Source organism: Protopterus annectens, chromosome 12.part0 (genome assembly GCF_019279795.1).
Source record: "Protopterus annectens isolate FY-2018-M chromosome 12.part0, PAN1.0, whole genome shotgun sequence".
In the NCBI taxonomy this organism is placed as follows: Eukaryota; Metazoa; Chordata; order Ceratodontiformes; family Protopteridae; genus Protopterus; species Protopterus annectens.
This window is the reverse complement of record NC_056746.1, coordinates 1,016,503,939-1,016,576,027: the sequence shown is the minus strand read 5'-3', so window position 1 is coordinate 1,016,576,027 and position 72,089 is coordinate 1,016,503,939. Positions and strand designations below refer to the sequence as shown.

Genomic DNA, 72,089 nt, shown 5'->3' with positions numbered 1-72,089 from the left:
TGGAGAAAAAGTTTCAGCACTGATTAGCTTGGGTGCTTTGCCTTCTAACTCATTACAACCTAGTAACTCATCCAGACATTTCTGTAGTTACATCCTACTGATGCCTCTAGGCAACTAATACAACCTGTTGATATCGGTCTTCTGCTGATAAAGAAATATTAATTGTTGTTAAAATACTATTTATATTGCCATCATTTTCTAATTTCTCTAAATATCTCAATAGCCAAGTAACACATACAGAAGAAAGCTTATAAATTGACAAACAAAATGCTGCTAAGAGTGTGCATAATTTGAGAAGTTAGTGAGAAATGTGAAATATCATATAATGGATATTTAGTTAATGAGATGTAAGAAATATTACAAAATGAATACTTTTTGTGTTTATTATAAAATCTATTTAAGCCCTAGAATATAACGAATACTATCCCTGTAAAGATATTTTTTTACTAACAATTTACATTTCTTTAGTAATGCTTATGGCTTCTGAGATAGGAACATTTGTTTGAAATGTATGGGCATAACTTGATTTTGTCAAAAATCCCAGGATGGAATCATTGGAAATTAAGTGTACAAAACTATAGTGCTCTATTGTAGTGAATGTGCTAAAAGTAAGCTTCTTTAAGTGAGCAAATATTCTCACACTGACATTTTTCTTTATAACTGTGGATCACTGGATCACATTGCTCATTCATTTCTTTAACACATTTTTTATTGTCAAATTCTTGCATTATTTTGAGCTCTGACTCTACTTGAAACAGCATAGAAAACGATGGGTTCACAGTTACAAAGACCAACTTCACCAAATACCTCCACATTGACTTCATTTACCATTTCACATGTTGAGCAGGTTATTTATATATGGACCATCCAACACATAAACTTCAGAACTCAGACTTGTGCCCCTTTTACTCAGCCATGCACTTGAGTTTCTCTCTACTTCATACAACTGCAGATGCTTTCAGATATTTCTGTAGGTAGCAACTTCTTTAAATGTGTTAGAGGTGACAGTTTCCCAGACTTTACCATCTCTTAACCTTCAGGTTTGTGTTGCACACTACTCTGACTCAGCGTGATAACGGTTACATGCCATGCATTTACCAAGCTTATACTCTGCTTCTGATACATTTGCTTAATTTGACCAATATAATATTTATTTCTGCCTTCTCTCTATGTTGCCTCACATATGTCATTTGCCATATTTAATTTTGCATTTTGCTTCTTTACTAATTCAGCCTCGCTGGAGGTTAAGTTCACTTCAAGTTCTGACTTTTGCAGTACCTCAGCACCAGCCAGCCCAATAACAATTCTTTGTTTTGCTTTTTTTCATATTTTTCTCTATTATACTTACAGTTTTTAGCCAATTTATAGAAGTACCTTAAAAATGCTCAGCACATTCACCTTTGGCTTGTACTCATCAGTGGAAGCATACCTTTTTGATGTATGATATTTCTGTTTTGCACAAAATGTTCATTGGTCTTTCTAACTGCTGACACATATGTAATGATCTAGCCTTTTGAGAATGAAAAGGAATGGTATATCACACCCACCTCCTTGCCCATGGAGTACAACAAAGTATTTACCTAATTTTCTTCTGTTTGTCTAGCTTTATCACTAATCTAAAGTGTGCAAATGTTTGCCTCCATTCTGGCCCACCAAATGGTTTTCAGAAGTCAAATGGCTCTGGTGGATTAAACTTTCCCATTTTTGACAAAAAGCTAGTTTTTTAGGATAAACAACTCAAACTTGGTAAAATTACCACTTTTCAATAAAATAGCTTCATCTAAGCTTGGAGCATACTATTCAACCTATTGGCATGGTTTTCTGACTGGACTGGCATTTTCATTTTATTTTGTGAAGTAGGTCTTGATACTTACATTATATCATAATATGAACCTCTGGTTATCCAGTCATGTTGAATAGTAGTATCAGTAATGTCAACAGAATGGGAACTTTACGCTATAAAAAATGGCAGCACAGTAAGAACAAAGCTACCAATTCTATCATCATGAATACACTGTCAGCAGTCGCTAGACTTGTTGCATCATGGGATGCAGTCATTCTTAAAATGGTAATGCTATACATATGTCTTGAAGCGGCAATGGCTATAATATATATTCATAGTATATACCTACTCAAACAGCCCTATAGTACTTATTGTCACAGGCTGACAATACTGAAATTTATTATAGTTTAAAGGTAGACCTCATCAGGTTAAATATGAGTTTATATGCTAGAAAATGCTGAGATTTTAGCACAAGTCATAGAAAATGCCTATTTTATGATGAGGGAACAGAAATGCAAACATTTTGATGTGTTTTTTGTAAATTGAATTAAAAAATCTTTTTTCTGTAGTCCGAGTAATATTTTGTGAACTGTAATCTTGAAAGTAATAATGTTTACAATGATTGTATAATCATAAAAATAGCTTTTTATCAATTTTTGTTTGAATGTTTTATAACTATTAAAATTATATGCCTGTATCTGACAAATGTAAATGCAGTTTGAAATGTTAGCTTTTTCCAGTATGTTCAATGTTGCTATATCAAATACACAGGTAGTAAAACATTTACATGTGGTATATTAGCTACTGCTGTGTATGAACTAAAATGGCCTTTTCTAGTAGTGATAATGCATTTTGAATAAAACATGAAACAGGACACATATCCATTAAACATGCAAACATATCATTGGGGTGTGTCTTTTGTGACAACAGTGTAAACTGCCAAAGCTACAAGGCTACTTTAATCTATCTAAATGCAGCATTATATGTTTACCAGCTTTCACTAACAAAACTTAAGGATAGGATTTTATGATATCGTTTTGTTGTTTACATATGCAATACAGAAAAATAACAATAATTATTTAATGTCATTAATCCTCAAATATTTGCCTGATAAGTATACTTTATTAGATAAGAACATCAAACAATAGGAGCCAATCACATACATTAGTCAGATTATCTGTGAAGTTGAGCGATACGGGTGAGTCAGATCCCTTTACTTTTTCTTTTAGAGAAGGGAAAGTTGGGAAAAGAAGTCAGAGAAATAAGAGACTGGCAACAGGGGAAATAGCAAGGAAAGACAAACATGGGGTTGTGACTGGTGTAATAGTTAAGGAGTTTAACTCACAGACACAAGTTACAGGAGTTGATTCCCATCTGTGAGGAAACTTAGCAAGGCTTAAAGGGTCTATATTAGAACATCAAAGTTCCAAAACTTTGAATGTTCTAATATCGAATCCTATTCAGCAAAAGCTGAAAATATCGAAGCAACAGAAAACTGAATTCTTTCATAGGGAAAGAATTCGGTTGTCCGTTTCTGTTGCTTCGATATTTTCAGTGTTGTGGTGGAAAGTTACGGGTCGGGTTCAGGTAAGTGTGCGATTGTGTGGATGTGAGGGTTAGGGCAGGTTAGGTGAGTTACAGTTAGGGTGCGGGTTAAGTATGTGTGCGATTGTGTGGATGTGAGAGTTAGGGCGGGTTAGGTGAGTTAGGGTTAGGGAGCGGGTAAGGTGAGTGTGCGATAGTTAGGGACCTTAGAGTTAGGGTTGGGGTAAGGTAAGTGGGTAGCTAGTGGTATATGTCTGGTTTAGTGTAGGGTTTTGTGAAGTGTATGTGTGTGGATTATTTATTTTGGTGTGCTTGTGTTGTGTGTATGTTTGTCGGAACAGCAAATTTTTTCCCTGGGAAAAAATTTGCTATTCTGACTGTTCGTTTTTCTGGTGTTTCGATTGAATGGGTTTGATATTATAACATTCAACATTTTTAGACTTTGATGTTATAATATAGACCCGGCTTAAAATGGCCTTCAAAGGCAGCTAGCCTAATACTTATCTATGAACCTATGAACCTATGACAGGGTATGAAGTAATGCAATGAGGGAGGGTAAATACTGTGGTCCAGGATAAATCATACAACAAGAGGGAAGACAGTGGTGAGAGGAGGACTGTACAACATACAGGGATAGGCAAAGACACAAAAGGGAAAGGAACACCAGTGTCTGAAAATGCAGTCTCTGCCATTTAAGACCCAGTGGAGAATACTCGTTCCCCTAGGAACTATCATCACTGGTCATGGCTCAGTAGGTGGAGTCAATGCTGGGCATGGGTCCAACTCAGAGTTATTGGATCCTGGTCTCCATGCATCTGATACAGGCATCTAACTTCGTTTCTGTTATCTCCCCACAAGCTTTGCCAGCTTCTGATGGATGACAGAAGTGTCACCTCCACTTGAACTACTGCTGATGGCTACCTATGTTCCACCCTCCAGTGCAGGGCTACGTGTCACAAGTGGTGCAGATAGGGCAGGAAGAAACTGTGGCAAAATAGGACCCAGATATGCTGGGTGCCTCTGGTGGTGGAGGAACTATTGTTGCCAGCTCTGGGGAATGATAGGCCTTGCTGCTGGGTTTGATGCAAGTGGCAGTGCCGACGCATATACTAGTAAAAGAAATGGACAAAACCAAAAAAATTAATAATTAAAAATAAATATTGTATCTGACCCGACACTTGCAGCAGCTGGAGAGGCCACAAAAGTTCCTCACCAAAAGGATAAAGGGTCTCAAAAATCTGTCCTATGCTGCCCGACTGAAAGAACTCCAGCTCTATTCAGTCGCTTACCGCTTGCTCAGAGGTGACCTTTGCCTGACATACAAGGCCATGTCAAACCCAGATTTGATGAATATGCTTCACCTCAAAAAATCTAGATCCATCAGAGCCACAAGGGCGGGAGACTTAAACCTCGACACAGCTATTAATAGGACGTGCTGGAGGGATAGATTCATCACCCAAAGACTCCCTATGCTGTGGAACAAAATCCCGGTATATGTGAGGCAGAGCACCTCGCTGGCCTTGTTCAAGAGAAATCTTGACCAATGGATGGGAGATCGCAGATATACCCCAGGGATTACCTCAGTGTCACTGCTCAACAGAGGCACAGCAAAATAAAGGGTATACTAAAGGGGTGGCGTAAGCCACAAAACTATGGACTAGGCTTGTAAATGCCCTCGGGCAGATAGCCTAGTATGAACATATGAACCTATGAACCTAACCTATGTATGAAAGAGAAAAAGGGGCAACAAAGAGTGTGAGGAAGAGAAATACAAAAACAATTAATATTACATTCTGAACTATGCTGATATTGAGTAAGTAAGGCATAATAACCTTTTAGTAGCAGGACTTTCACAGGTTCATCACCTGGGTTAGGTAAATTCCAAATGTATTGCGAGTAGTAAACTGCAAGGCTGTTATGTGGGATGGGTGACACCCCACCCAGACTCATATTCTGAGTGATGTTCATTATTATGTTACTGTTGTGTGCCTTGCATATATGTAATTAGCAACAACCTTAGTTAAGCTGGTATTGTAATGGCCAAGGTTGTTGTTTAGTTTCACTTCTGTAATTGTTTTATGGGGAATATGTGCTCAGTATCCATATGATGCCTGACATTTCTTTAAAGATTGCGAGTGAACACAAATAGAGCATAATATATGGCCAATAGTATAGGATTATTGTACAGAACTTTTATGGCCATTAAAGAACATAGCTATTAATTCTCATTTTCCATGCAAACAAAGCAAAACCTAAATACAGGGTCATCAAAAATGTGGGATCTTGAGGCTCATCCACAAACACTCACAAGCCCAAATTTACAGATACAAAAATGAAGGGTACTACAGGCCCTCCATTTCTATGGTCTATGGCTCTTAGCTGTCCATGCTGCTGACCTGTCCTTCCATGACCATGTATGCACTGAAATAGTTAGCTATGTAAATGCAGTGGGTGTTTAGGACTGTGGCTATGAAATGGTCCTTTGTAGGACCATGAATACGATCCATGCTGCCACCCACTGAGTAGAAGCTTTGGTACAGGAACAGAGGGTTACTGGTGGTGGGTCATCAACCGAGCCACCTCTTACAGAGACAGAGGCAATCCTGACCTTGCTGAAAACCAGTGCCACCTGCAGAGTCCCATGGTGCAGTGCTGGATATTGAGGCAAAACTGGATAGGTCCCAGAGAGTTTCAAACTTAGATTCCCCAGGAATGTAGTTCTACTTCATATTATCCATAGCTGCAACTCCTTTTTGACATGTCAACAGTGTAATACTCATTATTTGTGTCTAACGTATGCTATACAGGTACATTTAGGATTCAAATTCCATGTCCAGCTGCACAAGGTATGGCCAGGGGTATTAGCTGTTATCATAGTTTTATAGTTGTAAAGAGATCATTTGCATGTATAATTGTGGTGCTGAGTCTTACTTATACTGTATATTTTTTGCTATAGTGTAATCTCATGGGAATCTTTATACAGCACTAGCATGGTGGAACAGACCCTGTCTGATGTACGTGGATCCTCTGATAATGATGACGGGGATGAACAGGCACTGTCAGAGGATGCAGAGTGTGTGTTGGACACTGGGAATGTGACCCCTGTATCCCTTACTCAGAGTACAGACACAGTCTCTATTCCTATGGATACCTAGGAAACACAGCCATCTGAATGTGAGCAGGTTGATGTTGACACTACAGATCAGGGATGTTTGCAACTGTCCCTAGCACAAATGTGCGGGGGGTCCACAAAGGGGGGTTGGTTATAGTGCTCATCAGAGGTATGGTTACTGCCCTCCCCCTGAGGTTGATGTGTCAGTATCTGCCACTCAGCATATGTGCAAGACCATCATGGAACACAGGGTAGTTCCACCACTGCCACAGAAGAGATAGTAATGGAGATCCAGACTGTGCATCCTAACCTACAGGACTCCATGACCCATATTTGTGATTTTTTTGGATAGATAGAATCACATCTTGGACTCTGAAGTGTGTTCACTGGGTCATCTGTCAGGAATGAGTTGGTGTTCTCATGGCCTGTCATCTGCCACATACACAGATGTTAGCCAACATGCCCATGGATGAGCAAGATCCCACTCTCACAGTGCTAGTACTGCCACAGCAACTTCAATTCTGGTGGTGTTTACACCCAGGAGAGGCCATTTCTGTGGTTATAGTTATCGTCATTCTGGCACATCTGTTAGTAGACATCAGTCTAGATTATGAGGTGCACCAGCTTTGAGACAAGGTTGTGATATAGCAATTGCATCTCCTGGCAGAGTCAACTCATATGGTCCAGGACATGTATGGGAAGCTGAACCCTCTGTCATGCATTTCCTGGACCTGCCCAGTAGGCCAAACCACAGTCTTGCACTGTGTGCTGCTGAGGCAGTGTCCCTGCATATGAACACACACACAATCATATACACACATACATACACACCCCCACCCAGACCTACACCACCACAGCCCCCAGCATATCACACATACTCACTGACCATGGCCTTTGTATATAGTAACCTCCCCCAAGCAAGTTCTTGCACTACTCATAAATTTTGCTATACCTCAGCACTCATACTTATGCAGTACATGCACTCCTGTACTCCCATGCCTACTTGTGTAAATGATGATAACTATGCCTTGCCCTTTGTACACTGTTACTTGGGTTGCCTATGCATGGGTAAGGAAAGTCTGGCATTTTTGCATTCATCACTTTTATTGTAATGATTTGCTTAAGTCTTATATTTATGTTGCAAATATGTGTGCAATCCACTGCTTCCTTGCTAGTGCCAGAGCATAATGTGCCCACCTCTCTCTGGCATGATGATTCCCTGCTGCTGGCTCCTCCTCTGACTCCTTGCCTGTCTCAGCTGCTACCACCTGTGGTACCAGGAACTGCTGGCACTAACTGCTTCCTTACTATAATATTAGGACTCACACACACACACACACACACACACACACACACACACACACACACACACACACACACACACACACACACACACACACACACACACACACACACACACACACACACACACACACACGCACACACACATGCGCGCACACACACACACACACACACACACACACACACACACACACACACACACACACACACACACACACACACAGTCAAAACATGACTTTGTCAGCCCATACATAAGCTTTGTAATATTTCTGGTTTGCAATAGTGCACAATATTTCACCTCTGGTAATTTTAATTGTCTGGATATCTGATTTGTGTCATAAGCCACAAGATGGCACTGTAGGAAGTCACCTGTCGCAAACCATTGATAAAGGTCACATGTGTGCCACATGTATGAGTAGTTAAAACTGTCTGGGTGGCCTGAACACACTTTGGAGATGACACCCTGTGCATTACAGGCCACCTGCCATTGATGGAGTGATACCCTTTACAGTTCCTATACTTCCCTCCCAGTTCAATGGGGTTCTTTATTTCAATGTGTTACAGTTTATAACCTCCAGTATCTCACTGCACAAACTCACTTATAGCAATGTGGCAAAGTTTTTCTGAATTTGGCCAATTATCTTTACGAAATTAAATGCAGAGAGATACACACATTTCAGCACAGCATTTTTATGATTTATGTCTATCATACAGTTTTCAAAACTGATCATATACAGAGTGGTATAAAACGAGATTGTTGGAAAACAATGGCAAAATGAATGTTGGACTGCAAAAATGCATTTCAGCCAATAGCTGATAAATAATGCCATTACTTTTATGATGCATTTCAAACTTTCAAATTGGTCTAATGGCATTTCTGAAAGTTTTGTGCTGTCCAAAGAATATAAGTTCATAACGATTTTGCTCTAGGGTTTCATTATAATTAACTTATGACTATTTTGAGAACTAAATTGAAACAAATAAAATACTTCTGATAATTCTGCCAGAAGGTATAACTACATACAACACTGTCATGAATAAGATTGATTTTAGAGTACATTGAACATTTAGCTCCCAGTACTGACACTGTTAAAAGTTATAAGTAAAAGTTCATCAGATTAAGCATGCATTTCTAACTTTTGCAGCTTTTCATTATTTTGGACGAAGCATTCACAATACTTATCTTAGGTCCCACATCATAACTACAGTACTTGTCATTTTAAAGTTGTACCACAGATAATGGCATCACTGGCAGTGTGTAAAAATCATGTTTTGGGATGGAATTGAAAAATGGTAATGGTATAGGCCAGGATTCACTAATCCTCCATGTAAGACTAACTAAGTCTTACTCGGAGACTGCAGTCTAAGAGTATGACGTCAGCACGTCATGCATATGCATGAGGGCACGCTGACTCAACTCTAAGGCTAACATGGAATGTGCACGAGTGCAGGAGGCGTGTCAGACTGCCGAGCAGTCCAAATACCCACGCCCCTGGAAGTGCCTAAACAGCAAATGCCACCAGACATGAGCGAGTCCGCTCAAATGTGTAACTCTCCAACACAACACTCCCCCACATTCCAAACCCGTGTACAAATATAATAAAATGTAAAACCATTTTTTTCCTCATTCCCGATATAGCTGCCAGTATTTGCACATGTGTGCGCAGGTTTTCCCATTGCTTAACTACAGTTAGCAGTTCAGACATCAAAGAGGATAATAAACTACTTATATGCAAATTAAGCCAAATAGCAATAGCATAGTAGTAGAGCCTTTGCACATAGAGGAGGCATTTCTGGTTCGAGTCCCACCACTCCCCTTCCCATTTTCTGTAGTAAATCTGTGTATAAAATTAATTCCTGACATTTACCTTTTAAATATTAGTACAATGTATTGAAATGGCCTATGTAGTAGTGAACGACATTTTATATATATATAAGAAGGTGAAATGGACATGCATACTGATAAAGTCATACGTAATGTATATTAAGCAGTGTGAAGCACTGCTAAGCAAAGTTTACCAGTATTAAGCATATTTAAGTATAATTGCTCATAGCTTAGCAGTGGTTTAAATAGTGCAATAGCTTTGCGTGGAGCTGTGCATAGTGCCAACTAGCGCAAACAAGACATGCTACAAACAAAACAAACTCGAGCAACGTCAGGCAACATCAGGCAACGTCAAGCAACTTTGGTAAACGTAGAGCAACGTTGGGCAAAGTTGAGCAAAGTCGGCTAAACACAGCCACACCCCCTACCGATCAGGCCACTAATAAAATAAAAAGCAATGACAGGTCTCAAACCAGAGATAGTGTGCACCATAATCACAGTACTGATCCACTAAGCCATGACAGCATTTGATATTCATGGACTGTCAACACACATATACATATTAATCAAAGCCTACCCAGTGCTAAGCAGGTGTGCACTCAGCTGAGAATTTTCAAATCCAGCCAATCACAAATAAATGTGGGAAATGAGGCATATTTAAGCTCCATAGACAGGAATACTTGCCATAACTGGTTGTAGCTCCCATCTGCAGGCAGAAATGACTGGTGTCGGAGAGGGCTCTTGCTTCCGAGAGCAACGGTGGGGCATTGTGGAGTCAAAAGTGATGGTTTGGCTCCTCGTCCATCATCATGATGCTAGACTCCTGCAGGCCCAGTTCCAGGGCACGGAATACAAAGCGGAAGCCTGGAACCATCTCACACATGAACTCACCAGTGCCACAGGCGTCCCTCAGACTGGTGAGCAGGTCAGACACCACCATGCAGACCTGAAGAGACGCAAGCAGGACCAACTGAACCAATAGATACAGGAGGCCGGTGGGATGCAAAATGCCCCACTACTGTGTAGGTAGCCATGGAAAGAAGTATGTAAACATTGCTAGTGTAGTCAATAATATGGATAGGTATATGTCTCAATATCACTTCACTTACTTCAAAGCTGCAGGTGTCCGTGCTGCGAATCAGCAAGCCTATGCAGATAGGCTGCTAAGGCTGTGCCACCAGGCAGGTTAGTAATTTTTCTGCATGTACTGTTATATAAAATAAGTGAGACAGCCTGACAAAAAGTGTTGTAGCCCAATAATAAAGGTATAATAAGGCTTGAATAACCTCTCTGCATGTACTTTTATGTAAAATAAGTGAGAGAGCCTGAAAAAGGGTGTTGTAACCCATTAATAAAGGTATAATAATTCCAGAATTATTTCTCTGCATGTATTGTTATATAAAATAAGTGAGAGAGTGCCTGAAAAAGAGTGTCGTAAACCATAAATGAAGGTATAATACATCTTGAATAAGATGTCTGCATGCACTGTAATATCAAATAAATGAGAGAGCCACTAGAAAAGTGTGTAATGTAATTAATAAAGGTATAACTCCTGTAGTGTGTCCGTGTCACTTTCTTCAAAATGTTGATGTACTCTTGCAGTATAGAAATAGTAGTGTTGTATTAAGCGCTGTCAACCCACACTTGGGTAGGCCCATAGAAAGTGGATGAAGGGAGTGCCAGTATCTCTTAAGCATATATACAGTCCTCAACTGTTGTTTCAAGGCTGGCACGTACAGGTAAATCTGGCACATGTGTAGCTTGTTATTGTGTTCACCAGAAATGTCAGTGTGCTGCTAGAAATGTAGGGGGCTGTTAAAATATAACTGATAATGTCACCTGAACACATCCAGATATGTAGACATATAAATATAAATAAAATATATAAATATGTAGTAGTAACATCTGCATCCTGGACAGTTTGTATGTCAGATACAGGTCAGGTATATAAGGAACTAGGAAAATACATTTCACAACGTAATGGACATTGCCTAGTGTAATAATACATGTAGGGGATGTATACCTGCAGTCAATAGGAATGTAGTGTAAACTATAAGTACATATAAGTTGTTAATGGAGGTATCTTTTTATACCCCAGACCTTGGACACACTAGACTGCATGAAGTACCACTAGGCCACAGTAGATATACAGCAAGTTGTTGCTGAAATATATATATCATGCATCAGAATGTGTGAATGTAAAGGAAAGATAGGAATGCCATAACACAAAACCTGTTCTGTGGAACTTTACCAGCAGCTGTTGTGGAATTGCATTACATGACTGTGGTAACAGAACCAGACATTCTAGCAGTAAATAATGTTACAGCACCACCTTACAACCCCCACACAGTATCATAGCAGGACAATCCCCACCCAAATGTACAAAATACTAGTGTGTTCAAGGTACAGCAAGGATGTAGGTAGGCATACTCAGTACTGGAATTATCCAGTTTTCATGAGCATCCTGTGATAATGTCAACAAAAGAAAAAGCCCAAACTGTGCAGAAGTGAGTACATTTATATCCACAGTACAGCAGTTCCCAAACAGTTCATGTGCAAAATGAAAACATCTCAATAACTACGTATGTATATCAGCTAATTGTATAAGTAGAAAAGAAAAAACATACTCCCATGTATCTTGTGTGAGCATTTGTAGGGGTGAGTACAATTTTACACTGTCAACTGTGTACTGGAAGTGGCAACATTCAGGTCTGAGTTGTTGTTGTATATTTTGGCTTTTCCCGGTTAGGAGGTCGCCACAGCAGAACTCTGGTCCACTAATGATTGGCAGTAGATTTTTACGTACCGAATTGCCAGCTCTCATGCACAACCTTCAACGAAGGTACACCCATTCACGCATGTCTCCACACAGAAGACGCTTTAGCTGAGAATCAAACAGGACAACATCTTACTGTGAGGCGACAATGCTACCGCAGCACCACCACCGCAGTACAACAATCAAATCACTGGCTACACCCCTAGCATCAGTTATGAGAAGTATACCAACCTTCTGACTTACACAACGGTGTCCACAGCAAACAAGCATGGTCCCCACTTTGGAAAGCTGAAGGGGCTACGCATACCTGACTTAGCAATTTATAGTATTGGGTTGCTATGACAGTGAGTACTGCAAGTATCACACAGCAGGTTGCATTCAATTGCCAAATGGTGGCCACCAATTGGTGCAGAGGCCATCACATGCACACGTGCAGATGCCTATAAAAGCAGGCTGTACTTGCTGTCCACACATGCAATCACTTCATTGCAAGTACAGAGGGAGAGAGAGACAGACGGACGTACAGATGCAGCCAACAGCAGCAGGAAAAAAATAAAAATGATAAGCCACAAATATATTGAAAGAAAAAGTAATACATAGCAAAAAAAAAAAAAAGAAAAACTAAAAGAATATATTGAAAAAATATATATTTAAAAAAATATATTGAAAAAAAAGTATATTGAAAAGAAAAATATATTGCAAAAAAAAAAATCTCATATTGAAAAAAAAATATTTAAAAAAAATATTTCCAAAAAAATATATATTGAAAAGAAAACTATATTAAAAAAATAATATTGCAAAAGTAATAATATACTGAAAAGAAGAATAATCATATTGAAATAAAAAATATATCTTGAAGTAAATCATAAGCTATAAAAATAAAAGCTATCACAAATCACACGAAGCAGAGGAATATGAACACATACAAAAGTAAGGTATATAACAGCTATGTATTTACTGGCATGTAGTAGATGTTTATGAAGAGTACTCTACATAGTTTGAATCATCCATATGTGGCAGCAGTACTTATCTATGCACAGATGCCCTGCATAACTACTGGCATGGAGACATCAGTGTGTAGCTGTGTGCAGTGGGATATGACTGTGACATATGTAGTTCAGCATTAAATGTCAAACATCTGATCCATGTTATCTGTGTTCTGTAGAGTAGTGTGTACAATGTCTGTTTGTGGGAGTAGCGCATATGGTTATATAAACATGGATGTGACAGATTAACAAATGCATGATAGTCATATTAATGTGTAGCTTAGAATTGGCAACAGCTGTACCAGGCTACTATGTTAATCTAGCATTCGCAGCTATATATACACCCTCTAATATTACTGTGTGCTCACATGTGACACCTGTTCATGTTGCAGCAAGGCCCAACAGGTCAGCCATGAGGTACACAGACTTACAACAGTGTGGACCTTGTGCGTGTATGGCACACAGATACGGAAAGATCTGTCTGTGTCAGATATATTAGCATCTGTACATGTACATAGAGCAAGGGACATATTGCAACTGTTTGTGAAGGGTGGACATATATATGTTGTTGAAGGTTGTTATGTGCATATGTCTATGTAGGTTGTAGTGTGTGGCAAACAAGACAGCATACAATGCTGTTATATGACATGTGGTGTTTAAATGCTGTGGGTATGATTCGTAAGGTTTGTAGTGTTGCAGCCAGTGAGGCCTGCTAAAGCTACATGGGCTGAGAACACCTTCAATGCATTCTGCACTACACTGTGCAATATTATGACATAACGGTATACCTCACAACCTTTGCATAATTGATATCCCCACCATGAAAGGTGGACTGTATATGTGCCTATATGTATATCTACATGTACACCAATGGATGTTTACATGTATGTGTGTGTATGGATATATATATATATATATATATATATATATATATATATATATATATATATATATATATATATATATATATATATATATATATATATATATATATTTAGAGAGAGAGAGAGAGAGAGACAGGGTCATATTTACTGCAACAGATGCCTGGTGACAAAGCCATGGACCCAAGCTTACTGTTGACACTGCATTGGCATACCTTCTTGCAAAGACTCTGTACCCATGAACTACCACATAGGTGGTAGTCTACTTAACACTGAAGGTGTGATAAGAGACCATGGGACACAGGTGGACAGTAGTCACCCCTTTGATAATCACAGTGCCACACTAGTCATGTCAACTGTCTACGTGGCACACGTCATCACAAAAGGTGTGTCATCCAGGGAAATATAGGTCAGTGTTCCCCTCTACTCATCACACATAAAGCCCATTATCGAATACAATGCCCCATGCGGTGTGTACCTCCCAAGACATCTACAGCAACTGGAAACGACACACACATACCTCACAAAGAGTAATACTGGCCTCAAACAGATGTCCTATGTAAACCATTTCACAAACCCACAGCTAGACTGTGTTGCATACCGCCTACACAGAGGCGACCTCTGCCTAACATACTAAGCTATGTCAAACCCAGAGCTGTTAGACATGCTCCATGTTGACAGATCACAATCCCTATGAGCTACACGCTCTAGGGACCTAAACCTTGTGACCTCAATAGACAGCACATGCTGGAGGGATAGATCCCTATCTCAGAGACATCCCATACTCTGGAACAAACCACCTATCAATAGCAAACAAAGCCCCTAATTAGCTGTCATCAGAAATAATCCTGATGAATGTATGGGAGATAGGAAATACACCCCGGGAATCACCTCTGTGGTTCTGCTTGACAGGGCCACGTGAAATGTACTTACCTGTGTGTCAAAGGCCAGGGTAGCATATGGCTAGACGTCTATAGGCCCTAGGGCCAATAGCCTATTACCTACCTATGAAGTGATACACACCCACATGTACTTGTTGCAATAATTGCTATGTGAGGTTGACTGAGTGTGATGGTGAATGTGTTGGTGAATGTGTCAGAGGTCTGTATATGTGTGATAGCTTAGTGGGAAACTGTTTCAGTCATGGTATTATGTGTCCTAGCTGTGATCCCAGTAAAAGATGTGTTATGCATTCGCTAGGCAGAAAAAGCAGTCTGCCATATGGTTTGACGTAGTCCCTTGGTGTTGACTGGGGTGTCCTACTGTAGATTATTGAGTGTTACTGCTGGTGAATCCAACTCATGTATGAACTGTAGTACTACCTGAAGCTGTATGCCTACACAGCACAGTATGGTGTATGTCCACATTTCTTGGAACCACTGTTTTGTGTGTTCCCTGTAGTCCTCACAGATTACATACCTCAGGCATAAGGCTTTGTAACTACTGACACACAGTACTGTATGGTGCACAGGTAAACGTCGTCTGGATTGCCATACCTTTGTGTCTGGTATGTATGTCTGATGTGTGTGTGGGTATGCCTATACCATGGCCTCAGTCATATGTGTGTTACAGGATATAAGTGCGTATCTAGCAACATGTTTAGTCTAGTACAGCAGTATGCCACCTATATTAATGAATGTGCACATATGTTAGGCAGGGGTTTGCCATCAACGGCTAGTGTGGTATACTGGTAATACTTCATACTGGACTTTACAATCATTGCAATGGAATACATATTTCCTGATGCATTAGCTTGATTATACCTCCTGTGGCTAGGTGGTGCATTGTGTCGCATACAGTGTGCCATATACTATTGTATAATCTTACATACTGGTTTATCTTTGTTGCTGTGCAAAACATGGTTTGATATATAGAGTGTGCCAGGCACTGTCAGGCAGTTGTGGGCTGAGCACTGATATGTGGGGTATTGAAAGTGTGTATCCTCTGACAGCCAATAGGTTGCTATATATGGCAGTTAATTGATATCTGTACTTTAGAATGTTAAGTGTGCCACATGACATGCTCACACATATTGTTTCATTGTCTTCCAGGGTAATGGCCCACCGTCGTAACCCCACCTACAGCACGGCAGAGGAAGAACTGATAACAGCAAGCCTGGTGCAGCACTATGCCCTGCTGTTCTCCAGAACCAACCAGGACCAGCATGAGCGGACTGCACTGTGGCAAGATCTTGTCCGTAGGGTAAATGACATAGGCATGCATAACCGGACATATGAGCAGGTACGCCATCACTGCAGTGATTTAATTAGACATGTCCGGCAGCGTGCATCAGATATCCATAGATAACAGCTTGCCACAGGTGGTGGGGTACCCATCCATCCCCCCCTCACCAGAGTGGAGGAGCTGCTCCTGAGCCAGGTGGCTCCTGGCCAACAGCAACAACATCAAGCAACATGTATCATCATGGAGGCCGGAGCCATCCAGAAAGTTGACACGGAGCATACAGGTAACATGGCATAGCTGTACACTACTGTTGCCTCTATTGGTAGAGCATGCTCATGTGAGATGTGTACTGTGTAGTTAGAGGATGTGGTGCCTAGTGTTGTGCAATACTAATAATTAGGAATGTAATCTGTAGGCCTGTGACTGTCAACCGTTGTACTACTGTAAGATTGCAGATACGCAGTAGCAATGCCACAGTTGTTGCCACTGACAAACTGTCTCATATCTTTGTAAGTCCCTCTGGTGTGACAGCAAGGCAGCAGACCCATGCTGGTGAGTGTGTTCTACATTTAATATTACTAATTAAATGTGCATGTCATAGGTGAGCTGTAGGCCATGTACACATAACACACCTACGCATAATGCATGCTGTGCATGTTTGCTGTGAGACTACGCGCATCCCAGTAACGTGGGTAGCTGCCTAAAACACATAACAATACACAGAGCATCCCACACAGTTGTGGCAACACTGTAGTGGACATTGCATATGCAGAGGCAAAACACATGCACACAACATACACAATTTTGTCATACGCTGTACACGTTCACATGCTACACATGGCATATTCAGACACTCGCTGTAAGATCACACTCCAGTATCCCAAATATCATCCACACAGCACACATAATATACCTGAGGGGCTGATGCCTCTCATGTGGCTGTGCGACACTCTTCAACACATAACACATTCATGTTAGGCAATGCCCCTTATTGGGCACCATACAAACCCATGTAACAACTGGCTGTGAAATGGTGAATGTAGCCATGGTACAGCAGTTCTGGTACAGCATGGTATGTGCCGGTCTGGCACACATTAGTAGCCTTGAGTGACCACATGATGCTGCATGATGATGGCTCATGGTACTACACCCCATCCAGTTACAGTGACCACAGTACTACACATAGCATTAACTGCTGTACACCTCAATGTTGTGTGTGTGCACTCATATGGACCGATACACAATATGCATAGCAATCACCTTTTGTACAAAGTGACACATATATGTCTTGTAATGCTATTGAGTGTATAGGTCACATGACACACACTGTGTATGTGTGATGTTTAATGTTGCAGTTGTGTTGTACCATGCCATGTCATGGCTGGCACTGGCATGGCCACAATATGTCCTACACTCAACATAACCACTGTACAATGGCTATGTTGAGTAATGGTATTCCATCAGGTATACATGCACCACTCATCCTGTGTGCTTACATAGTATGCATGTGCTAAACCTGTGTCCACATTTATCTGCTAAAGACACAGAAGCTCTAATCAGAAATGGATATCTATGTGACACACAGATACACATCCAACCATGGTATGTATACCTGTGAGTGATGGTGCACAGGACATTGCAGAGCTTTTAATACTTACACAGCAATGTTGTGTCCATGTACACATTGCATTCCAGGGTGAGGCCAATAACTGAACAACAACACACATCCATCAAAGCCATGTATACTGTTATTAGCAAGGGCTGTCTACACCCACACAGCATGCTGTTGAGCAACACACGTCCTGCATGCTGACACATGTGATATCACTGTTTGCCTTGTGATACTGTACCCCAACCATCACCCGCTATTGAATATGTTCTGGATTGCTAGTTGTGTGTGTGTGTGTGTGTGTGTGTGTGTGTGTGTGTGTGTGTGTGTGTGTGTGTGTCTGTTTTAGTGAGGAGTGCATTCATGTGCATGTGTGCATGTGTTCATGTGTGCATATGTGCATGTGTGCACATGTTCATGTGTGCATGTGTGCATGTGTGCATGTGTGCATGTGTTCATGTGTGCCGACATCATGTACAGGTCGTAAAGTGTGTTTCCTGCCTTCCTCTCACAGATGCTGACTTTGGGGTGGTTCACTGCAGCAGGGAAACTGATGTCACTGAGCAAAATAGTGATAATGATGATAGGTGTGTTGAGGCACAGGCATGTTTGCCAGGGTCTGTTGTTGGGCCACCAATCGACAGTACACAAGTGCCCACCCCAGTTATGCACACAGTCATATTGCCAATACATCCATCACCAATGCCCTTAGCTGAGGGACAGTATACAGTCAGCATTGGCCAGGACAGCGTGGTATCCATGGCACATGCATCCCGACACAGCAGCCATACCCAGATGTCTGGAAGGGTACCACATAGGCAGATGTCCAGGGGTTCTCATCAGAGCACTGCTGCTCATCATGCCACTGGCAGACGTGCCACAGGTCTTACAACATCATGCATGTTCCAGGCTGTCATGGAAGCACAGGCACATATGGAACGGTACACCAGACAGGGACTAAGGGCACAGAGGGCCCATAACACCTCCATAATTGACAGTATCCATGACCTAGCTGGTGCCATCCGTAATTACACTGTGGTCACTGATAGACATTGGGGAGAGACATTAGATGTCCTCCACAATGTCATGTCCATGTGTCAGGACAGTGCGGGACAGCTGAGTCATCGACATGGATGTATGCCAGCAACATCAGCAGTTGGCAGTCGCCACAGACATCCCTCAAGCCACAGCCACTCCCGTAGTGCCAGTACCAGCCCCAGCAATGTTGGGGGTGGGCTGTCCATAGAACATCCTAGAAGACCACATGCATGTGGCTCTGGACAGTCCCAGCAGGGACCTGGGTCCAGTGTACATCCATCTACCTCTGGGGATAGTACCCATTCTGGCTTAGTACCTGATAGTGTCTGTAGCACCCCTGCCAGGCACAGGTACCATATCTCTGGCTAGAGACAGTGATCTGTAAAGCCTCACAGGTACAGTCTGTGGCTGTCCCACAAATACCCGTATATGGCAGCCACATGGTGGAACTGTGTGCATGCAGACACACACACATAATCCAGACACCTAGGGCTAACACATACCCACACACATTACATCAACATTGGCCCATACCAGTATTCTTGCCCCTCACACACACACACACACACACACACACACACACACACACACACACACACATGCACACACACACACGCACACACGCACACACACACATGTCGATTGGATGGATCACTGTAGGCCTCTGGCAAACCAACAACACACTCTGTGCATATGATGAAACCTGTGCCACCTCTTGTCATCTGTAACATCGATGCAGGAACAGGCTACCATGGTGCTGATGCACAGGGTGTCTTTATAGCAGTATAGCAATGTTAGCATGTTGTCAGCAGTAGAGTGTAATGATATGCTTGAAGGTGTAGCTGAGCAGGCATGATGCATTAAAGCTATGATTGTCATTGTAGTGTTGTTTACACCAGTGTTAGTTCTAATTTTGTATTGTTGGCCCACGTGCCACTTGGCTGATGTGTGCAGTATTGGCAGCATGTGTTAGAGAGTGGACAGTATGTGTGGGATGTGTGTAGCACAGATTTGCAGGTGTACAGTTGTGAACATGGTGGAGGTGCACTGTTTGCATTTACATGCATAGTGGACACATGGACAGGGTGACATGCTCTGTATTAGACAGTAACACTCCATAGTTTCTATTAGTGGCCAGTATGCATTGTACTACACACATTTCAGAACCTGACTACACATGTGTGTATGACATGGTTTGACACTGTGCTGTGGGTGATACTGTTACTATCTGTCATTGTTTTGCATTCTGGTAGTATACATGACTTCAACAGCCTGACCATAACCAATCGTTAGATGATGTCTTGACACCTGACACACAGATGTAGGACACACAGCAACATTTGGATCTTTCAGGTACTATACTATGCCAGTAACCAGTGGTATTCACCTGCACCCATTACTGAGACCACTCCTGTTTGGCATATGGCTCTCTTAGGTACAAGCAATCACAGTAGGGATATGTCTGTCCACATCTGGTAATGCATACTGTGGCCTATACTGCATTCTCCAGGTGACACACACATCCTCCACAAGGGTATCATACAGACAGATACCTATTGTCAAACCCATGCTGTAAAGCTATAGGCCAAACTAAGCATAGTCATCCACCTTTACGGAACATAGTATCCCCACAGTACCACATAGATAGTAGCCACCAACATGATGAACAGGTACCGATGTGTACATGCAGCCTAGTGTTATGTCATCTCTCCTTTGATAATCACATTTCCTAAGTTATTTTGAAATCCCTCGGTGGATCACATAAGCAATAAGGCATCTGCATGCATATCCACAAAGGTTGTTGTACACCTATTATGAATAGTGATCATTGACAGACTTTTCTGTGTTTGAACAGGTCTGACATATACCTCGGCCATAAACCCTCACTCACACAATTCAATAGGAACCGTAATGAGTGTGTTTGACACGGATGACCTAGGCCAGGCATCTCTGCAGTGGCTGGCCTTGTCACAAGCATACAGATGTGACCTAAGGTCTGGGATGCAGCAGCACAGTTTGACAAAGATGACAGCTGTGTTCTTGGATAAAGCAGAGTTCCTACACATGCAATAATTGACGTAACATGTACGTATATGTTTTTGCCTCACAGCTACCTCACATGTGCAATGCCTACTGATATGTCATACGGTAGTTAAAGCAAAACCCACAACACATTGACCAACAGTGTTGTACACATAGAGCACACACACTCACCAAGTGCAGGATTCAAACCCCTACCTAACTACTTCATGATACTAGAGGAGTACGCATTAACACGACATGCTATATACACTACTGGGAGGTCTAATTTCCACGGGTATATTTGTAGGATGGTGACATCATCAGACTTGACAAAGATAAGTATATCACTTGTAAGGTGTACTACTACTCTACAAAAAGGTTGCTCCTTTTCAAGGTAATTACACACACAGTTGTCAAGTGCAGGATTCAAACCCCTACCTAACTACTTCATGATACTAGAAAAGCATGCATTAACATGTCATGCTATACACATTACTAGAAAGCCTCTTTTCCACAGGTATATTTGTAGGATGGTAACATCAGACTTGACAATGATTAGTATACCACTTTTAAGGTGTTTTACTACTCTCCAAAAAGGTTGCTCCTTCCCAAGGAGACCACACACAAACACAAACACACACTTGTCAAGTGCAGGATTCAAACCCCTACCTAACTACTTCATGATACTAGAGGAATACGCATTAACACGTTGTGATATACACATTACTGGAAAGTCTTTTTTCCACAGGTGCAGGTATATTTGTAAGATGGTGACATCATCAGACTATACAATGTGGGTTACATTAGGTGACATTAGGTGGGCTACATAGAAGGAATGTCTGAACACTTTGGCCATGTGACCATCAAAGTGGAGTTTGCTATCTACCTGTGTCCCCATGGCCATAATGACTTTCTCCGTACATACTGGATTACCACCTATGTCGTAATTTGTGTGCACATTGTTTTACCCACAGGGGATGACTATGCATACATTGGCATTCAGCTTGAGGGCATTATTTTGACACCAGGTATCAGTCTCTGTAAGACACTTCTGGAGGATGTCTGTGTCAGCCGTAGAATCGATTATGGACCACAGTTAGCAGTCATTTGCAAACCTGTTCAGCCATACAACTCCCATGCTTGCCTGTACCTCTGAGCAGTATCTACTGAACAGGTGGGGTCCCAGGACCAACACCTGTGGGATGTCATTTGTGACTGGCTTAGAGTCAGACATAGCACCCGCAACTCTGAACATGTGTGTTTGATCTGTGAGCCACTTGGCCACCCATCTTGTGACATAGCTGTTAATGTTCAAGCTGGTACACTTGTCCATGATGACAGAGTGGGGGAATGGTGTAGAAAGTCCTTAGTGAGGTCCAGGTGGGCTGTGTGGACTACTTTCACCTCCATCTATGTCCTTGGTAACTGTTTGACATAAGTCAACTAGGTGTAGGAGACAGGATCTGCCTTTAACAAGGCGGAGATGTGTAGAGTCCATAACAATTTGCTCAATAGCTTTGTAGACCAGGCTGAGTAGACATATAGGGCAATGGTTTCCATGTTCTGTTGTGGCACCCCCTTTGTGGAGCTGGATGACTGTTAGTGTATGCCATTCTTTGGGTACATAGCCTGTGGTACGCTTGAGTCTGGACAGTGGATGTAGGTGAGGGTGTAGTTCCTTTTGGGCCTAGTGTGGGATGCAGCCTGGGACACCATCCAGTCCCACTGATGCTGTGTTCTTAGCTTTGGAGAGGGCTGTCTTTACCTGCATGTCCATGACGTCTGGGGCTCAGCATCCTTCTGTGATGGACACAGGGCCATTTGGGGGTGATGGGGGTGTGTTTACACTGAACTTGTCCCCCTGGATGTGGGCAATGAAAGTTGGTTCAGTGTATTTCTTTCCTTTTTCAGTAGCTGACAGCATATTTGGAAGTTGACACCTACATGTCTGGTATAGCTACCGAAGGCTATGTGGTTGTTATTCTTACATTCCTTGGCTATTTGTCTTTAGAAACAGTCCTTGGATTATTTTATGAGCAATCATTGTTTCTTCCTAATAATGATCAGTGATGCCTTTCCTTTAGTGAAGTTGGCTCTATCATGTGTTCGTTTCCTTCTTCTGTTGTCTAGCTTATTTATGGGCAACAACCACCTGATTGTTGTCTTATTTTTGGAGGAGTGCATCTTGGATTTCTTTGTGTTGTCTCATTCCATGCATCCCTGTAGATGCTCATAGGATGCACTTGTAAATGATTCTGCAGATTGTATACCATTATCCTATAGCAAGAGGTCTTTGGAACGTTCCACTTTAGTCTTGGGAAGTGAGCAGTCTGCTTTGGAATACGTCTTCACAGTGGTTTCATTGACTGGGTGGGGGGGTGGGATGTGGATGTCCAGTGTGATTACTTTATGATCTGATATCACCAGCGATGGGTTTATCTCTGATGTGGAACACTGGAACCCCATGTTGGTGATGATCATGTCCAGTATGTTGTCACCTGTAGTGGGTATGATGACCAGCTGTTCCAGGGTGTTAGAGTTTTTAAACTTATTGTACACGAGTAATTCTCCCATTCAATGTTTGGGTAGTTGTAATCTCCTCATATAATGGTGTTTGACAGGACCCTTGTATTTTCCACTGTTCTCAGGAATATTGAGTGAGGTTCCTGAGACAAGATACATGATCCGTAGCAGGCTACAATCTGATGAGCAGCTTTGCCCAATGTTAGTTGCACTTGCATGGTCTCCAAGGCCTCATGCAGGGCCACTAACCTGAAGGTGTGGGTATCCATAAGGTAAATGGGTACACCCCTTCCTTTTGTATTTCACTTGTGGTTTTGGGTCCGAACATCAGAGGGATTGTGAGTGTTTTACATGGAGCATGTCCAACAGCTCTGTGTTTGACGTAGCATTGTATGTTATGCAGTGAACACCTCTGAGTAGGCGATATGCAAGGAAGTACGGATGGAGCATTTTGAGATGGTCTGTGTATGGCATGTATTCCAGGCCGCTAACGCTCTTTGTGAGGTATTGCTGCAGGCTTTCTGGTTGTTGTGGTTGTCTTCTGAGGTATATAGCAGAAGTGGCATTGTACTCTATTATAGTTCTTGTGAGTGATGAGTAGAGGGGAACAATGTCCTCTTCTATTCTGCATGAGACACATTTTGTGATTAGGTGCACCACATAGGAGGGTTTCCTGACAAATGTTGGAATGTGGTTATCACAGATGTGTCCACTGTCCACCTGTGACCCAAGGTCTCTTGTCACACTTTCAGTATGAAGTATACTACCACCTATGTTGTAGTTCTTTTCTACAGAGTTTTTAACAAAGGGGATGACAATGCACCTTTTGGCATTGAGCTAGAGCCCATGGCTTTGACAACAGCCATCTGTCTCAGCGAGGTCCTTTTGTAGGATGTCCACATCTTTAGTATTTACATTTATGGCTCCTAGTTTGCAGTCCACTGGAAACTTCAGTTGCCACAGACCTTCCCTGTTAAATTTTACTTCAGGGAAGTAGATGCTACACAGATTGGAATGTTATCTGGTCCCATGTCTGCTGTGATACTGGCTTTGTAGAGCGTTTTTTACATGTGCAGCCGTGATGACAGCAACTTTGCAGTCTTCCATTATAGAGCTGTGTTCTTTCATGGGTGTGGGGGGTAAAGTTAACACTGATCCTATCTGCTAGGATGTTGGCAATATCAGTTGGGTCTGTATAGTTAGTGCCATTGAGCTGTAACTCAGAACAGATCTGAGTGTAGCCATGACATGGACCTGTCTGTTGGGCAGAGATCTCCTGAGTTGACAGTATGCAACAGAGTACATATTGAGCTACATTCAGTCTTGTTGCATGGGGCAACTATTTGAGGTCAGTAATCCTCTTGTTAAGGTACTTCAGTGGTCTTTCTGGCTGCTGAACATGCCTAGTCAGATTCATCGCAAGTGTGTTGTGGTACTCTCTGATGGGTCTGATGACCGCTGAGTAGTGGGAACCTCCTTTGACCTACATGTACAGACCTTGGCAGTTTGTGTGAACACATGGCATGATTTTCTGACCACTTTGTGAATGTGTTTCTGGAAGTAGAGATGACTATCCAGATTTGTCCATAGATCCCTTATTATCACATCCGTATTTAGCCTGTGTGTGTGAGCATGCCCAGTATGAACTTTCAGTATGTTGCTGCCTGACATTTGCTTCATTTCTTTAAGTGTGTGAGCATGCCCAGTATGACCTTTCAGTGTGATGCTGAATGAAATCCACTACATTTGTTGGAGTGTGTGAGCACGCCCAGTATAGGCATTTATACTATATGTGTATGGCAAATCAAGTTGTATTTTTACAGCAGGGCTCATGTTTGTGTCATAGATCAACAGGGATTATGCTGTGCCTGCAGGGCTTCCATGAGACACTTTGCATAGTCTTATCAACATTTCTACATACAGGGAGGACAGCTATTCTTTGTACATTTCTACCTGGGGGCACACATGATTGTTACTGTGGGTGTACATAGGATGAAGGTTTCATCTGACACTTATACACATTTGCTATGCCTGCACTGCTATGTATGGTACACCATTTCAGTCTGTACTGTTGCCTATCGTACTGGCTTGAGGCATACTACTGTGCTACAAATCCTAGTGTCCAATGTCACGTATATTACATTGTGACTTCATAGCCTACACATCCCACATCACACCGCCTGGCCTGATGTTTTCTGTCTGCATAGGCCTGTGGGGGAGGTTCCCCATATGCCTCTTTAGGGGCATGATACAGCATTTCTTTGTGTTTGCATTAGTGTACAATTATCCTGCTGTGTCAGTGCCACTGAAATGCTATCATGGCTTAGTGGTTCAGTACTTTGACTATAGTGCACAGTATCCTAGGTTCGAGCCCTGTTACTGCTTTTTATTTTCATGCTGGGCAGACCAGACTGCTTAAGGAACAGTAAAGTAAATATGAGCATGTTTACCTGACTTTGCTCAACTTTGTCTGACTTTGCCCAGCCTTGCCCAACATTGCTCAACGTTGCCCAACATTGCGCTAGTTAACACGGGCAATTTTGTTTACATATACTAAATATTGGTAAATGCTGCTTAGCACTGCTTTATATTGCTTAAAACGTGGCAATCATGCCTGAGGTGGTGCTGCAGGGCTGCCTATTTTGGATGCACATACTACACTCCCTATACATGTTTGGAAACAGGTAGTTTCAAGTTAGGCATCCCTTTTATTTTATGTGCGAGTCAGAGAGAGGTATAATTTCCAGGGTTCCTACTGAGCCAGTGCATGTGCTATGCGTTGCCTCTTTGCCAAGGCCAAGGCATACTGGGCATGCCTCCTTCTGCCTACTGGGGCAGGGTCAGGTTGTTCCTCCTCTAAGTCACGCTGTGCCTGTGCAGGCCTTGGCAATGGTGGGGGGCTGTGTGGCCCTGCCCCATGCTGTTCCTGCTGCAGCTGTTTTTGCAGGATCATATTGTGTAGCATGGCACATACCATGACAATTTGGGTACATGTAGTTGGTGAGTACTGCGAGCCTCCACCAGATGTGTCCAGGCACCGGAACCGTGACTTGGGCATCACAAACACACGCTCGATTACATTTCGTGTTTGTGCGTGTGCCTCATTATGGAGTTCTTGTTCAGGTGTGTGTGCATTTCTGATGGGCTCCAGTGCATATCCAGCATCCCCCACTAGGTGACTGTCAGGGATGTCCCCATTGACAAATGTCTGGTACAGCTGCGTCAGATGCCAGATATGGGAATCGTAGTAGCTTCCAGGGCAGACATCACTCACATTTAGTATTATGCCCTGGGTATCACACATGACCTGGCAGTTGATGGAGTGGAAGCCCTTGCGGTTGATGTAGGTCCTACCCCGCTCACCAGCTGATGCTTTGATGTGTATGTGTGTGCAGTCAATTGCACCCACTACCTGGGAGTATTCCGCTATTTGCTGGAAGAGGCGCATATTGCTGGCCAATACCTCATGGAAATTGGGGAAATATACATGATCACTGACATGTGGTGACATGGCATTCAGGAACTGGTGCAGTACCCTGGATGCTGATGCCTGTGAAATCCCCATCATATCACCAGTTGGTCTCTGGAAGGTACCTGTTGCTAGTATTCTTTGGCCAACACATACCTTAGTTTCCACAGGGATGGGTTCCCCTCTGTTGGTTCTGTGTGTGAGGCGTGGCCTGCACAGCTCAACAATTTGCTGCAGGAGGTCTCTGTCCACTCTATAGTGCTCCACTATCTCCAGCTCGTGTAGCCCCTGGTAGGTTACCCTGGGTCTGTACACTCTTCTCTGTCTCCTCACTGTGGGTTGCTCAGCAGCATTTGCAATGGCACCACCCTCAGCATCTTGCACATGTTGCCTTATAATAGCAATGGCAGCCCCTAACATTTTTTTGTGTCAGTTAAGCTTTTTAAGTTTTCACTTCTCTTTGTAGACTGCAGTGTTGCAGTGTTTCTGAGAAAAACATGGGGGAATGTTGTTTGCAGAGTTTTAAGTGCTGGGCTGGGCTGGGCTAGTGTACTGCCTGTGTAATTGGCTGATTCTGATTGATTTCACCTGGCAGATCTGCTAGTTCTCCTTGGTTAACTTCCTACTACTTCTTTTCCTTCCTTTTCCCTTTCTGTTTACACAGGGGGCAGCGACGTGCAAACAAGCGCAAACACGTGCACATGCACGCACACACGCACACAGTCTTACACAGGCTTAGTCGGGTGCACACGTGCGCACACAGGCTTAGACAGCCTTACACAGGTTTACATGGGTGCACACATGTGCACACGGGCTTAGATGGGTTTACAGGCGCTTACACACGCACACACGGTGTAAGCATCTTTGCAAGAAACGTTAGTGATAGCCATGCCATACACCTTCAGTTTCTGGGTTTCAGTTCAGACAACTGTAGACACGCCTCTTCCAGTCCTGAGTAACTCACAGCAAACACATGCCACTCTGCTCCAATAAGCGTACAGTTTTTGTAACATACCCCCCTCATGATGTCACCTATCTTCTACTCTGTTACTCCCCTAATCCTACTCTTACACTCTGTAGGGACGTGGACCACATGACAGGGAAAATTGGGATTCACTATCTGTATACTCATTTGCATAGGATTGCCTACTAATGCTTGGTTACATCTCTCAGACTGAGCTTCCCCTCTTAGCAACCTCTACTCAGTAGCCATGTTGTCTTCAGCCTGCCATTCACCTGCATGGCAGATGAATATATTTAATAAAATGCATATTTTTAGTCTTTTTTTTCCTGGTTTTTAGAGCGCCGCACATTTGCGCAGTGCTGCGCTATGCTTAAACATCAGAGATCGGGGGAAAAATGTTTTTTTATTATTTTGCAACACATAATAATGCCAATGGCCTTATATTTGGTCATTGGCATGCTTCCTCAACTGGATGCATCCTTTATTTGGAGCTGTCATAGCTCCGTTTTGCTATTTGCAGAACGGTACTCAGTTACAAACTTACTACATTTCTGCAAATAACACTACTCTTACTCGGACAGGTTAGTGTTTCCTGGATTGCAAATTTAGCTCATTTGCATAGCTTTCAGCAGCAGATGAGGTAATTTGCATATCCTAACACTGTCCGTGCAAGAGTCATTTTAGGAGCTCTCATGCACGCCCTTGCCGGCTGTTCCTGGATCACTCGGCAGACATGTTGGCTGTCTGGAGTCTTACTCTACTCTTAGACTCCGTGCAAGCCTTCGTGAATTTGGCCCATAGTCTATGTTGTGTGATGCGATCCCAAAAAAGATAGGTTAAAACTTATGAACCATAATGTTAAGGAATGGCTATTTTAGTACCATTTGCTGAATATACCATAAAATAATATAAAAATGCAAGCATTCACCTTAGTACATGATTGACTTTCAAGTAATGAAGATGGTGCTGGGCCAAATAAAAAATGTCTTGCAACTTACAGCTTTCGATGATAAACACTGCAAGAGCAGTAATTAAAGACTTAATAATGTTACAGAGATTGTAGTATACTTTTCAAGGATGTTTTTCTTTACGTTGGGGATTTGACACTGGCAGAGTACCCACCACCTGAGTTCTTATAAAGGAGGTCTAAGAGTGAAAGGACTGCACTGACTGTACATGGATGGTGATGATGATGATGATGACCATCATCATCATTATGAAGAAACCATACTAATCCCTCCGTGACATTTTTCTTTACTGCTGAAGCTGATACTGTGTTGGTTAAATCCGTGTCCTGGTAGTGTCCAGGAAGATTGCTGATAGTAAGAAAATTGGGTACCTGCTAGTGTCATTAATGGGATACCTGACAGTGGGGGCTGTGCACTTGCTGGCGTAAATAAGGTGATCAAAAGCACTGGGGGATAAAATATCCTGCAATTACTATAAGGAGGACTAATTGTGGATTGTTAACAGGGAACTGCAGTCAGGGGTAGTGGGGATATATTATTATCATTTTAAACAAAGTGTGATTATCAGTCTGTGATAGTTTTCTGTATTGCAGGAACTAGCATAGGTAGATCAGGCACCCACCAGTGTTACTACACTGATTGCTGCCAGTGGAGAACTGGGCACTTCTTGTATTGTTACATAGTTTTTTTTTTTCAAATGAAAGCTGAGGTAGCTGTAAATTTCAGGGGTTGAGGTGAAGAAATTGCTTTTAATTATTAACAGCTAATATGACATAGTCAGCTTGTAATATCTTAATCCATTTACTGTATAAACATTAGTGAAATACAGACTTGTGTGAAATGTACATAGCTGACAAGGAAAACTGCTATGCACCTCCTAGCTGGCTTGTATTGCTTTTGTCTCACTCAGACAGTGTCTTTTTACATCTAGATCAGGTGTATATTGTACACATGATAACCACTAACGTACTGACAACTATGGTACATCTGCATATATAGTATACTGTTCAAATTTCCCTGAAGCAGGGCTACACTCTGTATGGGTATGGGTGCTGGTCTTTCATTCTGCATCTTATTACACATACACCTGTTCCCCCAGCCTTTAGTTTATTCTTCCTCAGGGAATTTATGTATTTGACTTTGCAGGTGTCAATCAATCAGCAATATAGCTGCAACTGCCTTCTCATCATGCCTAATGTTGGCATTAGGTTCCCAGCATTCTTTTCCTGTTTTCTTTATGGATCATTACAAGTAGTCAATTACTAACTGACATTGTTTTCTAATGGAGCCGTGCTTCAAAGTTGAGGAGGGGGGGCTGTGCTTTCTGATTAGCACACTCCACTTTACAGGTATATAATGTCTTGCAGGCTTTTTAGGCAGTAGTTCTGGCTTATAGTGGCCTTGAAGAAAACACACAACTAGTTGGAAGTAAAATGAAAGGAACGTGTTTAGTACTGCAAGCTGTCAAAACAATGGTGTAAATAACTGAGCAATGTATATGACCCTAGTTTCTTAAAGGAAAGATTACCTAGGCTACAAATTAGCTTAAGAATGTGCAATCAAAACTGGTAGGTCAGCAAGTGCTCCTGTGAAACTTTAAATGTATATTTTTTGAGGGAGTCCAGTTCCTTCCAATTTTATGGAGGAAGGCACCCCCTCCCACAATGCTTACTTATTATATTTAACACAGGGGTTGCCAGACCTGGAAGAAAAGATATAAAATATGAAACAGTCCATTTTTTATTTATTTTCAATTAAACAGCCTTCAGCTGGCAGAAATCAGCTGGTTGCCTTTAACCAGTTCTGTGGTGTACAGTGTACAGTGATAAATCCCTGACCATGATTCAGACAACCAGGACTCCATTAGAAACAAGGCAAGGAAGACACCAGAACTGAAAGGTGGAAGTGAGGCAGAATTGCAATTTTGCCCATCCTGAAGAGGGTGAGAGGAGCACTTGCTGCACCACTGACACAAGAAGGGTGCTCAAGGGTCACAGCAGGGAGCTTGAATGAGTGTGGACATATGCATATCTAGAAGCACCGCATTCAATTTGTACCTGGCATTTGTGTGCACACAGAACTATGCATACATCAGTTTCCTGTATTGTAGGGGTATAATGGTCCAAGCTGCCACGAGTTGCAATACTGGTTATAGCCAAAAAAAAAATGTGGCTATCTGCATTCCTCAATGACAATCCCTCACCCAAAGAAGAATAATTGCCTGATATGTGGAGAAAAAATGGCACATACTGTAGTAAACAGTCTTTCATGAAACAGCCTTTATTGTGACATAGCAGTCAAAGTTAAAAGAGGTAGAGTTCACAGTCAATCAGCATTAAAACAATCTCAAGAATGGCATCTGGAGTTCAGCAGTTTAATAACAAGATAACGTAATGTATACATGAGCTAAGAAAAGTTATTCCTAACTGGATGAAAGGTATTACTGATAAGCTTATTGGAGGTTAGGTCAAAATGGCTATTGTTGCACGCAATATGTACTTCATGTAGTGAGGATAAGACGCCATAAACTGAAGGAATATGAGTTGTAATCTCTTCACGTGAGGACTGGAAATGGCACTGTTTGCTTTGAGAATCAGGAAGTATTAAATCAACCTGAAAAATAATTATTCAGTAAATAAGCTGATTATGATTTCAAATGAAAAAGGAAGAATGTAACCCAGGGTTTAATGTGACAGTCAGATAATGACAGCCATACATTGTCACAGAAGAATTATTCATAAATAGATTTTATTTTTGAATTATTTTTCTAGTGAATTTCAAGAAGCAGTGATAAATTAAAATTATGTACATTCTGTAAATTAAAAAAATGGATAAATACTATAAATTGTCTGCTGCCTTATAATCCTTTTTACTTTTATATTTGTTCCAAACTTGCAAACCTTTGCATCAGGCTCTGAAACATGTTTATCACTTAGTAAAGGTAAATGTGTATCTTACTGCTCAGGGTCATTTATTTTTTGTCAGGAAAACAGTAATGTCTATTGTTACATGCTAGCTGTCATGCCATGAAATTTAAACTTTATCGTGTATGTATATATTTTCAAATGTAGTCAAACACCAGAATGTATGTGTGTGTGTGTGTGTGTGTGTGTGTGTGTGTGTGTGTGTGTGTGTGTGTGTGTGTGTGTGTGTGTGTGTGTGTGTGTGTGTGTGTGTGTGTGTGCGTGCGCGTGTGTGTGTATACTCAAATAATCGTGTGCATGGCTTTACATGAATCACACATAGTTTAATCTTCTTTTTTTATTGTAGTGTCTCTGGCTGGGATCATAGTCAAAAAAGGTAGATTAACAAACGTGAAATAAATAAGTAAACTGAATTAAATTAATTAGCAAGTTTGTTATTTAGCTGTATGATTTTACTGCCATCGGAATGGAAATGTTACTGACTGAATGTCATTGCATATTTTAGTACGAGGAATAAAAAGCTATGATTTCTATGATTATGAATATGTTTAATTACTTCTAGTAAACTAAAGAACAATATCTAGACCACAAGAAAAACACAGATGCAAGCAAATATTATTAAACATTAGAAACAGAATACCATGTACAAGGCTAGGGCAAGAACAGAGCTGCAAAACAACTTTTCTGCTGCACGTTCAACTAAATCTAGAAAAGTCTTGGTAAAAGGACTGCAGGTACTTGACAACACATCCACCTTATGTATGTGTTAAATGTGAAAGAAGCCACATAAAACAGTTACATTTCCATAGTGTAGCTGAGTCACATTTCCATTAGCCAAGTCTGTAAACCTTTTCCAGGTCTCTGTATATGACAGTAGCTTCCTAGTTCTTGTGTTTGACATGACCAAATGAACAGACGTAGAAATGCAATAGTTTAGAGTTAGGATTACATTAGCAGAAAATGGCTAACAGGCATGCAATGCCTCACATTCTATACTCAGAATGAGATAAATTTCTTCAGAATAAAGAAAAGTGACAGGTGAGCCATAAAGGCTGAAGAATTGAATGAGTTTAGATGAAAATACCCCCCTTGCGGTAAGGTGGAGATATTTAACATGATGCCACATTGGCACCCATTTTCATACCATCTCCTTGTATGCATTCATCCTAGTGTTATAAGTACTAATAAACTTATAAAAAGTAAATGGAAGGAGTTGTAGTATCATGGCACTGGACTTTCAGTACAATTGCATCTGGAGAGACTATACCCAATGAAACATTCTTTCTCAGGTAGAGTGGCATCAATTACTGTATCCAACAGCCAAGTGGATGTGTGTAAGTGATAATGTCACCACGGTGTGACTGGAAGTGACTAGGGCTTAGTCAATCACAAACAAACTCTGTAATGGCAACTATGATTAATTTTTGCCTTAGCATTCTAACATTCCCTTGCAAGGTACCATGGCTGCTGTGAGAGTGTAGTGAAAGCTCTGTAAAGAGCCTACTTGACTTGAAACTGAACTGGGCTGTAATGATCATTTTAGAAGCAGACACATGGCCAGCCAATTATCTTTTCACAGTAACATCTCATACAGAGATGCCTCTGTGAGCAGGGTGAATTGGGGGATGCATCCTTTTCTCTGGAAATCAAGAACATGTATCCTGGGATGTGGAGCATCACGAGGTCCAGAAGTGTAGCTGTAGACTGATATGCTTATCAGTCACAGTTTTCTGTTTACCAAATGTCAGATATGATAGTCTATGTGACATGAGTAAACTTTGCTGATTGAGTTTTTGGATTTTAGTGGTTATACTAGTAAATTTGCACTGAGCAATACACATCTAAATAATCCAAAGGCCTGACACTGCATAAAACATTGTGTCTAAACCCTGCATTATCTATCAGATAGTTTCTGGATGAGCTGCTATAAATATAGTGTGCATGCATGTTTATGACAAAAAAAAACAAAACAAACTGCAAGCATTTATTTCAGACCTAAACTGGCTATACAATTCACAGCAAGCATTCAGACATTATTACATTATCCACATGTTTAAATAAATACAAGATATCTTTGTCTCTGTTGTAGTACAACTATGGTCCTTGACAATGTTTAGTGGAGGAATAGCGGTGAGGAGTCCTGAGTACTTCCAAAGATGATGACCTCCTGGTGTTGCTTTGCACTGCAGTTAACTCAGCAGGCTGTTTGTAGTTAAACAGATTATAGGAGGGAACAGGACATACATACCTTTTCTTCCATGCAGTATGTCAGTGAATCACCTTACTCTTCTAGCTTGCACGGTTTTTAATGCAGCATGTTAAATTAAGGAAAGACTCCCTTGCCATCTTAGTAATAATCCTCCTTCAACCCATTATGCTTTGGTTTGTATATGCTTGATGAAATGTGTAAAATTACGAGACAAATTCATTGCACTTCTGGTAAGGAAGCTTGTAGAATAGTAATTTTACACAAAAAGAAATGACAGAGAGAGAGAGATTATTCATGAAATTTAAAATTCTTGTAAGAGTCAAGGGGAGAGCCAGAAACACACTGTATAAAAGGAAATATGTCTTTCTTTCCTTTCAAGTAAATAAATTAGAAACAGTGTCAAAATATATTTGTAAAAATAGCATGCTCAATTTATGCACAACTGTACACAACACACATTTATACTGGCTTTTACTTTCATTATATCTTTGGCTTTAAACTTTTGTTTTAAAGATAAATATAGTGTTATTTTTCCGTACTTACTTTTAACTGTGGATCTTCTTTCAACTGTAAGCCAGGAAATGCAAATTGAGTCTTAAAACTCGATAAACTTAATATTCTTAGTGCCAGTATTGATATATACGAGTACTGTACACAAAAAAAGAACAACACATTTTATAAGATGAAAGGAAAGAAAATGTTGATTTACAAGACAGGTGTTATAAAACAGTAATACATAAGAAACATTAGAGAACGTTTGCCACTACTGAGCATGGTTGCCTTAATTTTAAGATTAGCGTTCTTAGTCATCTAGTTTCCAAATATCCAACAGTTATTCAGTCACGGTTTGCAACGCAGAGTGTGACTGTCACAAGAGAGATAAGACTGTGTGTCTGAAGCACATGCTGCAATTAAAACAGACTATTTTAACAAGTACCTTTTGAGGTTTAAGTTTCTGCAGTGTAATGTCCAATTATAATTTATGTATGTTCTTTAGCCCAAAGAACTCACTAACTCCAATTTACATTAAACACTTCAAGCCCAAGATTTACCTAAGTCTCTGCATGAACTGCATCACCTCAGCCCTGTGTTTGTTCCAGGCTATCAAGCATTACAAAGGTTACTAACTTATTTCCCAGGTTTGATGAGTTCAACCACAGTGAATGACCTCAGTCCAAAACAGAATGTGGGACTTGCCAGCCTCAACAAGTCAATACCAGTTTCTGATTGGCTGAGTACTCCAGTTGCCCCAACATGCAAGTAACACTATAAAAGGATCACTCATATCCTAGTGAAAGCAGAAGATACACAGGTTTGTCATCGAAAGACTTCTGATCTACATCTTCTGAGCAATTGACATGAGGTGCCCAGTTGCAAAAGCTCCCTGGATCATAGAGGTCTTGAGAAAGACTAATGTCCTGGTGCAAAAGGCATGGGTATCAGGATGTGCCATCAGCTCCAAAGAGATGCCAAGTCTAGAGCCACCTGAGCATGGCATTGCTTCCATCCCTGGGCCTACAAGCTGGCCAATAATAGGCAGCTTAGTAGATCTCCTCAGGAAAGGAGGCCTGAAAAGGCAGCATGAAGCTATGGTAAATAAAACCACTTGACAACAAAGAGTTATTCTGTTCTTCTGTTTTTTTGATAACTATTACCTGTCATGGCAGAGCACCAACAATTTCTTGTATTTTAATTGTAGAGGTATCAGTATCCCAATCAGTTTCAAAGTTGTTCATGGTGTATTTTTAAATTTCTTGTATTTTGTTTCAGATGTTCATTTTTGCATGCCTACATACATACACACCCTCATGGTTTTGTACATACACAATCTCTCTCTCTATATATATATATATATATACACATATATATATATATATATATATATATATATATATATATATATATATATATATATATATATATATATAAAACACACACACACAGTATCCCTTAGGAGCTACTTAATATTTTCAGTGTGAAGGAAAAGCTGATTGTTGGAATAATGTACCATATATTACATCTTTTAATAGCATACACAATCTTCTTCTAAAAATGTCGAACACATCTGCATGTTTATTGTGTTGCAACTGTTTGTAAATGTTAAACTTTGATATGGGATTGCACTTTTCTACTGAATTGCTTCAATTCTGGAACTGTAATAAACTTTCTGTTAGTTTGTTTCTGCTGATTTTAACTGATTTCTCCCATTTATAGGTAGAGTACCACAAAAGATTTGGCAAGATTGTTCGGATGAAGCTGGGCTCCTTTGAGTCGGTTCACATTGGGGACCCCAACCTTCTGGAAGCTCTTTACAGGAAGGAGAGCAGTTGTCCACAGAGGTTAGAGATCAAACCATGGAAAGCATACCGTGACTATAGAAATGAAGCATATGGTCTGCTGATTATGTAAGTACCAGGTTACTTTACTTGCATTGGAAACAGCATGGCTGCTTATGTTATCTCCAGACACTTTACATCATCAGCTGTTTAATTATGAAAGAACTGAAGTTTAGCTAAATTATTTTGTTTAAATATCAACCCACCCTACTAATGCTTTTGTGAACTAATGGCTGAGTGTCTTGCTCATACTTTTTAAATCTAGTGCAAAGCATACTTTTAGAACTGCAATATAGTTGAAATCCATTTTGATGTGACAGTGCTTGTGTATTTTGCTGAAGAACTGTGATGCAGCTAGCATTCAGTTCCAGCTATATGCATAATATTTCTGTCACTAAAGAACAAATACTTACCCAGCTTTAACTGTGAGACTGCAACATAGCAAAGCTTAACATTTATAAAATAAAATTACTGAGCAAAACAGAAACAAAATAAAGATTAGTTAATCCTCATTTTGTAAAGCAGCAGGTTAGAAACATGGGACTACAGAAATGTCAAGTGCTTTTCTTTATTGTTATAACTTTGAACATCTTCCAGTTCTATTTGTTGGTACAGTATTTTTAAGTGAAGCAGAATTTGGGTTATCTAATGAGTAGTCATAAGATATACACTACATTTGTTTTACAAATACTGCTAATCTCTAACAAGGACAGATAAAATGCTGTTTAATGCCCATTGTATGGCCACACATGAAAAAGCAGACTTGCTAATAATGTATTTCAGTGGGAATTTTTTTTCTTTACATTAATACTCTGAGCGGTCATATAAAAATAAGTTAGTCAAGAAGTATACTAAACTGATAATTAATATAGTGTATGTTACTTTTAAATGCATCACATTTCCTTTATCACTTGATATTTCTCATTGCACAGATGGTCACAGTACATGAAAAGGGGAGTGTACTCGGAATGGGGAGCATTCAACTTTTATATTTTTTTATTTTAAAAATTACACATAGTTACAAGGTTACATTCTGTGGAAAATGTATTTTATAGGAATAAATCTAATTCTTATTAGCACTGGTAAAGTAGGCTCAGCTTTAAGGGCTAAAATAATTGGAGGCACACAGATTAAATGGGACTTATTTCATAACACCACATCTGCTCTTCGTTTTTATTAGCCATGACGGAACATATTGTTGTTCTGTACAAGTAAGTGTAATGTGTGACTTGTGTCTGCAGGGAGGGTGAAGACTGGCAGAGAGTAAGGAGCGCCTTCCAGAAGAAACTTATGATGCCAACCGAAGTCGGGAGACTTGATGGAAAGATTAACGAGGTACTTCTATCTCTTCTCATATGTAAAGTTTACCTTACAGACATCTTAATATGACAGCTTAACATTACTCCAAAGGCAGCTCTTTTAACAGCTTTTAATGTTGCAGGAATGTCTTAGTGTGTTTATATCTGCTGCACATTGTGCAAGCAGTGAGGCAGGAGGGAAGGCTGCAGCGTACTAAAAGTATATGTGACTCACGATAAAACAGCCAATCGGTACTATACACTGCAGTGAGATTTTACATATATTATCCTTTTATTTTTTTAAGACAGAAAGCTTTATTACCCAGTTAAGGCACTAAAACCCGAAGATGCAAAAAGGTTCCATGTGCTTTGATACAACTGAGATCATTACCCATGCATTCAGAATAGTACCAGACTCAAGTTATGGAGTTTCTAGCTTTTCACTTTCATATTGTTTTCTTTCATTCCATCAGCAGTATACTGAGGGACAAAAGGAGAAAAATATCTGATGCCCAACATCTTAGTAAATTAAAATATCAGCATTTCAGGTTCCTCTACCTCTGCTATCTGTTGGTCCAGAGTTTCACAGCCACTACTGTAGGGAAAGGAGGCTTCAATTATCAAGGACATCCAGGCCTTTCTCAGAATCAAGGCAATAATGTGCTTCAGACCCAGACCCATTCTGCACCATATAGGATACATTCTTGTGCCTATATTTTTGTAATAGCTAAACAATAAAACTACCATGCTTACAAAGCATTCTATTTTTCTTCACCCTTTCTTTAAACAGACATACTATAAAACTACCATGATCAAGCATTCTATTTTTCCTCAGCCTGTCTTTAAATGGACGCACTAGGAAAAACACCCTAACCAAGCATTCTACCTTTTCTTCAGCCTTTCTTTAAACAGACAAATTATATTTTTCAAGCTGGTATCGAGTTTTGGAATATCCAGAGTTTTTATGTTACTACTAATACTGATGTCCAGTCCCTGTTCCAGTTTGCCAGTGCCTTCAGAAACACATATAAGCTAAAAATCGAAACAATTACATAGTTCTACCCAGCATTTCCTTCAACCAGGTGTTTCACAATCATACCCTGAGCACGGAAATAGTGTCAGCTTTATGTGTGGGTATACAGCCCTGCCCTAATCACCCTGCAAATGCCATACATAGATAGATAGTCAACATTGCCCTCATCCTGATTTGAAAAAAAATTGTAAATACCCATCATTGTCCTTAGATTGTGAACAATATGTATAGATAATCAGCATTACTCTAATCACAGTGCAAACAACACATGCAGATATGCAGCATTTTCCTAATCACAGTGGAATGCCATGCATTGTGCTAGATATTTAGTATTGTCCTAACCACAATGTGAACACCAGATGTAAATACTCAGCACTCTAGTAGTCACTGTCGCAACACCATGGTAATTCAACAAAGTGCACACCATTGTCTTTGTCAATGTGCAACATACTGGGAAGGAAAAACAAAACTAAAATTCCCAACGATCTAATAGTATAACTCATTCTTTATTCGCAGTCCTAGTTCCTGCAGAACTGTTTTAATCATGATATGCACACTGGCCAAAGTGAAGAGAAGAAACATGATATGGAAAAGGTAGTAGTAGCAGTAACCGCATATTTGAGAAATAAATAAAACAGTTCTGTTTAATAGTGCAGACACATATAACATACATTATACTTGTAAGAAATTAATACAAAGGCTCCATAAAGGAACATAACTGGTGCATTACAAAGGCTCCATAAAGGGACATAACTGGTGCATTACAAAGGCTCCATAAAGGGACATAACTGGTGCATTACAAAGGCTCCATAAAGGGACATAACTGGTGCATTACAAAGGCTCCATAAAGGGACATAACTGGTGCATACTACCGGGCCAGCACTGAACCACACAACTCTGTGATGGCTGGGGAAATCATCAAAATGAAGTCACGCTACAAGATAGCTAACAGTATCTTAAGCATCATCAAATGTGTCTTTACACACTGTTTTTTCAAAGTATCTTACATGGAATCCCTCCTTCTCAAAACACTACCCTTTGCTAATTTCGTTTCCCTTCACTTCTGTAGACACAGTCGGTGCCTGGATACCTTAAAACATGATGTATCCAGCTCTTGCTTTCAAGAAGTACTCTCCTTGCAAAATAATCAGAAACATAGATTTCTGTAAGCCAGCTTCTGTCAAACCTGCCACATGGACATTATTTGGAGAAGGATAAGGTGAAAGATGAGTCTCTATTTCAGGAGGTGGACTCCTTTGTGCATTTCTGACTTTATTTTTTTCCTAACTATCTTTTGAATTGAGTCATACTTACTTACAAGAAAAAATGAGAAGTCAGACTGGGAAAGATTTGCTTCGCTGACAACTTCTTCAGGCTTTGATATGGTGGCAAGTGTGTAGTACTGGAAACCACTCATTCTATCTGGTTGCTTCCAGCAGATTCTTTGTCCTGCTATTTCACCCAGCCAACCACATCTGTTGGCTTTCTCACCTCTAGAGAAGTTACATTATTCAAAGGTTTCCGGAAGAATGAACTGCAGTTTTGTGATTTGGCTCCCTGATTTCAGTAGATAACACTTTAAATAATATTTTAAAGACAAATTTTCCTTCCAGTTGTTGTACAAGCCAAAAGGGGTACCTTCGACCTATTTTGATTATTAACATCTTTACATCTTTCTACTGCTGTCTTGTTTCTAAGAACATAATGCAGTGCCTATGACTTTGCAGTTACCCTGATGGTAGTAGGATGACATAATATTAAATTCTGGATTATGTATGTGGAAAGCGACATAGGATATTTCAATTACTGTGAACCACTGTGGAAATATAATGTTCATTTATTATTTATACACCTTCATGCACCACATCTATGTCTGCATTTATAGATATGTCGGCATATGTGGGTAAATATATGCACTCAGACACACACACATGCTTACATTTACCAAAATATTGATGAAAGTTTACTATAAATCTAAATTTACTGAATCTCTTCATAGTGTTAGACACGTTTAAGGGTACATATATGATTAAATGAGTAAACTAATCCTATAGAATGATTCACTCTGTTCCAGTATCTGGAGATCTTCTGTTCTTTAAAATAACAAACTGTTCCTCATTTGGACCCTCCTACTATGATTTTTTAGCAGCCACTGTTTATGAAATGCTGGAAGGTATGCCTGGCATTTAGTGGATGTAAGGCAGAGAACAGTACTAGCTAGGATGTCAGTCTATCACAAGATTCATATATACAAACACTAATATAGTCATTCACTCAGACATGGCACACATACCTATGGGTTCTTGCAATTTACCTACAGTATGTGTTTGTAATATGGAAAAAAATTGGAGCACCTAGCAAAAACCCATGCGGATAGAAAGAGGTCATGGGGGCTCCACACTGTAGGCACCCCAGCCAGGGACTAAACTGAAAAATCAAGGCCTGTGAGTCTACAATGGTAAGTGTTGGATCAGCGCACCATGACATATACTAAGTCATCCTTTATTAGTATGGTTGGAACCTGATATCATCATTTTCTGGGAATGTTTGTTTTATTTCATTGTAGTTGTCATTTTAATCAGAGCTAGTGTAATGTGACTGGCTTCTATATTTTTGAAATCTCCAAGTGATAGCTAGTTATTTGTATTTTTTGGTATGGGCTGCTCATGTAAGCCAAATATTACAATCTATAACCAAAGAGAATCCACCAACAAGAATGCATTTCCTATTGGACACGAGTATAATACATCAGATGCACGTAGGTAGCTGTATCTTTATTTTGTTCACTCAATAAACACTAGCTAAGCATTTTTTTGTTATTTCTTTTTCCTTAATAGGTTCTTCAAGATTTCATGCAAAAAATAGATGATATCTCTGATGAGAACGGAAAAGTCAAAGACTTATACTGTGAGCTGAACAAATGGTCATTTGAAAGTAAGTTGTTGTTCTTCACATTCCCCTCTCCTTGTAAAACATTTACTGAAACAAATATAAGACTGCTGTCATTTAGGCAGTTCTTGTAATACCTCTCAATGTTTGGCTACACAGTCATTCTTATGGAGGATAAATGTCACTAGTTTCATAGGATCTCTTTTCCAAGAATTGCAAAACATATCTGAAAGCAAGCCTTTAATATTATGTATAGTTATTTTATTATGCTTGCACTATTGCTGCTAGGAACTTGCTTTCAGAGACAGCCCTGAGAACACCGTGTCTCAGCAAATAAGGAACTGCTTATTTAAAAATACTAGACATAAACTTTCCTCATACAGATGATCTGGGTTTGAATCCTACAGTCTCCGTTTGAACACTGTGTGACCTCAGGCATGCCATTTGAGCCTCCTAGGCTTCCTTTATACTGCTGCTGTTAGGAGTATGATGCATGCCTCATTTTGCATTAGGCAGATTTTAAAAAATGTGTGTTAGAAATGTAACAATCGCACACAAATTGTAATGAATGTGCTTGTGTAGTGAAAGGGGTTTCAAAAAGATGAGATCAAGTCCACAACCCTAAATGAACAAGAAGAATTGAAATTAATACCATTTTGGGACCTTCTTCTCCATATGGTTACTCCTGATTGCACTACATGGTTACCATCAGACAGTGAGTATGTGATGGTATATGCTTATGAGCAATATTACTATTAATTATAATTATCTGGATACCCAGGAAGGCCAGCTAACACTTTAACATCCCTTTTTGCAAGGGGGATATGTGGGTGTAAGGAAGTTAGTTAAATATGGTAAGGGTCACATCACACAGGGCTTAAGGACCATTGTTACACTTCTTTCCAGATTGTTATATTGAAAGGAAAATGGAAGTAGCCCAACTGACTGAATAGCATTAGAATAAAAAGAATGTTCTGCATAAAATATATAAACTGGAACAAGCCCCATATTTTTGTCATGAGATCTCAGTTGATACTTTTCCCTGGCAGTTATAAAATTTAGCCTGGATATATGCTAGATATTACACTGTGAGACCTGCAATATTGGGATGTACTAATTAACTACAAGATACACTCTAATGGGATGTACTAGTAACAGCCATTCTACACTGGTATGCATAAGTTATTGTGACATACTCTATGAACAGTATTAGTCACCAAGGGATACCACACTGGGATGTACCAGTCCATCTCACATATTGTACTGGGAGGTATCAGTATTGCGACATACTACTTTAAGATGCACTAGTAATTGTGGAAAACTACAGTGGGAGTAATCGTGCCAATGGCATACTACATTGGGCTGTACCAGTACATACGACATATGACACTGAGATGTAACAAGCCCACTGAAGTAGTGCTTGGAATATATTAGGCACTGAGACATACTGTACTGAGATGTCGACAGCAGTACATTATTCTATAATTTTACATACCAGTTAATGTGATGCTCTGGTGTCAAATGTACTGTGTAATCTACTAAAGTTCTGTCGAGTGTATCAGCTTGTGTGCCCCTAGGAAATGCCCATCAGAGTGCTTACAAAACAGGCTCTGCATATATGCAGCACTAGTTTAGTAAAACATATTTCTTTTCTTGTGCACCTGCTGTAAGGAGTAACTTGCTGATGCAAGATGTTGGAAACATCACTTGTGTCATTTGTTATAATTGACTCTATCTTGTCATGGCCTAAACCACTGTTTTCTATGATTATGCAGTTCATGGCAAAGGAGCTAACATTTTGTAATTATTCTACAATGTGTTGTATTATCGAATGCATCATGTTAAGTAGACTTTACCATTTACTATATTATCCTAAACTGGTGACTAATTGCCTAATGTCATTCTAGGGGTTACCTCAACTTGCAAATTATTTGAGACTAAATACCCTTCAGTGCCTTATTTTAATTTCTTACTGAATTATGTCTATAGCAGGTTGCCCAACCATATAAACAGACATCTACTTTTCAGTGTATACTTTTATTTACTGAACAAATAAATAAAGTAAAAGAAGTAATATATTATCCCTGATGTAGTTCCAAAACAGAGAAAGGACCTGTTGCAGTAAAAAAAATCAGGTGTTTCTCAAGTAATCGTGTTGGCCTCTTTCATTTCACTTTCTCTTTCCATTTCAGCTATCTCACTGGTATTCTATGACAAGCGGTTTGGCCTTCTGCAGAACAATATACGGAAAGAAGCTTTAGACTTCATCGATTCAGTGAAAACGGTATGCAGCAAAGCATTTATGTGCTGAGTGGGGATTTCATAATTCCTGTGTAGGGAATGAAGTTTATTGTACGTGTGTGTGTGTGTGTGTGTGTGTGTGTGTGTGTGTGTGTGTGTGTGTGTGTGTGTGTGTGTGTGTGCGCTTATGTAAACACATACATACAGAGGGGAAGCTGTTGTTTGAGAAATGAATCTCTTGAGCAGTTCTTATAAATGCAGAGAAAGCACAGATCCTACAGAGAAAATATGCCCAGACATCATTTAATGTACATTTCATAAAGTAAAAACTTTATACCAGTACATCACTTGTTTTCATGCTCATTTTTTTCAGGAATCTTCCTTATATTAAATCTGTGTTAGTCAATGCAGCACTTTATTTTTAAAGAAAGCATAAAACAGTTCTCTGTTGTACAGAAAGTAGTTTATATTGTGCTTCATAAGCTTGAGAGTTGAATTCTACCAGCTTGTCTAATTTGCACTTTAAGTTAATTTAAACAAACAAGCAAAAAATAATTTAATTTCACTAACCCCCTCCCAGTCTTTCCTCTCTCCCATGTTTACCTTTATTTATGTATGTATGTGTGTACATGTGTATGTGTGTATTTAGATTTGTTAACCAGGGCAGAGCAGTAAGATAATAGTTGTTTTCAATTCTGAAATTGTTAGTGATCTTGGTTAAGTTTGCAAAAATATAACTAGAATTAAATTGCTGTTTCATAGATTTTCTCTGCATTGCATGAAGTAATAAAATCTCACAGTATCATTCACCACAGTCACATGAATTATTACTTTTTTTTTGCTGCAATTTCCAAGCAGCACATCTATTAGAAGATGAGATTACACATACAGCGTGATAACTACTACTGTTTTCACGAGCGAAAGAATACACACATAGAATTTATTCTGTAGAAAAATATCAAGCGTATATATCATTGTATAATCTTCGAATATGCCTGTGCCATTCATGTCATGTTAAATTCAAATTTAAATTACACCTGACGTCCATGGGGCAATCACTAGTGGAACTATACATGGCACTCAATAAACTAGGCATAAATCCCTATGTCACAAGATGGGTTGCCAACTGGCTCACTGACAGAACCCACACTGTAAAAGTTGCAGACTCCAAATTTGACCTCAAACCAGTGACAAGTGGAGTACCACAGGGTTCCGTCCTGGGACCGCTCCTGTTTGGTATCTACTTCTCTGAAGTACAGGCTAACACAGAAGGCCTCTGGCTAATGAAGTTCGCAGATGACTGCAAACTAGGAGCCATAGTCAAGTCCCCAAATGATGTGAACATCCTACAGAAGGGCCTCTCTGAGACAGATGCCTGGTGTCAGAGCCATGGCCTCAAGCTCAATGCCAAAAAGTGCAGTGTCATCTCCTTTGGTAAAAACTCTGTATCCATGAACTACCACATAGGCAGCAATCTACTTAACACCGAATGCATGATAAGAGACCTTGGGACCCAGGTGGACAGTAGTCTCTCCTTTGATAGTCACATCATCACAGTAGTCAGGAAGACCTTCTACGTGGCACACCTCATCATAAAAGGGTTCTCGTCCAGGAAAAAAGAGGTCATTGTTACCCTATACTCATCACTCATTAGACCCATTATAGAGTACAACGCCCCTTTTGGAATGTACCTCACAAGACATCTGCAGCAGCTGGAAAGGCCACAGAAGTACCTCACAAAGAGGATTACTGGACTCAAACAAATGCCCTACACTGACCGCTTCAAAAAACTCCAGTTTTACTCCGTAGCATATCGCCTACTCAGAGGTGATCTCTGCCTAACATATAAAGCTATGTCAAACCCAGAGCTGTTGGACATGCTACACCTAAAGAAATCCCTATCCCTCCGAGCTACATGCTCTAGGGACCTTGGCACCACAATAAACAGGACATGCTGGAGGGATAGATTCCTATCCCAGAGACTTCCCATACTCTGGAACTGGCTACCCATCTATGTCAAGCAAAGTTCTTCATTAGCAATCTTCAAGAAAAATCTTGATGAGTGGATGGGAAATAGGAAATACATCCCAGGGATCACTTCTGTGTCTCTGGTCATCAGTGGCACAGGAAAATAACTTTCTTGGGTGGCGTAAGCCAGGGAACCTTGTTGGCTAGGCTTGTATGGGCCCTTGGGCCGATAGCCTAGTACCAACCTATGAACCTATGAACTATACATAAAAGTAAATACAAGCAGTTTATGTATTAAACAGATACTTTTTTACTGCATGCAATGAGAATCCGTAGCATTATTTTGAATAAAAAGGACGACTGACCTACAAATATTATTCTTATTGCTATATAATAACAAGAGCTCCCAGGAATGGTTAAAAATATTCTTTGCTCAAAACTTCATGCAAGCATAGCTAGCACATTGACAAAGCTTTTCAGGAAGCACGGTGCAGGGATGCAGTCTTAAAGCTGTGTTAAACCTTTCTGTGTGCTGTGTAACTCTTAGACATCAAAGTTATGCAAGTATTTTAAACACCTTTATTAAAATATTACTTAAAAAATGGGCACACATACCTTAACATTTGTTTAATTTCCATGCATTATACAGTACATTTATGTACTCTTTCTTTTCAACAATTATTATTCACTCCAGTGTTTCATAAATTGTTCAACTGATGCCTTTCCTTAAACCTCACTCCTCCTGAACATTATTCTGTATGTATAATTGCCACAAATTCCATTTATTTCTAAGTAATTTGCTCCTTCCCTTATCTAAAAATCACACCTCCAGTTATTTTATCCTTTTTCAATATTTAGTGCTTCAGTTACACTTGGTTTAGAAAGTTATGCAAATCTTGTCTGAACCAAGTGTCACTATGTTACTTGCACATAGTTCTGTTTTACAACTCTCATTATATTACCCTAACATTTCCTAGCTATGCATGGCACTGAGGATTTCCTTTGTTCTTGACAAGCTCTTGATATAATCTTTCTGTTTAACCAATAACCAGAAAAAAAAGTGATGCAGGTCAAACCCAAGTATTAATCTGCTGTTACCTGTGATGCATAGTAGTAGTCACATGACATGAGAATGTGCTAACATTTATTTAAACTGTGTGAATCATACTAATGGGATGCAGAAAATACTCAAAATTATTAAATCAAGGAAAAAAGACTTCCAGCGCTAAAGCTTAGTGACACAAAGGATACTATTCAAACCACTAGATAATAAAATAATTACATTGCAAGCACGTATCTGAGAGAAGACTTTATGGGTAAATATGCAGCTTATCACACCTGTAGGCTTGCTGTCTTTACCTTTGCAGAATGAATTAAAAAGCACTTTGGTAACGTAATTCTGGGGAGTTCCATATATTAACAATGATAATCTAAGCTGTTGTAAAATGTAGAATACCACTTTCACTAGACATCTGTATTATACTTAAGCACTTTCTTGAAATATATATATATATATATATATATATATATATATATATATATATATATATTCTCTCAATAATTAACTGTTAACTTCTTAGCAAAAAAATTGTGACCTAAAACCTGAATGAAAAAAAACAAAAAAACAAAAACATCATGCAATATGAAAAACATACAAACTACACAAACAGCTAATTGGCATTTTAGTACAACTGAAATCATCTTTAAAGACTTGCACTACTTGGCTGTTTATTTTATACATAAGCGCTAATTATTTATTTATTTGTTGGCATTGGAAAGTCTATTGGGCCAAAAAAGCCCATTTTCAGTGGAGGGCAAGGGAGAAAATCTCCAGAAGCCAGTTAGTATAATAGTACATAATTTTCAAAGCAGTTAGTAAGTCAGTAGAAATTGTAGAAGCTTGTCTCAAATTGTGCATTAATCTGGTTACCAGTCTCATCTAATACTTAGTGCAATATTCACCATGACTTTTAACTTATAGCCCATTTAGGGCAGCAACAATGCCATAAAATATATATCTTCTTTCAGTGCAATACATACTGCAAATTTGTAAATTAACCATAGTGCAATACTATAAGGTCTATAGTACAAAACTCTAAGGTTCACAGTGCAATACTCAAATGCCTGTTTCTGTGCAATGATCAGTATAATGTCTTAACCAAGTACCTGTACAATACTAGTCTCAGGCAAGTAATAGTCCACAGTAAAAAGTGTTAAAATGCATTTCTAATTGTGTGTAGTATTAGTCGTTCTATCTGCATGTCCATGATGTAATAGCTAGAAGTTATATGTAAATGTCTTTGAAAATAGTCTATATGTTGTCTGCACATTGAGTCCAGAGACACAGAATTTTGTTTAGTTTTTGCACGTGTGTGGTTTCTGAATGACAATAAAGTTTATTTTGACTCTGACTAAATGCAAACAGTATTATACAAAAACAAACAGTATTCTACAAGAACAAAATAAGATGCATATAAGCATACTGTATGTACATATTAATACAGTTTAGGGATACATAGTAACTTAAGCAATCATATTACTATACATTTAGAGAAAATAGAATGGTAAAAGCAGTCCTATATATTTATTTTTTCAAGGTGCTCTAAAAGTATCAGCCAGAACAATAGTGCCAGGTGACATGTAAATTGAATTATTACCTGATAGTAAGGCATAGATAGATAACGTATACATGTTTGAAGTAGTGGTAAAGGAAAATTTGAAGAGGTGAAGATGTGAATAAGGGTGAAATATGACTTAAGGTGTGAGGATTCAGCTTATGGAGGGATGAGAACTGAGGCACTTGCATTCTCATAGGGTGGAGTGGTGTTGTCGCAGAGATTTTTAGAAGGAAGAGATATTACTGGAGGTTCTGATAGCTACTGGGAGAGCATTCCATAGCTTGGCAATAGAGAAAGAGTAGAGCATGTCACCAGCTGGGAGTTTTGGTTTGTCTACTTGCAGGAGAAGTTGATTTTCAGATCTGAGTGGCCTGTTTGGGTGGTAATGGCTTAAAACGGTAGAAAGGGCTGGGCAGTCTAATGGTCTGTAAATGATTTAGTGTGCTATGATTAATTGTAGATAGGTTAGATAATGTGGAAGTTTGAGCCAGTAAAGCAATTCTAGGGAGATACAGTGATGGGAAGAGTATTTTGCATTGTTTGCAAACTTGGCAACCTTATTATAACAGGACTCAAGCTGTCCTGGATATTGGTAAGGAGGGGAGCACCATACAGGAGAGAAGGTAGGAGAAATGTTGAGGCCAGAGTTCTCTTTGTAGAGCAGGTAAGAAAGCATTTAGGTCTATAGAGGATGCAGTAACAGTAGCAGTAAAGGCATTCTGGGTTATTTTCAGACGTTCTGTTGTCGATTTAGCAGAGCAAATAATGGTTGAATCATCACCATTAGGAGATGGCAGGTCATTTATTAGTATGCAATGAATGAATCTTTAATACATCATGCAAAGATGTGACCCTTGAGTACTGTTCTTTAGGTCTCTGCATAGCTTAAGTATCTTACCAGACTTGTGTAAAAGATTCTCTAATGTTAAGTTTTGAAGTGTGGATCAGAAAGCATTCCATGGATTTGTAATAGTGGTCTAGAATTATTGTCCAATCAGCTAAACTGAGCTAGCCAAGGACCAGAATTTTTATCATCTGTTTTGTTGCTGAAGAATCATTAATTTTTAACATTACCCAAAAGTAAGATTTTATTTTAGTCTAAACTTGTCATGTAATATGGTTTTGTAATGGTTTCTACAGATGATGAGTACATTTGGCCTGATGATGGTAACCCCAGTTGAACTTCATAAGAGATGGAACACAAAAATCTGGAAGGACCATACGAAGGCCTGGGATCACATTTTCAAAACAGGTAGCAATGTTAAGTGGATTTACATATTATAGAGTTTAAATTATATTCATAAGACCATGATCTGGCTTGTGTCTTTGATGAATAAGGTTATTTGTTTATTTTTTTATTTATATTCTTGGAGGACAGAAACTATAAACATAAATTAATATAGTGTCTGCAGTAGGTCATATTGCTATATAATTTTTAAATGTAAAAATATTATTTTTTTAACAGTTAAATATTACATCGACAAGAGATTAATGAGGCATGCAGCTAAACCATCAGAGGACTTTCTTTCTGACATTTTCAGCTGTAGTAAGATAACCAAGAAGGAGCTATATGCTACAATTACAGAAATGCAAATTGGAGCTGTAGAATCGGTAAGAAACTCTATCACCTTTAAGTCTTTGCTGTAAAAATATAAACAACGTGGGCATTGAAAAGGCATATGAATGAATAGTTAATAACCATCAAACACATGACTGGATTAAATCTTTTTAATGTATTGTAGAATTCTGAACAGTCTGTGTAATACATTCCCATGTTTTCTAATAAAATAACTTGGTTTGGTCTCTTGTGTTAATGGCTTACTCTGGTGTAAGCCTACTGTATAGATAGGACTTATAGTGGAATATGTCAATTCCATTGAACAAAGTCTTTTGGAATCTGGCCCCCATACTACCTGGTATAGTATCTCAGTTATGCGGATTTTTATTCCTTACACAGTTGAATTTATATTGCTTAAGTGTGGCTACTACTACCCAGTAAGCAATTACCAAAGCCATAATAACTACCTGTATGCTTGATCATGTATAAAGCCCACCCCATAGGTATTTAAGTGCGAATGGCTGTAGTATTTTGGGGGTAAGAGGAAATAAACCATTGTTGGAATCACCAAAACAATGGTCATAAAAATGTTTATAAAAAGATAGGTGACTATTATTTAATTCATTCAAGGTAAGAAGAGAAAAATCTTTGATAAGAAAGGAACATATTTCTATAGAAGATTTATTTAACTGATGGCTGGCATTACATATAACTTTGTTGCTTTAACAGTGTCATGAATTTTAATGAAGGATAAAAGGATATATATAGAGAAGCAAAACCACAAGGCAAATGCAAGTTATTATTTCTTGTTTAGTGAGACCCCCTCTGAAACACTGTAGGAAGCTCTGGGTATCACATTTTGCAAATAGCATAGAAAAGCCTTTCTAAGGAGGCTGTGAGGTCAAACACAATGAAGGGAATAAAGAAAGTAGTTCTATTTGGGAAAATTTGGTTATACACTAAATAAGCTCAGCAGTTTAGGCAGTAAGCAGAGAAAGAGGCCAATGGGATGGATTAATCAGTTCTTATGTACCACCAATGTCTGTGAATATCTGGACATTATCAGCTGCATCTTTTCTGGTGTAGCATGTAATGAGTGATTAGGTTACCTTTCTGATATGACATACAGGAGTGGTTTGATAACCTGTCTAGTATGTCATGTGGAGCTTGATATGCTATACAGCAGCAACATAGACTGAAATACCCCAGTATAGCCTGGTGTCTCGTTCTGCACAGTTGTGTACTGGTGTGAAACAGACTCAGTTGTGCACTCATAGAATGCACTGTTTGTTTGTGTCTTTCGGCTTTTTCCGGTTAGGGGTCGCCACAGAGGAACTCCGGTCCGCTAATAATTGGCAGTTGATTTTTACGTACCAGCTTGCCAGGCCTGACACACAACCTTCAACGAAGGTACACCCATTCACGCATATCTCCACGCAGAAGATGCTCTAGCTGAGAATCGAACCGGACAGCGTCTTACTGTAATTGCCTCCCCCCCTTTTTCCCTCAAGTGCGTTGCCAGTTTTTTGAAAATTAAGATGTATGCTATCTATGTATTGTAACTTGAAAATGTCAAAAGGAGAACATTCATACAGAATAGTGGCGGGTTGAATTTGTGCTTATGCTTGTCAATTTTGGAGTCACATCACAGCTCTGAAATGTGAAACTCTAGTACCTAGATCATCACTAAAAGCTCAGTTCAGCTCAATGAATCCTGAACAATTCATTCCATTCATTTTCTGATTAGCCTCTTAATCCATTTCAGGGTCACAGAGGAGGTGGATCTTCTCCTGGGACTCAGTGGGTCAATAAAGAGAAACTAATTTTAAACAAGGCACTATGCCATCACAGAACACACATCCAGATGCATAGATGCACACACACACACACACACACACACACACACACACACACACACACACACACACACACACACACACACACACACACACACACACACACACACACACACACTCACACACACACATTTCTGAGAGGCAGCAATGCCAACTGCTCTGCTTCTGTGCTGCTTACATTCTATCCAAAGTGAAGTTAAAATCCCTTGTTTGTCAATTTTGTGCCCCCTAAGTGGTCACTTTGATGACTATACATTCATTGTAGGATGTCATTTAGGATTGTTTTTTTAATTGTGAATTCGAGAACAGCGCTTGGACTTCATAGTGCTTGCATTAAAACCACTGAGCTGAAAGTGAAATAATTACTAATAAATGACACTTAGCAATATTGTTCAAGCAGTAATGACTGACATGCCAAGTCATTTTAAAGCACTCAGTGACTGATGGGGGAGTGGTTGGTTTAAAGTGCTTCTCACTAGCTGGCTGCTAATCAAAGGAGCTTTCCAGAGCTAAGGTTGCCAGTGCAATTGTGACCTTTGCTACAAGCTTTTTATTTGAGCTGCTTAGTGTTGAGCCTCATTTGCTTCTTTTAGCTTTCTGACATGAACTGTGCTCTACATGCTCACTTTGTGTTTAATGCAAAGACTCGCTGGGAGCATAATTTGTGTCTTAAACTCTCTGATGTATCAGCAGGTTACTCACATGAGTGATGCCATTTCAGATACCAGACATTGGTCCTAAGTGCATAATAAGCTATTTAATAAGCCTGACATTTCAAAAATTCATTAACCACAAATAATTTTTGCACACTAGTGTTCTTGGTAAAAAAGATATCTGGACATTTTATGAAATCTGAGTCATAAATTTCAAAAGGCATTTTAGAAATGGCATTACTAATTTATATAAGCTACATACAGTTTATACAGTTCTGTACAAGGTTTGCAAGACTTGTGATGAGATGTAGACAGTGCATATATTCATTAGATTAACAAAGTGCAGGAAAGCCTGTTTACCAAACTGTTTCTTGGAGTAATGCTTTTTGATTAAATTTTCAGACGGCAAACAGTCTGCTCTGGGCCATCTTCAATCTTTCCCGAAACCCTGATGCACAAGAAATACTCTTCAGAGAGATAGAAGATGTTTTACCTGAAAACCAAATTCCTACTGCTGAAGACATTAAGAGAATGCCTTATCTCAAAGCTTGTCTGAAAGAATCAATGAGGTACTACTTTAACTTAAATGTTATTTCCCTCAATGACCATTTACATTTTATATTTAACATGCAGTTCCTGCAGCCTTTCTAACAGAACCTTAAACTGCTGTCTTTAGGTTAAAGCCTTCAGTGCCATTTACAAGTCGAACCCTTGACAGAGAGACAGTTCTGGGAGATTATGCATTACCTAAAGGGGTGAGTATCATTTTGTGATCTTTAATGCTGGTCTAAGTTACCACTGACTTAGGTAGATGACACAATGGATAAAAGTCTTACCCAAAGGACCTACGTGTTCAGTTAGCATAAGTCTGAAGCAGGTGGAAGTTATTTGTGACACTTGTTTAGGTCAGAAAATTTAAAGCACTTTTAAGATAAAAAAATGTCAGTGTTGCTAGCTGTACCACAGGAGACAGGTACAGCTGTAGTACTGATATATACTGTGCCACAGATTAAAGCCACAGAGTGACACTAACAGTTACAGTGTCATAGGTGATAAGTACAGGACTGACAATGGTAGTGGTGTCACATGTGACAAGTATAGGTGTGGCAGTTGAGCCACAGGTGACAGACACAGTGGTGTCAGTGAAATGCTGTGCTACAGATGTCAGTATCAGTGGTAATGGGGTGACACTAGTAATGGTGCTAGTTGCAACAGATACAAGTGTGGCACTCATCATTTTGCTATAGACATCCAGTACAAAGCCATACTCATCATTTATGTGCCACAGTTAATAAGAAGAGGGGTGGTGCTATTATTGTGCCACACATGATAAGAACTGGTATGGTAGCTGAGCCACAGATGACAGGCACAAGAGTGTCACAGAAGTGTTGTGCCACAGGTGATAACTAGTGGGTAGGACTGTCTGTTGTTAAATCACAGGTAACACATTAGGAGTAGTCACTGGTGCCTGCTGTGCAACCTATACAGCTGTTGTATTTGCGTTTGCTTAACACTGGTAACAGGTATGTACATGACATGGACATTGGTGAACCAAAAGTAGGCATTTTGGGACATGCTTAAATTGCTCAAGGGTTAGTTGAATGGCTATCTTAAAAATGTAATTTTCCTTCAGAATGCAGAGGCAAATTATGACATTTTGCTCAGAAGACTGCATTTTGACTATATGGTAACAAAAAAAATGCAGAAGAAGACATGATGACTTTCCACAGCTGGTAAATGTGAATATAGACTTGTATCCATGGAAGGATAAGCAAAAACTATGCTAAAGCTGTGTCAGCTTCATATGATTGGTAAGTGTTAACATGATCAGCACACCTTTCGTGCCAACGGGGGTATATTGAACAAGTGGTTCATAGGTTCACAGATAAGTACTAGATTAGCTGCCCTTGTGAACCAATTTAGGCCTGGCCAGTTTCCTTTTTTCTGCTTGAATTAACCTATCCCATATGGTTAGAGATTGGCCTTATCTATCCTATGGCTGATGATTATATATAACCCCTAATGAGAATAACTGGGATCATACCATATATAATTTGATGATCCTGTGCTTGGGATAAAGCATTTCGGAGATGCCTCTCTCCATTAGTAGTACAGGGGGGAGTCCTGGGGTAAATCTCCTGTTTCTCATCCATAGGTACAAGTTGCACTTGAATATGGAGAAGAATGAGCTTTGTTTTATGTGGCTGGGGCGTATTTTTCCACAGCAGCAGTATCCTCTGCAAGATAAATAGTTCTGTTGAAGCTGCAGAAGAGGTTCAGACCCCTGGACTATTTCTGATGCCATTTGACTTGCTGACATGCAATAAATCCATCAGTACTGTGTTGGAGGATGCCTTGTATGCCAGACCCAGGTCACTGCTTAGCAGTCTGTAAGATACCAAGCATAGTGAAATGGCTTTGAGTCAGTCCATGTATTAGATGCTGTTTAGGCCTTGTATCCTTTTAGTAAGGATAGTAGTTTGGTAGTTCAGAACATTTCTAAAGGGTTCAGTGGTAAAATGAGGAACTTACCAATTTAGTTATCATTTATTAGCTGGATAAACCCTTGAGAAGTAACAAATATTACAGAAGAAAACAATCCGTCCAGCCGGCCACAGACCCTTTTTTCCCATTTTTCACATGGGGCCAGGGTGTCACTTCAAGAGTGACGATCATATAGAGTCAAGGTTTACACCACTCGGTGGCTAGCCCTGCAAAGAGTATGCTTACTTGAGATTTTTCATAAACTGAAGCAATGTCTTTTTCCTCTCTATGAAAGCTAGGGAATGGGGAACTTAGTTTAATATTTCAAACAAAATGATTCACTTTCCATTGCAGAGTCTTTATTCAGAGGCACTTTGGTAGACATCTGCTGAGCAGTCTTAGTTTGAATTTTGTCCTTTGCAGTTAGTTCTTACCCCCTAGTAATGACCTGAAAGCTCATTAAGGGTGATGATAGGAAAATATAAAGTAACCCCTCTGGTATAGTCAGAAACAGTTCTTTTGATTTTTTAAAACTAATTCACTTCATGTTTTTTGTCTAGCTTCATCTTATAATGACTGTAAAAAATTGTGAATAGACTAAAATTGCTGATTACATATACCTGATATGTTTGAGAAATCTTAAAAGCTGCAGCTAGTAATAATAGTGTATTCCTTAAATCTGCAGACAATAGTTATGATAAACAGCCATGCTCTTGGGTCAAATGAAGAATATTTTGAAGATGGAAAACACTTTAAACCTGAACGCTGGCTTCAGGAAAGGAGTTCCATTAACCCCTTTGCTCATGTACCATTTGGCGTTGGCAAAAGAATGTGCATTGGGCGTCGCCTGGCAGAACTGCAGCTACAGCTGGCACTGTGTTGGGTGGGTATTGTTTTAGTTTTTTTCTAAATAAGTAGTTAATTACCCTTGAAAAAGGTGTTTGGTTTGTATAACTAAATGATATGTATAAAAAGTCTTTGAAGGTTTTAGGTATGCAAGTCAAGTTGACACTACATTTTATTTGAAAAAAAAATGTTAGTCAGGTCCAAATGTAACTAGTGAAAGAAAGTGAAGAACAAATAATGAGCCAGCTGTTTCCTAGAGTTTAGTCATTATTTTTGGATTATATGACGGTTATGAACTAGCATCCTACAGACAGCATGACAAAAATCAGCAAGGAAAGAATTTACCAAATCTAAGATAAGGCACAGAACCATCTGTACCTGTAACCAGAGGTATTATCCTTCAACCACACTAACAAATCTTGTCTGAAGGGCGAGGAACATCAAGGTGTACACTGCATATTAGCTGTGTGCAGACAGCAGGATGTACACTGCATGGTAGTTGTATGCAGACAGTAGGATGTACACTGCATGGTAGTTGTATGCAGACAGCAGGATGTACACTGCAGGGTAGTTGTGTGCAGACAGCAGGATGTACACTGCATGGTAGTTGTATGCAGACAGCAGGATGTACACTGCAGGGTAGTTGTGTGCAGACAGCAGGATGTACACTGCATGGTAGTTGTATGCAGACAGCAGGATGTACACTGCATGGTAGTTGTATGCAGACAGTAGGATGTACACTGCAGGGTAGTTGTATGCAGACAGTAGGATGTACACTGCAGGGTAGTTGTGTGCAGACAGCAGGATGTACACTGCATGGTAGTTGTATGCAGACAGTAGGATGTACACTGCATGGTAGTTGTATGCAGACAGCAGGATGTACACTGCATGGTAGTTGTATGCAGACAGTAGGATGTACACTGCATGGTAGTTGTATGCAGACAGCAGGATGTACACTGCAGGGTAGTTGTGTGCAGACAGCAGGATGTACACTGCAAGGTAGTTGTATGCAGACAGCAGGATGTACACTGCATATTAGCTGTGTGCAGACAGCAGGATGTACACTGCAGGGTAGTTGTATGCAGACAGCAGGATGTACACTGCATGGTAGTTGTATGCAGACAGCAGGATGTACACTGCATGGTAGTTGTATGCAGACAGCAGGATGTACACTGCAGGGTAGTTGTGTGCAGACAGCAGGATGTACACTGCATTGTAGCTGTGTGCAGACAGCTGATCTGTGCAGTAGGGTACTGTTTACTTATTTATGTTTGCAGATAGCTGGACAGGACTAAAACTACCCCTTTTTGTTTGCTGAAGTACTGCATAATGAGCTCATAATTATGATCTGTTTTGCACAATTTGTTCTTGGTCTAATAGATGTTGGTACTTTTTGGCTGTGTGCTGTAAATTATATTATTGTTATGTGATTTACTGTGAAATCCCTGTTGATATGTTTTACATACATTTATATGTCTGTCATGACTACATGTAGACCTTACTTCTAAACACACTGCAAAAAGCCAACTCAAATTAATTCTTCACATCCGACTGCAGTTATCACAAGAGTTAACAATCAGTACATCCCTGATTTCATCATCATGGCAATCTGCTAATTGAGAGTTCTGAATAGGTATTTCTGAAAATGAGCCCAACCATCAAAAAAATATATTAATTAATTTTATTTTATTTATTTAATCTTTATTGACTGGGAAAGGCCGAGTGGGCACAAGCCCTTTTTCAGTGGAGGCCTAGGGGTAAAAGCCCCAGAGTAAAAAGTGTTACAAATAACAAAATATGCAATACATAAGCTCATACCATAGAGGTACCTACAAGGATAACAAGGTACAAATAGAGGTTTTTAAGAAAAGACAGAACAGATACTAAACAAGAGAAGGATGGAGTGAAGTAGTTATTTCACTTTGTTTAGAAAGGCATGATTAAACTAAGAGAGAAGTCAACCTAGAGTAGCATATAGTAGAGAAGTTCAGAAAGAAAGAGAAGAAGGGTGAGGCACAGAGGAATAGGCAGGGGATCTAGAGAGAGAAAGTGCAAGAGGGAATAGCTGGGAAAGAGAGACTCCTATCAGGTTGAGTAAGTAAAGATCAACAGTGTGGTGTAGTGAAGGAAAGCCTATAAAGATGGCAAGAATGGGGGGGGGGGGATCAGCCAGGTGTAAAATTATGACTGTGAACCATGTGACACATCTATGCAACTGTAACTGGCAAATAGCATAGCTGTTTTCACATCAGTAGGGCTATCTGGCTCTGGGAGTTCTGAACAAGTGCTGCCAACTAACCCTGCCCCTATCAAACCTATTAGACTGCCTGCTAACTGACATTTTTGAACCAGTGAGGTGATCACCATTCCAGCCCATCTTACACCACTAAGGTTGTCTGCCCAGTCACAGTTCTGAATAAGTGCATGCACACTGATATGCACAGTTATTCAGAATGTCAGTCTGCAGTTGACTTGTGGCTGTGCTAACACTTGCAGGAATGAAGGTCGCATTCTAGATGGGAATGATGGTCACATTCTAGATGGGAATGAAGGTCACATTCTAGATGGGAATGATGGTCACATTCTAGATGGGAATGAAGGTCACATTCTAGATGGGAATGAAGGTCACATTCTAGATGGGAATGAAGGTCACATTCTAGATGGGATTGATGGTCACATTCTAGATGGGAATGAAGGTCACATTCTAGATGGGAATGATGGTCACATTTTAGATGGAGCTGACAGCTGGCTGCGGCTGACTTCTGATCATATATAAGATAGCAATAGCTATTATGTGACTCTTGTCTGTGTCCATTTATAATGATCATAGAGTGGAGTAGGGTGGTAGATAATGCACAAGGAAATTAAATTATTTTAACTGGTGGTAGCATTGTGAAATGGAGGAGTATTAGACAGCAGAGAGCTGTTTCAGAGTGTGTTACTTGGTGATTATACTGATTGCAGTGATGGCAAGGCATGACAGATACAGAGAGTGTTTGCTTCAACTTTTAAAGGAATGGATATTGTTTGCAAGGCCTTGAGATGATGAGTTCTAGGCCTGCATGTATTCAGCAGTGCTGCCTTGGAAGACTATGCTTGTGTGCTGTACCTATATGTAGCCCTTAAATTCCATGGATATTGGCTGATACTATCCTCCTGGACTCAGTATCCATGCAGTCTTATGATATCTCCTTGGGAATTGAACTCTAGAATTTTTGATGCTATACCATTAATTGTCCTAATGTATACCTTTTATAAATCAAAGCCCATATCTATTTTTGTTAGAGCAATTCATTTTAATTAAAACCATAAGTCTAAATTTGTTATATTTGGTCCACTTTTCTGGTTCTGTGTGAAACAGTGTCTCACTCTGCAGCTGAATCAAGGTTCTTTATCAACTGCACAAAATGCAAGATTCCAGAACATAGTTTTACTAAAAACTATATGAGGTCATACAAAGGGAAATACTCCACAATCATCTGCATGAGAAGGGGGTGGAGTTTTGTACCCACATCTTAATATTTTAAAACATAGGTTGCTGTATCTTGAGACAACACTATTACCGAAGTAATGCATGTCTTGGGGAAAAAGTGAATATTTTATCTATAACACATCATGATATCTACCGAAGTCTGTTTCAAAGATCTTAAAGGCTGGTTAACTCACCATGGGCAGAGTCATGTTAGGTTAATGAGGGCTTGATTAGCATAGCTGTTGGGTTATGTGGACATTTGATTTCTGTGCTACAGACCCTTCAAAATGCAGTCTAAGAACCAAATCTGCATATTCTACAGATGGCTTTTGGAAAGAAAGCTTGACATTTGCTGAAGTGCTATACCATTCTTTGATTTTTCAGTTATTTCTATAGCCTGCAGAATGGTGTCAGCTCACTATTTTTATTTGTCTTGAGTATGTAACTTCATCCTCACGTACTACTGTCACATTGTTAACTGGCCTTAGTGTGAGAGCATACTTCCACATATACGTTACCCACTGGTGTTGAGTCACTAGTCATGTCTAGTGTGTGTGTGTGTGTGTGTGTGCGTGCGTGCGTGTGTGTGTGTGTGTGTGTGTGTGTGTGTGTGTGTGTGTGTGTGTATGTGAATGCATGCTACCCACACATCACTGCTGATTTCTGCTGTGGTACTTATCAGGTCTGAGATGTTTTGTGCATGTGTCAGTGTTTGTCTGCATGTATTTGTGTGTGTGTGTGTGTGTGTGTGTGTGTGTGTGTGTGTGTGTGTGTGTGTGTGTGTGTGTGTGTGTGTCTGTGTTTGTGTATGTGTGTGTGTGTGTGTGTGTGTGTGTGTGTGTGTGTGTGTGTGAGTGTGTATGTGAGTGTGTGTGTGTGTGTGTGTGTGTGTGGCCTCCACATTCCTCATACTACTGCCACAACCTAGGTGAGGTTTGACATGTTTCCACTTGTCCTCTACATTGTTTCCTGACTAATCTGGGATGAGCATAACCAAAGCAAGAAAAGTGCAGTTCTTGGCACAAAAATGCATATACCTCTCAGCCAGACACTGGCTGAAACTAATTCCTTGTGGCAATACATTTCTCTCTGTATATGTGATAATCATATTGAAGTATTCTTCTTCCTTAAATACTTTGAAATCTATCTCTGGCATTCATTAGCCATGGATAGTTAGGTGTCTGTAGTAACTGCAGTGGTGCTGCTGTGGTAGCGTTGTCACCTCACAGTAAGACGTTGTCCTGTTCGATTCTCAGCTAGAGCGTCTTCTGTGTGGAGACATGCGTGAATGGGCGTACCTTCGTTGAAGGGTGTGAGTCAGGGCTGGCAACTCGGCACGTAAAAAATCTACTGCCAATCATTAGCGGACCAGAATTCCGCTGTGGTGACCCCTAACCGAGAAAAGCCTAAAGACGCAACAACAACAAGTTATGTGTCTGTAGTCATCAATGCCACCGGACCAAGAAAAGCCTTTGGACGGTTCTGTGTTGAGTTTTCCCCTAAGAGCTTTTCCCTTGCAGGCATTTGCTTTGAGGTTTCCTAGCTGAATATATAATGCTGTTCCGTGTTTGTTAACATAGTATACGCAAATCACAGTTTATATATGTGTCCACAGTATGTGCAAAGGGCAGTTTGTAACATTAATATTATTTTATTTTAAGTTGCAGAATTCAGTTCTAAAATAGTTCTTGATTTTGTATGTGGACTTTATTGTAACAATTTTTAACATTTTTCATGTACTGTGTTTTGTAAGAATTAAAAATATTCTGATGACTTACTTTACCACTTCATAAAAGTAGGATACAGATGTTACACTTGCGCACTGAATATAAAATCTATAAGGATTTAGACGTCAGGCATAAAAGAGATATTTGATATGACATATACAGTATGTTACGGCATCAGAATTACACTTCCTAAGTATATAATATTTATTGGAAATACAGCACAAATTAGCAGATGTTGTTTTAGGACAGAATGTTTAACTCCATTGTGGTTTTGTTATACTAATGGTAATAATGTACAGGGCTTGCAGTTGTTGTTTGTCTTTCAGCTTTTTCCCGGTTAGGGGTCACCACAGCGGAACTCCGGTCCGCTAATGATTGGCAATAGATTTTTTACGAATGCCGAGGTGCCATCTCGACGTTCAACCTTCAACACCGTGGATGCAATGTACAAGGCTTGCAGTGATTTATTTTTTTTTTTATTGTTATTATTGCTCAGAATGAATATTCAAACAAGACAGGCCATCTATTGCAGTATTAAATTGCCCTAAGCTTTCAGGTAGGTTTTTCTGAGTTTGCAACAAAAATTTAATGCAAGCTGACATATTTTATAAAATTTTAGTTTGCAAATCAAAGATGTAAACATATGATATTTGGACAAATGACAGTTTATACCAGAAGCTAAAGGACACATTACAAAACTGATAGAAAGTTGTAGTGCTGCAGACTGAATCATGTAGTTTTCCTCTCTTGACAGTAGTGCACCTTGTAATAAAACACTGTCTGTATTTCAGCTGGTAAGGAAGTACAGAATACTTGCCACTGACCTTGAGCCCGTTGAAGCACTTCATTCTGGGAACTTAGTACCCAGCAGAGAACTGCCGGTTGCCTTTCAAAAACGATAAGGTACGTAATTTAATTTTTCACTTATATGTTTGGAGTTAACAAACTGACAGACTTGTACAAGATAGTATTCCATCAACGATCATTACAATTGCATGTGAATCGTATATTAGAAGGCATAGTCTCCAGGTAGTAACTGAAATCACGTACCGTATGTCTGAATACACACATTAGCTAGTCATATTTTATTAATTATTTTAGTGAGTCATGTTATAAGTACTCACTTTATTACATCAGCTATTTTAAAACTGTTTCAGTCAGTGCCATCCATTAGACATATGGTACCTATGCTGCCCAGGCAGTCTTATTGGTGTACATGAATATACACAGCCACCACAAAAAATGTGTACATATCTCCAGTGGCTTAACACAGAAGAAACTGCTGGTTGCTAATCCATAAACTTGCTTTGACTTATATAAAAAATGAAAGATACTAATGCCCAAATACAAAGAATCAAAAGATTAGAAAAAGCATGGAGAAATTAATGGTACAGCTAGTGGCTCTCTGTGCAATGTTCTCATTTAATGTTATGCATTTCATTATACCCATCTCTAATTTTATACTATAATTTGAATTACAGGACACGTTTTTGTAGACTTTTTTCTCCATTTGTCATGATTTTATAGACTTGTTTTGTATGTGTAATGAATTATTTTTCACCGGTTATGCATGTACTTGTGGAGGCTGGTGTAAGCTTCTAGTGGCCCACGTCTTCTAGCTAGCAAAATGCTATAAACAAAATAAAGGGCTTCACAGACTAAGGGAAAGCATGTATTGCCAACTATATCGGTGTTTTACTTGCACACAATCAAAGAGTGCTCTTAATGTAAAAGCATTTGGCTGAAGGCCTTTTGAGCAAAAGTATTTTGTAAAAGAGGAGATTAATAGAGAGACACATTACTCTCTCTCTCTCTCTGTCTCTCTCTCTGCTGCAGGCAGAATAAAACCAAGGGATTAGATGAGGTCATATCAGGATGCTGTGAAATAAAAAAGGCAATCCTGAAGGGTAGAATTACATTTCCAAGTTCTCAGCACATCAAAGTGCCATAGATGTCTAGATAAAAATAAAACAAAAAATGCTTTAAAATGCTAGATACTGTGCTATATTGTGGTATAAATCACAACTGATATCTTTCTCATCCCGAGTCAAGATTAAATTGATTTTAATAACAAATATCACCTCCATGCCCCAATCCCATGTTTCAGTACCATATATATTCTACCACTCAGCAGGATTTCTTCATCTTTGAACTACTGCCTGTCCCATTGCTTACAAACTTATCCAAGCTGTTCATTCATGTTTCTATACTAAGTGCTTGGTGAAGAGGTGCCTTCATATGTCTTTCCTTATTAAATCATAAACCCAGAGTTTTGGATTTAAACCTTTTTTTCTCTGATACAAGTAGTCACAATGAATTTTACTAATATCCTTAAAAGGTATTAAGATATATAACATAATACCACCTGTTAGTGTGAAGCCCCAGTGTATCATCACCAAAGCCCTCCGTCAGATTTCTTTATAGTAAAATCAGTGATAAGCCTTGCATTGCTTAGCTCCTGCCTTATGCCTACTTGTTTGTCATCAGTCAGCAACTGTCCCAAAATGTATGCTTTTAATTACCTTGCCCATTAGTTTTTGCATTGCAGTTAAGTTGCCATTATCTTGGCTGTATCTCAAAATTGCTACTCATTTTGTTAGTCCTATCCCTATGCCTTCATATCCAGCATGCAGTGCAGTGCAGCATCTTCTAGAAATATTCACAGCTGCCCATTCAGTTTCTGTTGCAAGGTATCCTCGATAAGAACCTCAGCGAAAGTGTAAAATTGCATGTATTAAAGTAGTAGCTTGTTTAGCACCCTGCACATCTAGCCTGTTCTTCTCAGTGGAATGAATATATGAAGTAAAGGTGCTGTTCTCCTGTCCTGCCATAAGCCAGCAGCATGCTGCCAAGCTGTATGATTTATACTAGCTGCCTGAGACATATCTGGTGGAAGGCAGGAGACCTGAATGGAGCTAACAGTTATCTGAAACCCAGTAAGGATCATGGGAGGTAACAGTTCAAGACAACATTATCCTTAAGTGCCTGGTCAGCACAAAGGCTATTTCTGTACCTGCATGTGCAGCTCTTAACCCAGGATATCATATTAAATGATAAAATGAACACCTGGCTGCACACTAAAAGCATATTACAGACAGCGGCCCAGTGAGGCCTGACAAGTTCCATGCTAATGCAACACCCCAAGTTTCTGCCCCTCCCAAGGAAAGACAGCAATTCATGGACACCCACTCCTTTCCCACAATAAGAGTTTCAATGACTCATACCTATCAGCGAACCCTGTTCCTTAGTGTCACAGTAGAGAGTAGTTACTCAACTCCAGCAGGCAAGTTTAAGCATATTTTTGACACAAAACAATATTCAGTTTTAGGCTAAGAAGGTGATATGTGTTGAGTAAGATGAAGGCCCCCAATTTATGAGCGAAAATTTAAAAGCTTAAGTCAGTTGTGAAAATCCTCTTGTTTGTTAAGTAGGTATACATGTTGCGTTAGGACTGAGCACAGTTTAATCATGAGCAAACAAATAGTATTCCAACAAATCAGCGATTTTTGAAAAATAAACATCAAAATGGTGATGTGAAAGCAATGAAAAAGCAAAAAATGCCTCCTGCACACCAACACCCCACTAAGTAATATATACCAACTCCACAATTACACTAAAATGGAAAAAGGGGAAAATTTCCCAAATTGCACAACAAAGGCTTGTACAATACAACACATTGCAATGAAAGTAACAGCAACATTACATTTTTGATCCACAGCCACTCACCCATTAATGCTTCAAAAACCTGTAATTTTGCCACATTGAGCACACCATGTGGCTAGTTTATCCAGAAGACCTGAGTCATGGTGATACTGATAAAAGATATATTTAATTTTGCTCATTTTTTTTGTGAGCTGTAAAAAACATGAAGTTGGGGCAAGCATTATACTAGCTGCATTAATAACTGCTTAATAATTCTGTTTTAAGAAGAAACATAATAATTTTGAATGGTTTAGTGGTTAATACAATCAATATAAGTGACTTATTTCTCATTTTGTATGGCATATACCACTTAAGAAATTTGCTATAGCAGAAAATGTATAATATTTTTTAAAATAATGAATTTATTACTGTATTATATGTTTTTTTATGATTGTGTATTTGTTGCCATGTCTACTATTAGATTATTACATTCTTCTGTTTCAGGTAACACAGTAAAGAATAACTTTCATTTTCTTAACTGAAGTACTTGTACAAGAGAGGTCAAAGAACTTCAAGAGCAAATGCTTCTGATAAGCTTACAAATTCCAGGCATAATAAATCCTCCCATTCAGAACAGCCATTAAAGGGCCCAGCGCAAAACAGCTCAGGGTGTTGGAGACCAAAAAATGAATTATGAAGCTACATTGTTTTTCAGGAAAAACAAACTTAGCCACAAAAGACCTGCTAAGTGTAAGAAATAGTGACCTGCTAAGTATGCAGTGACACAACAATTTCTACTGACTGTCTGCATTAACTGATTTCAGAGTGAAAATTACATAATACAACCACAGATGTCTTGTCCCTCACTGTATTTTGTTTCTTTGACATTAGTAGGTGATTTCTAAAGGCAAACTGGCTATTTTTCTGTTGATATACTAAAGATATTTCATAAAGCAATCAGAGACATGTATTTTTAGCAGAATGGACACAATTTATAATTTTTTTTGCCAGTCTTTAAAGCTTCTCAACAGCAGATACAGTACGCAGGAGACACATACAGCTTTAAAGGATTAAATGAGCTAAACACGGCTTGTTCTGTGAATACAGATGGATTGTAAATTAGGAAAATACCTTCTACAATTTAATTTCAAGGTGTGATTGCTATGTTTTATTTACTGCATTATCTTATGCAACACAAACACTTGCAAAGTCTAGCTGAAACTCACAAAACCTGCTACATTTTGGTGTCACTAGAACAAATTCATACTCTTTCAGTCAGTAGTAACTCTATCTTTAATGTTACACAGATTCGTGTTAATGAAAAACAAAATGTTCACACCCTGATAATTTAGTATGCAAGGGTCTATGCTGAACATTATTTTGCAGTTAAGTGCTGTCTTATTTTTACACACACTGACTCTTTCCAGGTAACTGCCTTTACACAGATAAAACAGGGAAGATACAAGTTGTAGGCAAAAGGCAGAAAAAGAAAAGATGCACACATGAAGAAACAGACTTTGGATGCAAAGATGGGAGAGATGACTTTTTGTCATTAGACATTGTACTACTTTGATTCTCTTTAGTAATGGACATTTCAGGAAAAATATATTCTTTACTCTTGATTGAAATTACGCACTCCATTGTATGGTTGTATTGTCATATAATATATTGTTCTGTACTGTACTGCGTATTTTCTGTACTGCATCAGCAAATACCATTCAAACCCAGCCCTGTACCAAGGATACCTAGGCAGTTCAAAACAAAACCCTCAGCTCTACTGTTGTTTGTAAACGATATCTGTCAGTACATAAATATGTGACAACTAGAAGCAGATACGTTGAACTGTCATGTTAGCTTTGTACAGAAAAGTTAATCTGATGTCTGAACATGCACACCACCTTGCACTATCTTGCTGTAATATAGTATATAAATGGTTTTGTATATTTTGTAAAAAAAATTGTCACCAACTTTGTGTTTAGTAAGTGTACAGACTTTTTATAATTTAACTATTTTGCCTTCATTACAAATATAATAAACATGTACAAATAATGAAGAAGACTGTTCTTGTTTTATGTATCACTTGTGATGAACTTTTGTGTTTCTTATTCCAAACTTCCAGTGTATCCAGAAATGTGCTCTTGCCACTTGTTTGCCTCTTTTATTTGCTTGGTGTGTGGAGTCTACACAGGAGGTTGAAAAAGAGTCTCAATGGGCATTTTGTATTCGTAATAATTAGCATTAATTCTAATGATATGGGAGGTAAGCTTTCATTATCATTATATGAGAGGTGAGAAGATGTTTTTGGACAAAGCTCGGGTTATTCTACTGAGGACTAGATTCCAGAAGCAAAGAGATGATGGCATCACTCTACATAGCCTTGGTTAGACTATCCCTGGGATTCAGGGAGTGTAGGAATAGTATAGCAGCTGCTGCATGGAACATGGCCATTGAGCGATTCAGCAAAGGGCTCCCAGGATGTGCACAAGTGCTCCTACACTATTCCTGCACGGACACCACTGCCTAATGCTAATTAACTAATTTGCTGGTGAAAACCATGCAAATGAGGTGAATTAGTGATTCATCAGGCTAGCAGGTGTCCATGCAAGAATAGTGTAAGAAGCAGAAATGTGTTCAGTTACCAGCTGAACACATTTCTGCAAATTAGAAAACGGAGGCATGCCATCTCATAATAAATCATATATTATATCTAGTAGGCATGTCAATGGCTAAATATATGGCCATTGGCATAATAAATAGTTTCAATTTTTTTTAAATAAAACTTTCCCCAGGATTTACAATGCTTTCTTTTCCATGCAGGAAGAGTGAAACCACTCCTGCACGGAAAATGGCCATCTTGCGATTCAGGTACGTGCTGTTTTAATGTGCACAAGCAGCCCTACATTGTTCCAGCACAGAAAGCCATGCTGTATACTAATCAGCTCATTTGATGGTGAAAACCATGCAAATGAGCTGGATTAGCGATCCAGCTAAGCAGCATGTCTCTGTGCTGGAACAGTGTAACTTGCAGAAATGTATTCGGTTACTAACCGAATACATTTCTGCAATCTACACAACGGAGGCATGTCATCGCTCCAGAAAGCATGTATTATTGAAGGTATGCTTACCAATGGCTAAATATATGGCCATTGGCATGCAAAACCATTTAAAAAAAAATGCTTATTTCTGTTGGCCGAACTCGGCCATTGAGGGCAGGGGAAGTGGTACGCTACTGGAAGGGGGGAGTATATGTAGAAATGGGGGGGGGTAATATTCACAACTTTCTACATTTTGCCATTATAGTCAATGGCATGCAGAAAGTAAATATTGCCTGGGAACAGTGGTTGCTAAGGGGGAATGCTCATACTCAGTGCAGTAACTAGGGCTGGAGGCAGTGGTATATGTTAATGAGGTGACTTATACTGAATCACAACTTTGTCAGGAAAGTTTTAGTGTCAGACTGCACCTAAGGAGCAAGGAACATGAAAAGGGGATATGTCATGCTTGGTGTAAGCACATTGGATGTCTGTTGGCTGGTTTCATCTTATCTAAGCACAGCTAAGTGAGGGGGATGTCTGAGGCTGTTTACTCTTATTCCATGAAATGAGGAGCATGTTTGTGCCCAGGAGAGGGCCATTTCTTGATGTTTACACAGCACACAGGCACAAAGAGGCAGGAAATAGCAAAAGGCAGAGGAAGTAGCAGAACAAGGGAAATACTGTACAAATCAGCAATATGGGAGTCTGCAACCCACAATGGACCATTGATGCACTCAATAATACAGCAGGCGGGGGGCTGCAGAGCTGACAATGGGAGGACATCTAAAAAAAAAATAAGGAGCAACAGCATACAATAAAGGAGAAATGAAGTAGAAATCATTATTATGGGATACTTGCAACTCAGAATGGGCCAAGCAAATATAATACAGCTGGCAGGTGGCTGCAGAGCTGAAGATGGGAGGACATGTAAAATAAGATTAAATGGCAACAGCACAAAGTAAAGGTGAAATGCCATAGAAATTACTACTATGGGAGTCTTGCAACTCAGAATGGGCCATGCAAATATAATACAGCTAGCAGGTGGCCGCATACCTGTAAATGGGAGGAGATGCAAGTAAAAATTAATTACAAAAAGGGCAACAGCAGAATAAAGGCAATCTAACACTCACAGTGGCCAAAGCAAAGCCATGAGTAATATAGCTGGCAGCTGGAATGTATCATAGTCAGCCAATCATACAAGCAGCATCAGCAGCACAACAGTATAAACTATGGAAACACCTTACAGTCTGTTTTTCCCACAAACTCTGCACCATTGGTGTATACATCCAGGGGAATTTTAACTGGAAAATGTTAGGGGCTGCAATTGCTTTAATCCATCAGTATGTGCTAGAGGCTGACGGCGGAGAAGAGGATAATGCTGACAACCGCCCCACCAGAACTAGGAGGAGAGTGTTCAGACCCAGGATAACTTACCAGGGGCTACATGATATGGAGATAGTAGAGTGCTACAGGGTGAACAGAGACATACTTCAACAAATCATCAAGAGCTGTCCTGGCCTCAGCTCAGACCTAGAGCCAACAGAGGGGAACCCATACCAGTGGATAACAAGGTATGTGTACCCCTAACAATTCTAGTTACAGGTCCTTTCCAAAGACCTACTGGGTGCATCATGGGTGTTTTACAGGCATCTGCATCCACAGTACTCCACCTCCACCACTTCCTTGACACCATGCTAACACATGCTGGTGAGCACATGTAATTTCCCAACACACATAAGGAGAGGACCAGAAATATGCATCTCCTCCACCATGCTGCACAATACCTGGAGGTACTGGGTGCCATGAGACTGCACGCACATCCACATCAAAGCACCACCTGGTGATCAGGGTAGGGTCTACATAAACCATAAGGGGTTCCACTCCATCAGCTGCCAGGTGTGTGCGATGCCCAGGGCATTATCATGAATGTGTGTGCTGGCTGCCCTGGAAGCTATCACGACTCCCATATCTGGCATTCCTCACAGCTATATCAGTGGTTTGCTAGGGGGGACATCCCATATGGCCATTTAGTGGGGGATGCTGGCTATGCACTGGAGCCATGGAGGATGACACCCATCAGAAATGCACACACACCCACACAAGAATGCCATAATGAGCCACATGCACAAACCAAGATCATTATAGAGCATGTGTTTGGGATGCTCAAGTAACGGTTCTGCTTCCTTGACATATCCGGTGAAGCCTTGCAGTACTCTCTAGCCACATGTGCACACATGGTCATAGTATGTGCCATGCTACACAATATGATCCTGTGGAAACAGCTCCAGCAGGAACAAAATGGGGAAGGGCCACACAGCCCCCCACCATTGCCAAGGCCTCCACAGGCACAAAATGACTTGGAGGAGGAACATCCTGAGCCTGCCCCTGTAGGCAGATGGAGGCATGCCCAGTATGCCCTGGCCTTGGCAAAGAGGCAATGCATAGCACACACACTGACACTGTAGGGACCCAGGGACTGAGCTCTCTTTCTGACTCGCATAAACAGTAAAATGGATGCCAAATATCACACCACCTACACCTTACAATGTATAGGCAGTGTACTGCATGCATCTGACATAGTCAGCCCTCAGGCACCATCCTCACAACAGCCTCAGCCACAAGGTAAGCCAGTCTCCTTAACAAAATAAATGAATGGAGTGGAATGTTCTGATAGCATATCTATAGTATTGATCAAGCATGCAAGGGAATGGGGTGGCTAACTGGGACAACTGACAGCTCTGTGCAGTAGCAGGAAGTGTATCCCCAGTACTGGCCTACCTACACCATGCAGTACCATAAATAATAAAACAAAAAAGTGCCAGAAAGTGAAAGGATGGCATGCAACATCCTCTTCCTGAATTGTGTCACTGTAATTGTCATGACTGGTATCATACGCACTGATTTCTGCAGGTTGTAAAAAGAGTGTAAGAGCAAGTTTAAGAAAGTGTCCTTTTTTGCGTGGGTCAGATTTAACAAATGGGATTTATTATTAAAGAAACACAGAGCACAAGGGAGGATGACAGACTTCACGAAAAGTAACTGTTCCAACTAATCAAGTAGTGTTGTCAGTAAATAACGGCATGCATTTCTTTTCAGACTTAGCTCCTTCAAAGATAGCACCCCAAGGAAAGTGTGTGTAGCTCTTACTTTGCCACTGCATGCTTCCTTGCCTGTTCTCTATTAATGTTGGTATGTTGAATTAGGTTCCTGCCATCTGACTTGTGGTCAGCCTTGCTTGAGGTAGACAGTAAAGTTGAAAGGAGAAAAAATGCTGGGCAGAACGCTGGCAGCTTTGGAAGTTGCTTGCAATGACAGCAGGTAATGGCAGCACTGCTACACCTGCATATGATGACATTGTGTAACTGGCGATGCAAATTACCTGTGTATGTGTACAACTCACTGTGCTCCTGATAGTTAAGCAATGTAATGTAACAGTAGGAAACACTTTGAAGATGTTTTCTGAGTCTTAAATGCCCTTGTTTCATTGGTAGTAAGCGAATTTCATGACCATACAAATGTGGTTGCGATTTTATATATATATATATATATAAGGTAAGAAGTCTGAAACTACAAATGTTTATGCCTGAACAATTTAAACATGCCAATGTGGTGAGCCATACATATGTGTGATAAAACCTTGTGTGTGCATCATCCATCTATGTTCATACCCATACATAGTAGACTTGTCTGGCTAAGGGCCCAATAATCTCATTGGTCTGTAGATGCTACCCCTTTATGGAATGGGATGACTGTAGCAGTATGCCAGTTTGGAAGGACAAAGCCTGAGGTGAGGCTGTGACTGACCAGGGCACACAGATGTGGTGCCAAGTCTCATTCTATGTCATGTAGAACACAGCCGCAGATATGTTTGGGTCCCATGGAAGCTGTATCATTGCCTGTGGACAATGCAAGTCTAACCTGGCCTGCAGTAATGCTGTTTGCCTAGCATTCATTTTCCATTGTGATTGTTCCCTTGGGGGGAGAGAGGGGCAAAGCTGGCATTGACTGTGTTGGCAAGACTGTGGCCAATATCTGTTGTGTCAGGATAGGAATCAGCATTGTGCATAAACTCACAGCACTTGTGGTTATTGCTGTGGAGGTCATTGATATAACTATCAAAGGCGTTTGTGATTGTCATCAGTGTCTGCTGCAAATCTGCCTTCATAGCTGCTGGTGATTCCATGAGGGATCCCAAGTTGTGTTTGAGGCTAATAAGGGGGTTTACCAGTCGTGGGACACCAACATTTTCTGCAACAGTGTCCTCCTTCTGTTGTACACTTTAGTAATGGCAAAGGGCCATCACAATGGCTTCC

At 39.8% G+C, this 72,089-nt stretch overlaps 1 protein-coding gene across 1 annotated transcript; it reads left to right on the top strand.

Annotated features, from left to right (window-relative positions):
* The first annotated feature begins 35,435 nt into the window (after positions 1–35,435).
* LOC122816942 (1,25-dihydroxyvitamin D(3) 24-hydroxylase, mitochondrial) lies at positions 35,436–66,782 on the top strand. Its single transcript, XM_044090038.1, has 12 exons — positions 35,436–35,712; positions 36,335–36,525; positions 37,698–37,791; positions 41,625–41,721; positions 43,869–43,960; positions 49,644–49,755; positions 49,969–50,114; positions 52,973–53,139; positions 53,247–53,325; positions 55,740–55,937; positions 61,891–62,002; positions 65,246–66,782. The coding sequence occupies exons 1-11, from the start codon at positions 35,479–35,481 to the stop codon at positions 61,999–62,001; spliced, it is 1,521 nt and encodes a 506-aa protein (XP_043945973.1). The 5' UTR covers positions 35,436–35,478; the 3' UTR covers position 62,002; positions 65,246–66,782.
* Positions 66,783–72,089: the final 5,307 nt, after the last annotated feature.

Excerpts from the sequence above, each read along its gene's own strand:
- LOC122816942 (XM_044090038.1), top strand. The coding sequence starts at position 35,479 with ATGAGGTGCCCAGTTGCAAAAGCTCCCTGGATCATAGAGGTCTTGAGA. Across the intron at positions 41,722-43,868 it reads GAACAAATGGTCATTTGAAA|CTATCTCACTGGTATTCTAT; the intron begins GTAAGTTGTTGT and ends TTTCCATTTCAG. Across the intron at positions 53,326-55,739 it reads ATTATGCATTACCTAAAGGG|ACAATAGTTATGATAAACAG; the intron begins GTGAGTATCATT and ends TTAAATCTGCAG.